Source organism: Mesoplodon bidens, assembly GCF_964165515.1.
Source record: "Mesoplodon bidens genome assembly, chromosome: 2".
NCBI classification, from domain to species: Eukaryota; Metazoa; Chordata; class Mammalia; order Artiodactyla; family Ziphiidae; genus Mesoplodon; species Mesoplodon bidens.
This window is the reverse complement of record NC_138177.1, coordinates 97442669-97498072: the sequence shown is the minus strand read 5'-3', so window position 1 is coordinate 97498072 and position 55404 is coordinate 97442669. Positions and strand designations below refer to the sequence as shown.

Genomic DNA, 55404 nt, shown 5'->3' with positions numbered 1-55404 from the left:
CATTTTTCACAGAATTAGAACAAAAATTTGCACAATTTGTATGGAAACACAAAAGACCCTGAATAGCCAAAGCCACCTTGAGAAAGAAAAACAGAGCTGGAGGAATCAGGCTCCCAGACTTCAGACTATAATACAAAGCTACAGTAATCAAGACAGTGTGATGCTGGCACGAAGAAATATAGATTGGTGGAGCAGGATAGAGGGCCCAGAGACAAACCCACACATCTATGGTCACCTTATCTTTGATAAAGGAGGCAAGAGTATACAATGGAGAGAGGAAAGCCTCTTCAATGAGTGGTGCTGGGAAAACTGGACAGCTACATGTAAAAGAATGAAATTAGAACACTCCCTAACAGAAATAAACTCAAAATGGATTAAAGACCTAAATGTAGGGCCAGGCAGTATAAAACTCTTAGAGGAAAACATAGGCAGAACACTCTATGACATAAATCACTGCACGATCCTTTTTGACCCACCTCCTAGAGTAATGGAAATGAAAACAAAAACAAACAAATGGGACCTAATGAAACTTCAAAGTTTTTGCACAGCAAAAGCAACCATAGAAAAGACGAAAAGACAGCCCTCAGAATGGGAGATAATATTTGTAAATGAAGCAACTGACAAAGGATTAATTTCCAAAATATACAAGCAGCTCATGCAGTTAAATATCAAAAAAACAAACAACCCAATCCAAAGATGGGCAGAGGAAATGAATAGACGTTTCTCCAAAGAGGATATACAGATTGCTAGCGGACACATGAGGGGATGCTCAGCATCACTAGTCATTAGAGAAATGTGAATCAAAACTACAGTGGAGTATCACCTCACACTGGTCAGAATGGCCATCATCAAAAAATCTACAAACAGTAAATGCTGGAGAGGGTGCAGAGAAGGGGGAACCCTCTTGCACTGTTGGTGGGAATGTAGATTGGTGCAGCCACTATGGAGAACAGTATGGAGGTTCCTTAAAAAACTAAAAATGGAACTGCCATATGACTCAGCAATCCCACTACTGGGCATATACCCTGAGAAAACCATAATTCAAAAAGAGTCATGTACCACAATATTCATTGCAGCACTGTTTGCAATAGCCAGGACATGGAAGCAACCTAAGTGTCCATTGACAGATGAATGGATAAAGAAGATGTGGCAGGTATATGCAGTGGAATATTATGCAGCCATAAAAGGAAACGAAATTGAGTTATTTGTAGTGAGGCAGATGGACTTAGAGTCTGTCATACAGAGTGAAGTAAGTCAGAAAGAGAAAAATACTGTATGCTAACACATATATACAGAATCTAAAAAAAAAAAAAGGTTCTAATGAACCTAGGGGCAGGACAGGAATAAAGACACAGATGTAGAGAATGGACTTGAGGACACGGAGAGGGGGAAAGGTAAGCTGGGACGAAGAGAGTAGCATTGACATATATACACTACCAAATGTAAAAGAGATAGCTAGTGGGAAGCAGCTGCATAGCCCAGGGAGATCAGCTTGGTGCTTTGCGACCACCTAGAGGGGTGGGATAAGGAGGGTGGGAGGGAGATGCAAGAGGGTGGGTATATGGGGATATACATATACACATAGCTGATTCACTTTGTTATACAGCAGAAATTAACACAACACTCTAAAGCAATTATACTCCAATAACGATGTTAAAAAAAGAGAGAGAAAAGAAAAAAAAGAAAAAGAGAGAGAGAAGATGACTAGAGAATTACTTCCTAAAACCTGAGCAAGAGTATCAGAGAAGGAACTGAGTCAGAAAGGACTCAGAATGTCCCGAGTAGATTTCCCAAGGTTCGATGCCCTGGGAGACCCATTCACGGAAATTCTGTGGATGCCAAGTTAGGTTTCTGATGGTTACCAAGGACATATAAATTATCTGCATAAGTTTTCATCGACCAGAGGAACTAGAATTCAGTTTTGGCAAAACTGAATGCAAAAAGGCGGAACTAGGAAGTGGGATGAAGACAACTGACTTGGTGCTGTCTGTGTCTCTCTGGAAAAACAGAGAAAAATCAAGACTGAACTTAAGATTCCCTCTCTCTTTTTGTTTTTTTAGTTTGTTTTTTTTTTGGCTGCGTTGGGTCTTCATTGCTGTGTATGGGCTTTCTCTAGTTGCGGCGAGCAGGGGCTGCTCTTTGTTGTGGTGCGCAGGCTTCTCATTGTGGTGGCTTCTCTTGTTGCGGAGCACGGGCTCTAGGCGCGCAGGCTTCATTAGTTGTGTAACGCAGGCTTAGTTGCTCCGTGGCATGTAGGATCTTCCTGGACCAGGGATCAAACCCGTGTCCCCTGCATTGGCAGGTGGATTCTTAACCACTGCACCACCAGGGAAGTCCTGAGATGCTTAATTTAAAATGTGGAGTTCCCTGGTGGCTCAGTGGTTAAGAATACGCCTGCCAATGCAGGGGACAGGGGTTCGGGCCCTGGTCCGGAAGATCCCACATGCCATGGAGCAACTAAGCCCGTGCACCACAACTACTGAGCCTGCATTCCAGAGCCTGCGAGCCACAACTAATGAAGCCCACACGCCTAGAGCCTGTGCCCTGCCACAAGAGAAGCCACCACAATGAGAAGCCCAAGCAACGCAACGAAGAGTAGCCCCCACTCTCCACAACCAGAGAAAGCCCGTGCACAGCATCGAAGACCCAACACAGCCAAAAAATAAGAAAACAAAGAACCCAAAAAAACCCCAACTCCATAGAGCATTAAAAAAAAAATACATAAAAAGATATGTGGGACCGTGTTCCAATAAAATTTTATTTATAAAAAAATTTTGTAAAGGTAGCTATAAATGACAACACAACAATGATAGTTATACTGTTCAAATGTGGTGAATATGACTATGGACACAGCTGCTTTCTGAAATTCTTTCTGAAAGTGGCAGGGCATAAATCAATAAATTAAGTCAACAAATAAGCCAATAAAGTCAATAAAGTCATAAATAAGTCATAAATAAGTCATAAAGTCAATAAATTAAGTAGTTCCTACTTTTTTGGTATAGTAAATGCACCTGTAATGTGGGTATTGTTTTCCCATATAAATAACATTGGAGAATTTGGCTGTGTTATTTCCTGCTTGGCCTCAGATAAATCATTGCTCTGCTTAATCACATGGTGTAGTGGCATAAATGAATCATTTGTAGTAAACATTTTAAAAAGCAAGATAATGATCCAAGTTCTATAAAATCTAAAATGAGCTTGAAAGCACTAAACATTCTGATTAACTGAGGAATTACAATAAACTATGAAATATACACAACACATAGAAAATATAACTGTCTTTTGTCCAAAATTTAAAACAAATGTCTTACCAATTATAAGGAGGTTTGAACAGATTCCTTTTCCTCTAGATACTTTTCCTTGTAGCAAGCATAGCCATTCAGAGTCATTCCATAGATACAAGAGCGGTCTCATGGCCATGGTTGCTTCACATTATACTTTTCTGGGTCATTGGCAATGCTTCAATGCTACATGAGGACTTCATTAAAAAACGTAATCAGATCCAGGGCATAGATTTCTTTTTAAGTCAACCAGCACATACTGAGTACTAGTCAGTTGAGCTGGGGCTACTGAGAGGGTTCACAGGCCAGCAGTGAAGACATACTCATCCAGCTACATCACTGCATGAGTCCTGTTGGAGGTGTGGACAAAGCAGGAGAGAGAGAGGAAAAATAAATATTGATTCAAACTTAGGGAGGTGCAGTCAGAGGAGGTCTAAAAAAGGAAGTGACTTTTGTTCTGGATTTTCTTCTGGTGGAGACCAGAGTGGAGAAAAAAGCCCAGCAAAGGCATGGAAACATGAAATACACTGCATGTTGTTTTCAGGGAATGGGGACTAATTCATTGTGATGGGAGCTTAGGACAATAAAGAACATAAGAGGATCTTCTAAAACCCAAATTCTGTGCTTACCTCTTTCTAGTTTTTGAGTGCTTGTACCTGGGGAAGATAAGGCACTGTCTGCAAGGACCGAGACCCCAATCCTTTCCTCTGGAAGCCTCAGGATTTTCCTTTGATCATCTCTCGAAGCACTTGATATCATCCTCATGCTTTGCTACAGGCCACCAGGAACAACTGGGAAGTCACTGCAGGCAGCTTCAGGTTTCACTCTCATTCCTAAAGGAAGCATCCTGTACTCTGAGAATCCCCAATGGCCAGCTCTTCTACAGTTTGGTTCTGGTGTGTAAAGGCTGGCTCAGTAAGAGAACAGGAGGATGTTGGTAGATCCTGTTCTGAGGTGAACTGACATCATGCTTCTCTCATAAACTACTGCTGCAGAGAATTCATAACACCAAAGCTCCTTCCTTCTGGTGCCTGGAAAACACAGGGCCTTCAGGGAGCATTTCAAACTGCTAAGACCCCTAAGACAAACAAAAACTCTCTTTCTTTTAGCTCAATAATACCAGTTCCTCAAACAGCATGAAATCATGGACAATCCTGGCATTTTGAACACGAAGTGAGGTATAGTAGTTTAGCTTTTTATACTTCTTTAGAGTATGTTAATCCACACACATCTAAGTACTTAAACTCTACTTCCTCAAATGGGGCTAATCATTGCACCTACCTCATAGTGTTTCTGGAGAGATGAAACGAATTAATATATGTAAAGCATTAGTGGTGCCTGACACTATTATAATTATTGTCTTAAATTTTACTCAATTTTTCCCTCTATACCACTATTTCATGAGCATAGAGGCTAGATGACTCATTGATGGTAGTTTAATTAGAAGCTCTTTTATGTGCACTCTGAAAATATTATGCTCAGATGGTACAGCCCTTGCATATTGCTCCCTAAATGTCTGGGCTCACATAGGTCCCCTATGTTGCTTGCCTCATGAAAAGCAACACCCAAACCGTAACCTGAAGAGCTTGAATGGCCTGTGTCTGTGTGACCTAAGGATAGAGTCTGTCTTATTAGGTGTACGGTTTGTGAGGCAGGATTGATGAGGCAGGCCTAGTGTGTAAAGGAGACACAATGATCTAACCTCAGTGAGAAAAAACAGTTTATAGGGAAGGAGCAAAACCACCATTAAGAACTGACTGGAGATACAACTCAACTCTAGAAGCACTGCTCTCCTCCAAGTTACTGGCACAGACCCACTTCTGGTGAAGGCTTTAATCACCAGCCAGAGTTCTCACTGTGAGGTCAGAAACTTCATCTATCTTCTTCATCTTTATCCACAGTGTATATCCCAGGGCCTGGAACTAAAAACATATATTCAGTAATAAATATGTGCAGAATGAACTAATTAATCAATTACAGGGTGAATGTTAAATAAGTCTGAAGACTTCAAGGAAAGGTTTGTACTTCGGGGCTGCAGGGTAGTGCTGAGTGAGTTCCATCATCTTTCTCAAACCATAGTTTACTTAGAAGTCAGCAAAGAAATCCATCAAGTGATCTTTGGGACCCACTTTGGAAAGCCATGGGAAATGCCAAAACAGGCCTGTGGGCTCTCTTTTCCCTACATAACCACTTCTTGGAATGTTTCAAGATTTGGTACATTTTGATCTCTAAAATGGAAATTAATACCAATCTGGCTTCTGTCCTTCAAACTTCCTTCCCTATTGTGCTTCCTTTTCAAAATCAAAGGAATGCCCTACATAATGAATGGAACCTTGATTTTCTTGTTGGGCGCTCCCAACAATAATTTGGGGCCAATAACTTTGGCTTCTCCCCCATGGACATATACTATACTACCTTCCAACCTCCAGACATACTTAGTGAAGGACTTGAATTTTCTGGCTTCTTCCCTTTAATTTCAACCTTTAGGAATACGGCTAAGGCCTTGTTCTAAATAATTCCCGACCTATGATGTGTGGAGCCCTGTGGATCAGCACTGCTACTAGGGCTGTGCTCCTGGCCCCCTCATCCCTCCCAGTGGATCCTCTTATCTTAAAGGTCCAACACACAATGGAAAGCAAATCCTTTGCTGAATTCTCAAAGGATGAGACAAAAGAGAAGGTGGTAATGGCAGGGATTTGGGATAGAACAGATAGTTCAAGGGTTTATTCTGAGCCAATGATGTTGGACTTTTAGGGGAACATATTACATACTTATTTCAAAGCTCTTGTTCTCCTAGTTTTTACATTTCTTAAGTGAAGGGGAAATTTTTACTGATCATGTCATTCTTCACTTAAAATTCTATAAATGCCATCAACAGGGAATTGGTTAAATTATGGTACAACCTCTCCTGATCTTCCCAGACAGGATCAGTAACTTCTATTAGATGCTCTCATAGCACCCTGTTTTCTCCTACTTAGAAGTTAATTATATTCTTATTTTTATGATTATTAAATATCTGTCTCCCTCCCTAGACTGTAAGCCCAATGAAGGCAGGAACTATGAGGATGGGCATTGTGTACCCACTGCTTAGCACCACACTTAGTATACAGTAGATGTTTAACATCTAGATGTGTAATAAATGCAAACAATAGAATATTATGCAGCCATTTAAAAGTATCATAATGTGGAACTATTTATTGACTCATAATGTTAAATTAAAAAAATCAAACTATAAAATTGTAGATACAGCACAACCTTATTTTCATAAAAAGAATAGCTATGTATACAGATACCTTGATCAAAATGTTAATAGTGGTAGGATTATGGTTGATTTTATTTTCTTTGCAACTCTTCATATTATCTGAATTTTAAAAATAACATTCATTAGATCCATTATTTTCTGAATTATACATCATTTCCATTTTGAAAAATATCAAGTAGATATTAAAGCAACTTTTTCTGTCACAAAACTGCACTTGAACATACAGTATTCAATTAGATAATATTAGAAACAACCTGAATTTCTGATTCAAGTGGGCCTCTAACAAAATGATCATGAGGATACTTTTATTTTGGTGCAAAATTTATTATTTTATTTTAATGTCCATAATTACCCATTAGTCTTCTCTCTCCCCTTATTCATATTCCTTCTCACGATATGAAGAATAGAATAGACCCTAACTTCTTAATCTATCCTACTTTTTTAGCTGAAGACCAAGAAAGTAAAAAAAAAAAAATTAAAAGGCAATGGACTTCTGATTGTAACACAATGTCAGTGGTTGCTACATTTAAAGTACCTTCCTTACACTGAAGCAAGGTTGTAAAGGTGAAGTTTTTCTCAATAAAACACTAAACCATCACCAAATTCTAAAAGTATATCCACTTTTAACAAATACTTTTAATGGCCTTACTGGCTATAAAACTATAATTGGGCATTTTTAAGATTAGCTTATAATTTTCCCTTTTAAAAGATATTAATTTATACAAATAGACATTTACAGATGATAATCTCTACAGAGCAACACACTCCAGGATATCTTAAAAGGTAAATACAATTGCACTTATTTTATACAATAATTTGCATTCTTGTGGGGAAATAGAAAATACTTTTGCATATAAATTCCTTTTCCCAACTAAGTATAAATGAAAAGTTTCATTAAGAATTAGTTTAGAGACTTCACTGATGGTCCAGTGGTAAAGAATCTGCCTTACAATGCAGGGGATGTGGGTTGGATCCCTGGTCAGGGAGCTAAGATTCCACAGGCCCAGGGCAACAAAGCCTGTACGCCACAACCTACAGAGCCCACATGACCTGGGGCCCGCACGCCACAACTAGAGAGAGAAAACCCACAAGCCACAACTAGAGAGAAGCCCGCATGCCACAATGAAGATCCTGTGCCGCAACGAAAGATCTCGCATGCCTCAACGAATATCCCACATGCCGCAACTAAGACCCAATGCAGCCAAAAATAATAAATAAAATAAATTTTATAAAGTTTATAAAAAAAAGTTAGTTTAAAATAAAAAAAAGAAAGAAAAAAATAGGGCAAATACTGTATATGGCGGCCTGTCTTTCAGTAATATTCATTTTGTTGCTCCTGCCAGTTTCAATCCATTGACACAAATACCTCAGCACTATATTAAGAAGGTGTACTATGACCTATAAAATGTGACAGCCCAGGAGAACTATTATACTATTATTCCTTTTCAGTAAAAACTCTAACAGAATAGTGATACATATTGTGTCTCAGAACTGTAATCATACGTTACAAATCATTTACAATACAAACTGCAATGAGGAACGTGTGCTGCACAGCTGGGCTCCGCATTTTCTTTCGAAGCTCAGAAAGTTCAAGGATGTCTTATCAATCTTCATTTCAGATCTAGTAGCATAAAAGCTGGGTTTTCTAAGTAGGATTTCCACAAATTGGAGAAGTGTGACATTGTAGCACCATCAATAATTCTGTGATCAGCTGACCAGCTCACATTCATTATCTGGGCCTTATATACTTCCCCTTTCTCGTTAAATCGGGGAAGGGCCTACAAATAAGGAAAAGGACAGAGTCAGCCTTCACTTGCTCAAAGCAAGCTCTAGTAAAAACAACGGTGAAAGATTAGGCAAATCTCCCTCTCTATAATAGAGAAGAAATGGGCATCCCAAATGACTTTTGATAATGCTTACTACTACTCTTCCCATCTTTGTGAGTGTGTGCTTCAAGCTTTCAGAGTTTCTCCAAGGTATTTCCTATCGCCTGTATAATTTCCATATGTACAGTAAACTTCATTTCAGATTTCAATTATTTAACAGATATTTATTGAGCATCTACCATGTACCAGGTACTCTTCTAGACTCTGGGGATAAAGCAATGAACAAAACAAATAACGATCCTTGCCCTCTTGGAGCTAACATTTTAATGGGGAGAGACAGACGATTAAGATAAATAAGTAAAATATATATAGTGTGTTAGATAGTGAAAAGCGCAAATGAAAAAATAAAGCACTTTGGAATGGAGATAGAGATTATACGCAGGAGGTGGAAATAGGGGAGAGGTTGCATTTTTTTTTTTTTAACAGGTGGGCAGGGAAAGCCTCACTAAGAAGGTGTCCTCACTGAAGGCAGTGAGGAAGCAAGCCATATGGACACCTGGAGAAAGACGGGGGGAAGCATGGCTGGAGTGTTGGAGGACCAGCAAAGTTGGCAGGGAGTCTGCAGTGGAGGGGCCGGGGTGAGAGGTGGGAGATGAGGTCATAGAAAGAGCAGGCTGAAGGGGGGCATGTTGCTAAGACAACAGTTATGCTTCCCAGTCTGCCTCTGACTTTTCCAAAAACAGATTTAAAAAAAAGCGAATTCACTGCAGGCTATTTTTTTAAAAAATATATCAAAAGTGAATATATATAAAAATATATTATCTTTTTATAATGATATAAAAAGATATACAAAATGCAAGATCCACCTCTTATTGTTAGGTTCAGTAGACATAAAATCACTCTGTCAAAGGGCAACGAAGGTTTCTGAGCCCTACTCTCCCCTTCTGTAGTTCTCCCCTCAGAGCCCGGATACAACAGTCACAGCCTGATGTGGGTCCCAGTCACACTGAGTGGCACCAGTGTAGAGCCATGGTAGGCCACTGCAGCTAGTTTGCCTTTGATTTGGAGTGAGGTGAGAAGCTATTGGAGGTTTCTGAACAGAATGGCCAATCACTGAAAGGAGAAGACTTCAGGAGGAGCAGGTGAGAGGGTGTGGTGGTGAGGGAAGGGGCAGGAAATTGGAGATGCCTAGTTAGACTTCCGAGTAGGAAATAAGAGTTTGGAGTTCAAAGGAGAGGTCTAGTCTGGTCTGGAGATATAAACTTGGGAGCCATCAGCATATAAATGGTATTTAAAGCCGTGAGACTGGATCAGATAAAGAAAAGGGCCAGAACTGAGCCCTGGGGTCTGCCAATGTTTAGAGATCGGGAGATGAGGAGGTACAGGCAAAGGAGACTCAGGGGGAACAGGCACTAGGTAGGGGGGAAGCAGACTAGCGAGGTTTTCTGCAAGTCGCGGCGAAGAAGGTTTTCCAAAGAGGCGGTATTGATCAACTCAAGCGCAGCTAATAGGTCAAGACAGATAAGGACTGAGAATTGAGGAATGTGGAGGTTTTAGTGACTTAAGACTATTTAGTGACAGTTTAAAATTTACAGTGAGAGCAAAAGATAGCAAAGGAGAGATGACCCAAAGCAAGAAAGGAATGAAATATTGTCCCTACCCAACAAAGATTAACTACATTAAGTCACCATGCAGATTTATACTTTAAGAACTATGCTTCATAACCTGAAAAAGCCATGAGTAAGATGATTCTGAAAAAATGCATCTCACACAGATAATTGAACACCAATGTTCACAGCAGCATTATTCACAATAGCCAAAAAATGGAAACAACCCAAATACTCATTAGAGATGAACAGATTAACAAAATGTGGTATATATTGTACACAGAGTCTCAGCTTGGGATGATAAAAAAGTTCTGGAGGGCCTCCCTGGTGGCGCAGTGGTTGAGAGTCCGCCTGCCGATGCAGGGGATACGGGTTCGTGCCCCGGTCTGGGAGGATCCCATATGCTGTGGAGCGGCTGGGCCCGTGAGCCATGGCCGCTGGGCCTGCGCATCCGGAGCCTGTGCTCCGCAACGGGAGAGGCCACAACAGTGAGAGGCCCGCATACCGCAAAAAAAAAAAAAAAAAAAAAAAAAAAAAAAAAAAAAAAAAAAAAGTTCTGGAGATGGACGGTGGTGATTGTTGCAAACAGTGTGACTGTACCTACTGCTACTGAACCATACACTTTGATTAAAATGGTAAACTTTGTCATGTATAGTTTACCACAATTATATACCTATATGTACAATTCAGAAGAAAACAAACTACTGTCAGGAAAAGGGAAAACAAAACTTTGTTAAATATGTATGATGGTTTGTTTGTAAGCTGCAAAAAGTCAGAATTCTGTGAGAATCAAATGCTGAATGCTTGTTGGGGGTGGACGAGTGATAGAGAAGTTAATCCCTTAGAGAAACTCCTGATTTGGACAGAACACATGCTATGTGTTCTTATTTTTCCTCCCTGTCTCTTCCGTGGGCCAGAAGGGAAAGTAGAGCTAGAAGAGGGAGTAACTTAGCAGCCAAAGTACCAGCTGCTAGAAAGCAAATCAAAGGCTGAATGAAAGTATCTGTGAAGATTCTGGATGCCAACATGAAAGTAATAAACTCATGAAAAGCAAGTCCCAGAGATGTTCCATGTGGAAGCATTATAAATACAGAGAAGAAAGGTTCTTCTGAAAACGTGTTCTTCTGAAAACGTGAAGATCAAAATCAAGGTTAATGTAGTGACAATGACATTTAATAATGGTGGTATTGAAATGGTATCTATGAGCTTATTTCTTTAACTGGGGTGGTTCTCAACTCTGAGTTAATAGGGATGCCCAAGCCCCAGCCCCCTGCCCAAATTCTGGTGCAGTTGGTATGGGGTGAGCTTGGGCACTTTTTTCACTCTCCAGATGATTCTAATGTGTATCCAGGGTTAAGAATCACTGCAACCCTTATTCTAAGTCAGTCTCCTATAACATGGCCACATGGGTTCTTGCTTAATATGTAAAGTTTAGAGGCTCTGTCCCCAAGGCCAAGAAATCTGCATTTTTAACTGCACTCCCAATGATTCTTGAACAGAGCAAAGTTTAAGAAAAATGCTCTCAATGGTGTTTTACCATTATAAATAATAATTTGGATTGGCTTACTATTATTCTTTGGTATTTTGAAATAAAGATATTTTGATAGACTCAGATTGGCTATATTTGTGATTATTCATAAAGACTCACACCTGTGCCTGGCATAATCCACAATGTTTGATCCATACAGAAACAATCCAGATCACAAGCATTTACTCTACAGAGAGGCAGCCACCGGAGTTGTAGACCTAGTTCTTAGGAAGAAATAATTGGCTTACTAAACCCAATACCGTACTCAAACCTAATAAGTGAGGGGAAAAACCTCAGAAATGGTTACTCTTTGTTTTTCCTACCCCAATTTACCGTTCTCAAACCTAATAAGTGAGGGAAAAATCTCAGAAACGGTTCTCTTTGTTTTTCCTACCCCAATTTGCTTAAACTCTTTTTTCAACTATGTAACAAACATACCTTAATTTTTCCCAGGGCCCCAATTGCCACTTCGGGTGGCAATATCACTGGTCTGGTGTAGGTACCGCCAATCTAAAAAACAAATAAAATAGAGTAGAAAAATTAAGCTTCTGAGGAACAAATGGCAAATTAAAGTTTATATTTTTAACTGAGCATATGGTCACAAATCTTAAGTTATGGTTTATGAACTTGAACATTACTATTACTCACTGATCCAATGTTGGAAAGAGTAAATGTCCCTCCTGTAAGGTCAGTAGTGCTGAGCTGACCTGCAGAGCCCAATTTCTGGAGGCGGTTCAATTCAGTGGCAATCTCAAATATGGAGCAGATCTGAATATTTTTCACATTAGGTACAATCAAGCCCTGCTCTGTATCCATTGCTATCCCAATGTTATGAGAAGTCTAAAAACAAACAAACAAACAATTATACAGCAGGCTTTTCATAAGCTAACAGAAAAGAAAGTCTCAACCTTCACTGCCTTATGAACTCAACTATAGAAAACTATTTTCACCATATTGGTGATGATTTAAAAGAAATAATTTTAAAAGATTTTTTTGAAAAAGATAAATTTTGGGGGGTAAGAATATAGGGCAATAGATTATGTCCATCCATTGTTAATGGAACTGTAAGCTGGTATATACTTTGTGGAGAACATTTAACAGTACGTACCAACATTTACAAAAATGTGTGCTAAGGAGATAAATGCAAAAGTATGTAGAGATGAACAGAGATGCTGAGTCAGATTGTTTATAAGATTGAAAAAGTGCAAATGATCAAAATGCTTATCAATAAGTCACTGGCTAAACAAATGATAACAAAGCTATATTTATTGACATGTAATGATGTCTACAACATATTAAATAGAAAAGAAAATAGTTAAAAGCAAAACATTTTAAATTTTAAAAGATATATGATATTATATATATATATATATAATATATATAATTCCGTATTTTTTAACTGTGTAAAAATAAAATCCTAGACAGATGTATATCTCAGCATAAACAGTGCGTTATCTTAGGATTATGGGACTGAAGGTAAATATCACAATTTTCCTGTCTGAATTATTTGCAACAAGTATATACTTAATGAGGAAATTGTATTAATAACATGGAAAGATTTTAGATCCAACCCCCCAGAATGTAAAGCTCACTTCCTGGTTGTATATTTCTAATAAGAAATATAAGTAAGGGCTGCATCCTCAAAAGAGTTCTCAGCCTTAATGAATTTCACTCCAAACAGAAGAGTTCACTCAATGAATTCAAACTTTCAGTACTTTGCTCATTTAAATGATTCTTGTTTTATTTTATTTATTTTTAAAATTTTAAACGATATTTATTTATTTATTTTTGGCTGCACCAGGTCTCTTAATTGTGGCGCACATGGGCTCCACAGCGCTCGGGGCTTAGTTGCCCCGCGGCACGTGGGATCTTAGTTCCCCGACCAGGGATAGAACCCGCATCCCCTGCATTGGAAGGCGGATTCCTAACCACTGGACCACAAGGGAAGTCCCTTTATTTATTTTTTTAAATGGGTATCAATACACAAGCATGAGATTTTATTCATTTATTTATTTATTTATTTATTTATTTATTTTTATTTTTATTTTTTTTTGCGGTATGCGGGCCTCTCACTGTTGTGGCCTCTCCCGTTGCGGAGCACAGGCTCCGGATGCGCAGGCTCAGCGGCCATGGCTCACGGGCCCAGCCGCTCCGCGGCATATGGGATCCTCCCGGACCGGGGCACGAACCCGTATCCCCTGCATCGGCAGGCGGACTCTCAACCACTGCGCCACCAGGGAGGCCCTATTCATTTATTTTTTAAAAAAATATTTATTTATTTATTTGGCTGTGCCAGGTCTTAGTTGCGGGATCTTCGTTGCTGTGTGCGGGATCTTCTTGCAGCATGCGGGATCTAGTTCCCCGACCAGGAATCGAACCCGGGCCCCCTGCACTGGGAGCGCGAAGTCTTAACCACTGAACCACCAGGGAAGTCCCTAAATTATTTTTGTTTTAAAAACTGCAGGAATTCCATTTTGAGAGAGCTCTTCTGTTTGCGGAGAGGGTATGTACGATGGGAAATGTAAACCATTGTCTCATAGCTGTATATTTCCATTATTTTTACCAGAAAACCAAAAGGCGTTAAAAATGGCAATCTGCATATCTGAATAGTATCATTAATTATTAACCAGTAAAACCAACATCAATAGCAACAGATTTATCTTCAGTTTACTGTTTTACCCCATACTTTAATTTCCAGTTTGAAGAAGATCACCACTTGAGGTATAATAGAAGCTTCTTTAACCTACAAGCACATTTGCACTTTTATGTATCACAGCACATAGCCAACCTTATATGTTATGTTCTGGCAGTTTTCATCCACAGAAGCATTAAGGATAGGAAACTGTAGTAATCCCAAGGAAGCAGCCTATTTAGAGACAGAAATACAATGTTAGCACTTTTAACTTGGAAAGCATAGGGGATTTGAAGCAATAAGATGTAAAGGATGGAAGGAAAGAACTCTTATTTAAGCTGAGTTTAATTGCAAGTCTACATGTACCAGGCATATTACTCCCTGTTACCTCCCAGCAATGTGGAAATAAGTTACCCTTATCATTTAAGAATAAAAGATAAAGTAGTCAGGGAGCTTGTAAACATCAAGGAGATTTTCAAAGTAACTATGCAGACTGACCAAAGTACCAAAAAAAGGTCTAAATTCTACATGTTTTCCTCACTTACATGTAGAGTCTTAAGGTTTCCATGAGAAGCAAACCTGTAGTTGAGAAACACTTTGAATTAAAACACAAAAAGGCAGTAAGCTATTTTCCTGTGTAGAAAGAACAAGTGATAAGGATTTGAGAGGCCAGTGTTCCACCTGGTGTCCTTGGCCAAGTGAAGGGCAGAGCTGGTGCAAACATTTACTTTAGAGCCTGTTGCCCAGAACTGATGGCATTTGTGCCTTCTCCTGCCTTAATCTCTCCCTTTCCTTTTTCCTTTTTTCTCTCACTACCATTTCTCTTCTGTCCATGTTCAGATTTACCTGTCTCCAAAATATTCTTTACAGCTGTTTCTCTGCCCATCCAGGATCTAATCAAAGTTCACACACTGCATTTGGTTGTCATGCCTTATAGCCAGTTTAAAAAATAGGAAAATAGGGAATTCCCTGGCAGTCCAGTGGTTAGGACTCCACGCTTTCACTGCTGTGGACCCGGGTCAATCCCTGGCTGGGGAACTAAGATCCTGCAAGCAGTGCCAAGTGGTACAGCTCAAAAAAAAAAAAAAGGAAAATAAAAATGCTTAAAATTGTCCCTAAAAAGAATTCCCTCTCCTACTGCCTTCATCTTGTCCAATTAAGAGTTCTTTATGTGCATTGTGTTAAGTGTTATTTTTGTCTGTGGGTCAGTGGTCTTGACAGAAAAAAAGAAATTATATCCTTGAACTAGAGAGTTAAGGAAAGTTTTATTAAGCATTTGATTTGACAACTATAACTTTAATCTTCTTTATATAAAAATCCATAACTAAGGTTAAAGTGTTATACATTAAAAACAGTATTTTGAGAATAATCCAATTTTTTTTTTTTTTCGGTACGCAGGCCTCTCACCGTTGTGGCCTCTCCTGTTGCGGAGCACAGGCTCTGGACGCGCAGGCCCAGCGGCCATGGCTCACGGGCCCAGCCGCTCCGCGGCATGTGGGATCTTCCTGGACCGGGGCACGAACCCGTGTCCCCTGCATCGGCAGGCGCACTCTCAACCACTGCACCACCAGGGAAGCCCCTAATCCAAATTTTGTAAAAGGAAAAACAAGGTGTGTGTCCACAGATAAGAGGTCATTTTTTACCCCCTGTACAATACTTTGTAGTATTTTCCAAATGTTCTAAAATTATACAGACTGGAAAAAAATGTTATTTTAAAACAAAGCATATTAACTTTTATTTTCAAAATAAAGATCAGATATTTCATTCAGAGTGGAACAATAAAGAAAAACAATCATGAAATAAATTTAACATATTAAAAAGCTGGACTGTCCTTGCTGCGAAACAGACTTGTCACAGGAAGCAGTAAGAGGAACCCAGTCTGAAACAAGAGGTGGCACTCTCTTCTCCTCCAGGTGAACTTCTCCACCGGGGTCTTCAACTCATTCTGCCCTCATGCTCAGGCACTGTTCTAACAGTGCTTCCCATTCACACATTTTTTTTTTTTTTTTGGCGGTACGCGGGCCTCTCACTGTTGTGGCCTCTCCCGTTGCGGAGCACAGGCTCTGGACATGCAGGCCCAGCAGCCATGGCTCACGGGCCTAGCCGCTCCGCGGCATGTGGGATCTTCCCAGACCAGGGCACGAACCCGCGTCCCCTGCATCGGCAGGCGGACTCTCAACCACTGTGCCACCAAGGAAGACCTCCATTCACACATTTTTAACTTTCCATTTTCCAGCTCTTTCCCTCAGCCTACAGACCTGCTCAATTTTTCCTTGAGGGTGTGCAGGAGGGGAGGGAGCAGATGGAACCTTTCTTCAATCTACTCCAACCACCGTAACTGTCACCTGTACCTATGCCCTGTCTTTCTGCATATTTTTTCAGGTTTCTCCTCTTCCTCAATTTCTTTCATTCCCCAACTAACTGCAACCAAGCTTCTACCTCAACAATACTTTATTCAGTAAATTCTGGCTGAGGCCACACATGACCTCTTCATTACCAATCCCATAGCCTGTTCCCATCCCTTATCCTATTTAACCTCTGTAATGCATGTAACCATTATCTACTTTCCTCTGAAAACTTTTTTCTTGTCTCTTGGTGTGAGAGGCTGAATCAAAGGCCCCAATCTTTAACGAGCCTCCGTATCCAAGTCCCTTGGTAGTGCTCTTGCAAGCTGATTCTGAGCTTAGTCATGTGACTTGCCTTGGTCAATGCGTTAAAAACAAACTCAATGCAGCACAGCTTGGGGAAAGTGCTAATATTCTGCTTCCTCTCTTCACCCCCGCCAGTACTGAGACCATGTGCAGGCTAGCATACTGGGCAGATAGGAGAGACATCCAGAAGAGAAATGAGTCATCCTCACTGAGACCATCCTACACCAGCTGGCCCCTAGCCAACCTACCACCTGTTTATAGACATATAAGTGAGCTCTGCTAAGATCAGCAGACTGGTCCTGCTCACCTGTAGATTCATGAGAAATAATGAATGGTAATTGTTTCAAACCATGAAATTTGGGGGTGGTTTGTTATACAGCAATGGATACACTTGGCTATTAAGTGACTCTTTTCTGATCCTCCTATTGTCAAACCACTGACCCCGCTCAGCCTCTTCCCATTGCCTTTGCCAACTCAATTCCTACCTACCCCTTAAACACTGATGTAAAACCCTTAGCCTTCTTTTCTTCTCTTTCACACATAATTTGGGTGATCTCATCCACGTGTTTCAATTGCTGTGTCTCTACAGATGACCCTCTATAGCTGTAATATAGTCCAGATCTCTCATTCACTGGCACCTACTACATCTCATGTTTATAGACCATCTCTTTCCTTGTGAGGGTAGTTGTTAAAAAGATGGACATATAGGAGAACAGCTTCTGCCTTACAAGTCTCAGCATCAGTGAAGAGACAACTGAGTATAAACACTTTCAAAACATCGAGATAAACTGCAATGAGAAACAAAAGGCCATTTAACTCAAACTGTGACAGTCACTGGCTTCTGTAGGAGGAACCGGTTTCTGTATTCTGTTCTATACTGGAGCAAAATTTGATGTTTAGGATGCACATGTATTTGATCAAGTGAGGAGGCGGCATTTCAGGTCAAGTTGTGTATTCCAGCAACTGTGCATAGCTTAATCTGACTATAGCGGAGAGAGTGACTGTGAGAGAGAAGACTGGAGAGGTGGGCGGCAGAGACGCGTAGAAATACTTTTTTACGCCACGTTAACGCATTTAGAAACTATCCTGAAGGCAATCCAGAAGGGGAACCATTGAAAAGAACCATGGAAAGGGCTGGTAGGAAGCCACACTGGATTTAGAGACAACAGTATGCATTTTCAAGAAAAATGGACCAGAACTGAAAACTTAACTTCTCCACTTGTTAGATATAAATTCTTGACAAGTTTCTCAACTTCTCTGAGTGCCAATTTCCTTAAATGGAAAATGGGGATAGCAATATTTACATGTTAGCATTATTCTGATCATTAAAAGAGAAAATGTATACAGCACACTTGGTACGGGGTCAGGCATATGGCGGCTGCTTTCTAAATGGTGGTTAGCTGGCTGCTCAAGGTCAGCTGATGGCCTTATTCTTTTTGATACTGGCACCAAGGCCTAGTACTAGAAATGATTCCCAGAAGCCTCAATATAAGTTTGTTGAAAAGTGAAAGATCAATACCAAGCCTCACTTTTCTTCAAATCAGGACTTTGCTGCAGTGATCCTTTCAGAATTAAAGGCTTTACCTATATGGCAGGACAATCCTCACCTAGCTCAAAGAGATAAGTAGATAAAAATCTGACACAGAAATTCCAATTTTATAAACTTCCATGAAACAAAGAGAGTGTATTTGTACATTTTTCTAACTATGTGATATTGTGAGAAATATATTTTTATTCAAACCCATAGTTAACACATTGCATATTCGCAAAACAAAATTTAAATGTCTTACTCAAGCCTTGTTTGAAATGACTAAAATCTTACCTTTAAGAAGAAGGGCATGAAGGAGAGTTTAATTCCACGAGCAAAAGCAATGGGTTTTAATTCTTCTCGTAGCTTAACCAGTTCAGTAAGGTCAACCTCATCACAATACCCAAAATGAGGTATCTTCAGGGCTGCAGACATGGTCTTGACCATTGCTTTGTGAAAGCCTGGAAAACATTAAATATACATATATATACGTATATATACATATATACGTATATATATGTACTTTATAAAAATTCTTAAAACCTTTAATCCCTTTAAAAACTAAAATAGGGCTTCCCTGGTGGCGCAGTAGTTGAGAGTCCACCTGCCGATGCAGGAGATGCGGGTTTGTGCCCCAGTCCGGGAGGATCCCACATGCCGCGGAGCGGTTGGGCCCGTGAGCCATGGCCGCTAGACCTGCGCGTCCGGAGCCTTGCTCCGCAACGGGAGAGGCCACAACAGTGAGAGGCCCGCGTACCACAAAAAAAAAAAAAAACTAAAATTGAAGGTTCTCTAATGTCACTTACTCTTAATTAAACTCTTCCTCTTGGAGCTATCATCTTCATTACATAACTTGAAAGCCAGTAATTTCAATGCTGAAGCATTGACTGTAGCACAACACTCAGTGTCAATTGTAATTATATAACAGGTAACTGCTTTCAACGCTGTGGTATATAAAAAATTCAAAAGGTGGCTTCCCTGGTGGCGCAGTGGTTAAGAATCCGCCTGCCAATGCAGGGGACACGGGTTCGAGCTCTGGTCCAGGAAGATACCACATGCCGCAGAGTAACTAAGCCTGTGTGCCACAACTACTGAGCCTGTGCTCTAAAGCCTGAGAGCCACAGCTACTGAGCCCGCGCGCCACAGCTACTGAAGCCTGTGCACCTAGAGTCTGTGCTCCGCAACAAGAGAAGCCACTGCAATGAAAAGCCCTTGCACCGCAACGAAGAACAGCCCCTGCTCGCCGCAACTAGAGAAAGCCCAAGCACAGCAACGAAGACCCAATGCAGCCAAACAAAAAAAAATAATAATGCCAAAATAATAATAATAATAATAATAAATTCAAAAGGATGCAAGCCATGTATTTACACAATGGCTTCTTGCAAAGCCAGTCTTCTGAAAGTTAATCATCCTAAGAGTTTGTAAATAACAAATCAGAAGTAGTTGTTTTGAAAGCTAACAAAAAATAATATTTAAAATATACCGAGCAAGTCTTCAAACAGAAAAAATATCTGTACACAAATTTATACTCTAAGAAACCTGCTAACATATTACTCTTCAAAAATTATCAGTATATATTAAAGCTTTTCCTAGAAAAACTGTAATTTCATCATGTTGAAGTAGCTTTCCTCCAAATACTCTATTACCTTACATTACTATTATTATTACCTTTTATGGGTTCTGTTCTGTCTTTGCCTGTGAATACTGGAGGTTTTGATATTGGTATAGGAATAGTTCTCTCTTTTGGTTTTGGTGGAGGTGGCATAATTTCAGCTTTTGGTGAAGGAGGTAGTATAGCTCCTGTTTGCTTTTCCAGATAGCTGAGAATATCTTCTTTAAGTATTCTGCCATCTTTTCCGGAGCCAACAACTTCACTTAGCTTAATCTAAAAAATGACACATTTTAATGCTAAAAATAAAACTACCTAAAAATAAATAAACCCATCATTGAGGTCTCTAAGTGAAATTAAATGAACTGAAGGTAAAAAAGTATCTCTGCCCAATAAATTAGTATAAGGAAATAACATTTAAATTATATTAATAGAACACTACAAACTATAAATAACAATTTCATCTTCTCAGTAGAATGCTATAAATTATAGCTACTCTTCATAAGTGATCATTTGTTACTTCTGTACTTACTGTTCATTTGCCCATGCGGTAACAATGTAATATCTACATTGTATATAGCTATTTATGAAAACATATTTTTAAACAGTCAACTATTTCTAAATTTCTTGCATAATTCTTATTTGATTTTTTTCTATTCTTGGAGACTACATAAGAAGAACTGAAAGTTTAAACAAGAGTTAATAAACACTGTAACAAATGTAGACCACTGTTTCTGACCTTGGCTACCAGTAAACATGTAATGGTTAAAATAATCATCCTATAAAAGCTCTCTTGAATTAGTTTTTTTCTGATGGCTGTTTTAGAAAGATCAGTACAAAACACTGAAATTAACTTTATTGAGGCATACTTGGAATGTGAGGTCCTTGGTCCAAGTTAAGGGTCAAATAGTTAAGTTTTATTATTGCTTTCCACAGAATAAACAATAGATGATACAATTCCACTTTTTACTGGGCACTCATGATACTTTTCGGAAACATTTGTGATCTGGCTTTATTTAACCACTTCCTATGTTTGGTAATAGAGATAAAATATTTCACTAAGTTGAACTGTATTTAAATAAAAAGACACATTAGCTTGGATGATATCCTCACGCATAGTGTATATTAGTTAAACTCTCAAGGTTAAGTCCTATTTCATTTGTATTAATGCTTCTCTAAGAATGACCACAAAAGAGTAAAGGACTTTATCACATCAAACATTTAGTTTATAACAAATGAACTCTAAGAATTTAAACATAATTTTTAGGTAATTACAAACAACTGTAAGTGCCACTGGTTTTTAATTTTAGACAAACTCAATAATTAATATACAAACTACAAAAAAAAGGGGGGGAAAGGTGATTTTATAATAATAAATCTGTTATTTAATTTCTAGTAATTATACAAATGCTCTAATTATACACATCTTTAGGAAAAGGAAAGCCACATCATATATTTCTACAGGTAGTCCTTCTATATAATTTTTTTTTAAATGGTAAAATGTTTATAGCTTTCAAAGCAATATATAAGATCGTTATTTCATCTGCTGCCCTTAACAGTGTAGTGTTCCATATTACTATTTCTATTTTTCTGTTATGCTAAATCGTCTTCATGTTTGAACACATTCAATAGCTAATAAATTTTCATCAAGGGTTTATAACATAATTTTCCTAAGCATCTCCCTGATTTTGAACACATGTGTGCCTTCTAATTTTTGGTTATATAAAACACTTTAATATATCCTAGATTATCTCCTTGGGATAGTTCCCCAATGGTAGGATAACTAGCTGAAGGAGAATGAACATTTTAATGACTCTTATTACCTATTCCCCAAATGTAAACTTTTTACCCTCCAACTGTAATTTAACTACTTCTGTCTAAAACAGACAAACAAACAAAAGCCTGCATTGTGAGGCATAGTGGAAAGAACTCAGGCTTTGGAACCACATAGATTTGTGCTCAAATCCCCAGTTCAGCTACTTACTTGATTTTAGCCAACTTAATCAACTTCTCTACCTTTTCTCATCTGCAAAAAGGGCATAATCCAAACCAGTCTGCAAGGTTACCATAAGGATTAGCAATAATGTATGTATAATGTCTGGCTCAGAAGTGCTCAAATAATGGAGGCATCAATTGTTGAGACCCTATTAATGATGAAGAGCACTGGTTTTAGAGTCACAGAGACTCACTTTAGAACCCTGGTTCCACCACTGGGTTAGCTGTGTGACCTTGGACCAGTTATTTGACCTCTCTAAGTCTTAGAAGGGCCCTTTGTCTCAGAGTTGTGAAGATTAAATGAGAGAACATGTTGGGCTTCCCTGGTGGTGCAGTGGTTGAGAGTCCGCCTGCCGATGCAGGGGACACGGGTTCGTGCCCCGGTTTGGGAAGATCCCACATGCCGCGGAGCGGCTGGGCCCGTGAGCCATGGCCGCTGAGCCTGCGCGTCCGGAGCCTGTGCTCCGCAACGGGAGAGGCCACAGCAGTGAGGAGCCCGCGTACCAAAAAAAAAAAAAAAAAAAAAATGAGATAACATGTAAATTATTAGCACAATGCCTAGGAGCCATCTAACTTTGGAAGTTAAGCAGCAATGACTGTCAGGTAAGAGGGAAAACAGAAGGCCAGGCTCCTTGACTCAAGTCAGTAGAGCTCTATGGTTTTCCCTACCTCCCTGGGATCAGGCAGATCCTTGGGACCACACCCTTGCCTGGCCCATTTCCCATCCCTTCCCTATACTGCTTCCTTCATTCCTAGTAAAGATGATCACTGTCTCAATCAATCAGTCATGTGTTCCCAAACCCCTGTCTCGAGCTATGCTTGTAGGGGACCTGATCTAAGACACCAGTATTTACAAGTGCTCAATAAATGGTAGCCCTGACTGTTATTAGGCTCTCAGGAAGAATAATAAATCCATACTTCTCAATTAACATGAATAATAAGTTCACAATTTTCTTTTCATCGCTCGTGAGGACTTTTATGCAACTATCACTTTTTAGTAACAGACATTTTCATGTTTCCTTTAATCCCAACTTGAGCCATCTCATCATGGGATAGCTGGGTAATTCTTCATAGATACACATGTATACCTTCTGTGTGATCTCACACTTAAATATTAAGGAAACTTACATTGTTTTCCATTGCAAGGCGACGAACTGCAGGAGTTGCCAGTGTTTTTTGGCCCTTTATCTCTTGGTGTGTGTGTTCATCATGGGACACAGCAGGAGTTTCAACTACATCTTCTTCTGAATCTGGTAACAGGATAAAATTTTACTCTTTAGTAGAAAATATTGAAACAACAAAAACAACAAGCTTAGTGTCTTATATAAATAAATTCAACTTAAAGTATACAGTCAAAAAGCATAATAGATGAGCTACTTCAGAATGGGAAAACACAGCTGCAAAATGGAAAAACATACAAGGGTACTAGAGTGAGTGAGAGGGGTGTACAGGTACCAGGTACTGTTTAATGATTATTATTGCCTGCTGTTTACTTCATTTCTGTTAAAATTATGTAGCAGCTACAAGTTAAAGAATGCAAGTTTCTTTCATAAATTTTAAAACACATTGTATTGTAAACATTTTCCTAATAAATTTCTCATATACATATGAAATGAGAATCAAATGTGAGGTAAATTACATGAATCATGTAAAATCTGTGACAATCTTAAATGCTTTCCTAAGATAATATAGCATTTAAATATTTTCTTTCCTTTGAATATGGCTTAAGGAATGCTGTGGAAGGTTTTATTTTCATGGCTAATACTAATTTGGTTGTTTTATTCTCTAATTGGAGAGTAGTGATATAAGAAAAACTATCTTGGGCTATTAGCATTTATTTTTGCAACCAAAAAGAAAAAGGTTTTATGAGCATTTAATTGTCAGAGTTGGATGCTAGGAAATCGGTGCTATAGTACATCAGAATCTCTGTGGGAATAAGTAAACTACAGCCAACCTCTGAAAATCAGCAGAAAACTGAGTTAGCATTGACATTCAATTCTAAGCAAATAAAAATTTTCCACTGCTGGAAAACTATGGAAAGACATTCTATTCATTCATTCCTCCTCACTAGTCTATGAATTGGTCTGGTGGAGCTCTCAAAGTTCCCCTACGGTTAAGGAAGAGAAAAAACAAACACTTTGTATTGAACATGAAGAGTAGTAGGATATTCCACCCCAAAAGGTGATTGTAGGAGTTCAGGACATACCACCCCAAAATATGCCACTTTGGTGTACTGATTATTTTCAAGAGCTGTAGGTACTTGAAAAACAACAAATGCTGGGAGAGGCTTACTCTGAACTCTCTTCATGTACCTAAAGACATCCAAAAGGAACTCAACTGTCAGAAACTCCCTCCCTAGGAGGGAAGACTTCCCAACCAGGGAAGACTGACTCATCACAGGAGAAGAGACTAGAAATCAGCAACACACCCATATAAACTTTTGTCACAAACTATCATACCTCCCATATATTCTTCTAAGAGCCAATTTATCCTTCCTAAAACTCATTTCTTCTCCCTAAGAGGGCTACATCCCTCCTCCCCTTTCCCTAGTAAGAAGGTATTTAAACCTGAATCCTAAAGCCACCTCTCTGAGTTATTCATTTTTTCTGGGTACCTCCCAGGTATACATGAGGTCTACATGTTAATAAATTTGTTTTTCTCTTGTTCATCTGTCTTTTATTACAGGGGTCTCAGCTAAGAACTCAGAAGGTACAGGGAAAATTATTCTTCCTTCCCACAATCACCTAGTATATATATTGTATACTGCACTACATATGTAATATCTTAATCTTCACTCCAGTGTGTAAGATAGGTGTTATTAACCCCATTTTACAGATTTTTAAAAATGAGACTTGAGATGAAGAGATTGGCCCAAGGTCACACACCTAATAAACTGTGAAGAGCTGGGATTCAATCCTAGAGCTGACTCAGTTTGTGCTGTTTCCTTTAGTTCATGGCCCTAGTACATTTTCTTTCTGGTCAAATAAGCTGGAATACAACTTCTACAGCTCAAGGCATAATTTTATTGCACTTTGAGAAGCCCTGTGTATTGTCCACATCTGTTTAAGTTACTGGAGAAACTAGTAAGAAAGATTAGCATTAGGAACTCAGATCCAAAGAAAAATCAAGGGGGTTCAGTTGTAGGAATCCCAAATACTAACTTGAAAAATGCATATTTGCTACAGTTTGAGAAATGCATAAATGCCCAGACATATCATACACAAGTTATTATATAACAGTTCCAAAATATCATGTTATTTATTGCTACTCACCTTTCTGGAAAACATTCTATATATCACCAAGCAGTACTGCCTTTTGGAATAACTTCAGTGTAAGTATTAAGTAATAAAACAAAGATTTGCAGGAAGTCACTCATATTATATATGAGTTGTAGTTGTCATGTAGTTGTGGGAAGAAAGCTCTCTTAATACTAAAATACTACCTTGCTAAGGACACTGGAAAGCCAGGGATGATTTAACAGAGATTTAACAGAGAATATCTACCAGAAAGCCATTTCCATGATCCAAGGGTTTCTAGTCTTTTTGTTACCTTGATCATAGAACTGATCTTAAAAGTGACCCAGTAGAGAAGAAGTAAATCATAAGGATATGGAGGAAATGTCATTCTCTAAATGGATGAGTGTTTGTGGCATGATGCCAAGATAAACGGAGTGATCAACATCAAATCATAATTTCGCACAGATACAAAAGGATATTTGGTTCAGAACCTAACAACTAGGAAGAAGATCTAGGAAGATGACCAGATCTTTTAGGCAGGAGAGAAAAGAACAGTTTCTAAATTCAACTTAGAGAGCTAGCGGCCACAATAACTTCTATTAGCATTTGATTCAATAACCTTAGCCCTGATAGAGATTGCACATTATAAAAAGTTACAGTTTTGGAGAAAGTTGCTGCTGGTTCAGTTTTGCTGATGGAAAAATCTGTTCCTGTTATGGTGCCCCGTTACCTCGATGAAATAGAGATTGCAAGCTGTACAACTGGGAAAACAGCAAAGTCAAGCTGTCCTGGCTATTCTGGTTTAGCCTTTGAACTGTCAGCTTAGCTATAAACTGTGACATGTTTAACACAGGGGGAGGCCCATATTGCTACCCCCAAAATGTGGAATGCTTATTACTTTTTCCAGATTTAATTAAACATATGATTGTTCTATGCAATATGAAGAAAGTGTGGACAGTAAATCAGAGGATGACTAAAATAAAACCATGGTGATGTTAAAACCAGAGTTTGTGTAACAGAGTGGGACCTGGCAGTAACTCCTGTCGTTTTTCAACTTTTTGAAGAGTAAGTCCTAACATTTGACTCCTTCCTACTGTACTTCACATAGATGACCAAGATGATGAAGAAATTATTAATGGTAAATTCTAGTTTGTACTTTCCCCTGAAGCTATTGGACATAATTGTTTTCATATCATGAGCTTATAAACAGGAACCTAGTATTTTATGATTGTAACCAATCAGACTTTGAAAAGCAGGAAGTTTTTTATTGTAAGTTAGAAAAAATATTCTTCTCAGGATTGCTTTTGGACATGTATATGGTAAAAATACAACTTAAACTGTTTTAATATAAATGTTAAGTATTTGGCACAATATTTTGAGGAGCTTAGTTAAACGTAAAGGACTTCTGTGACTTTTCACATTAAAATGTCAAATTCTTTTCAAATGAGGCTTTGGGGAAAATGATCTTGATCATACTGGCTTTGGTTATAATTCCATTCATTCAATGTACTTTATTCCTTGCCTTTTAAAATAACTAATTTTCGGGCTTCCCTGGTGGCGCAGTGGTTGAGAGTCCACCTGCCGATGCAGGGGACACGGGTTCGTGCTCCAGTCTGGGAAGATCCCACATGCCGCGGAGTGGCTGGGCCCGTGAGCCATGGCCGCTGAGCCTGCGCGTCCGGAGCCTGTGCTCCACAACGCGAGAGGCCACAACAGTGAGGGGCCCGCGTACAGCAAAAAAAAAAAACGAATTTTGATTCTGAGAAAATTAAGAATTCCAGTGTGACAAAGGCAATTTTTCTTTTACGGAAAAATGAAGTCTTAGTAATTTTCAACTTAGTTTTGTATTCCAGGTATGAGGTTGAAAATCTTTTGAAACTTGTTTAAAAAATAAATAAATAAAAATAAAATACTACCTTGTTAAATAGCACTTGAAGTAAGTTTCTAAGTTTTTTTATCTGATTATACTTATATAAAGTATACTTTATATACTTATTTTCTCCTTTGATGTTCACAATAATGCTACAAGAATGCAGGGCACATTCTTGATTTTACCAATGTAGAAACAGACTCTAAGGGGAATGGAGTTAAGACTAAGCTAAAATTTCATGACTCTCCCCAGCTGATGTGATTTTCACTGTTCTTGCACTATACTCTAATATGTGGGATTTTATTCCTTCAGTAGTGGATTTAGATACAGTTTTTAAAACCTTAATTAAATTTTAAGAAAGAACAGAAGAACTCTGGTAAATAAGTTTTTATCATGAAGACTGTCAATTTAGTGTTGTTAGAATTCATCATGTGAAGAAAATTTATAATAAAACTATATTATTTCAGATTAAATAAAAGAGTAATTTGAATTAGTAAAAATATTAAAACTGTGTGATTGCAATGGGAAATAGTTTTTGAAATACCAAAGCACTCAAAGGTTTTTGAAAGAGTTGTTTTTGTAAAAGCTTTAAACTTTTCCTCCCTGAAAAACTTTCTTAGGAAGACCTTTCTTCATAGCACAAATCTAAACCTTAGTTTAGTTTCTGCTCAAATGATCATAAATTGAGAATTAATGACATCTAAACCAATGAGATTGCACAGCATTTTCTTTCTCACTTCAAATTACTGAAACAACTAATTCAATCAATTCAGTCTACAATTAGCTATACAAAATAAGGTTTTAGTTACCATTTACTGAGCACTTATCATGCCCAGGCATTGTACTATGCAATTTATGTTATTGAGTGTAATTCAATTAAATGACATGCTATGTTGTTCAAATGGTTTTATGTCAAAGAGCTTTTCTTTGACTCTAAAACACTGTATTATCCTGGCAAACATTTAATACTATAAACTCTATAGGATGCCTAACTTGTGTCGTTACAGCACAATGTACACATATGTACATTGTTAGAAATTTAGTCCCAGTGTTCTAGATGAAGAATGGAGCTGACACCCCGTCTCTGAATACAATTTTCAGTGTAACAAAGTGGTTAGGAACATGCGTTTTAGAATTAAACAGAGCTGGGGTCAAATCATAGCTCTACCAATTACTAGCTGTGTGGCCATGGGCAACTTATTAAACCTCTGTGGGTCTCAACGTTGCATGTGTCAAATGTGGATAATAATCTATATGATTTAAAGAGGTAACGTATATATAGCATTAGCACAGAGAAAGCATTCAATCGATGGTAGGTGTTCATGTTAAAGGGTAAGTGCAATATAACAGCAGAATATAAAAGTATTCTGCTATATCTTATGTCCCTTCTGCTATAAAGTATTCTGCTACATCTTATGTCCCTTCCTCTCTTCCTTTAATACTTCCCCATGGTGGCAAGACTCCTCAATTAGAGCTAATTAGGTATAGTAACTCTCCACTTGTCTGGTGGTCAAGCATTCTGGCAACTTAATGTTGTACACAGCTGTAGGTGCAGAACACCTAAAACTGTGCCATGCAGCCTCAGCATTAAAACCATACACTTGCTCCAGAGAAAAGTCATTTAGACTCTCAATCACATCCTATTTTCTCTTCTTAGCACATATTTCTTAACAACTTGGTTATCTTTATTGCCAGAAAGTTAGGAAGGAGAGTGATGGCCTGGCACAATGACAAGGCTAAGAGGTAGGCTGAAAAAACAAAAATCAGAGGCAGAATTGTGTTTTTCCCATAATAATGAATGTTCATTAACATGCCTTTGCATAATCAAAAAAGATTTTAGGTTATACCCAATATCCTCACTTTAAGAAGGCATAAAATATGTAGGTTTAAATAAATAAATAAATAAAACTACTGATTCCCATTAAATGGTTTAGAAAAGTTTGGGTTCAAAAAGCTTCACTTGTTTAGAAAAGTGAGGAGTCATCCTACTTTTTAAAATAGAGGTTAGAGAAAGCCTGGTTAGCTGTAAAGAGAACTCATGGCAATATTCTTAAAACTGAGTTCACAGCAGACAACATACTGAGACATGGATCAGCTTTGACATAATCTTGATAATATTAATTAACTAAATTTCAATTTGTATTTTTTTTAAACAGCATAAATGAGTCTAGTAAGCTCTTTTCAAGTACAGTCTACCTACAGTCAGAGCACTCAGAGATAGGAGTTGGAGGTCACAAATACATTTTCCCTCATCAGAATTATCATGACACTCCAGTCTTGAAAAGCAGGCTGTAACACCATGTTACAAAGAGAGTACCATAGAATATTATTTAAACAAGCATTAAAAGACAGGATTTAATTTCCATTACTGCTATTAAGACGTCTACTCTTGATCCCTTACACTCTTGATGGTTCTATGCTACAATTATTTCCCACCTGTAAAATGGACATAATGTGTCTTATACTTCTAAAAGACTTTTCTTTAGGTAACTTTCTATTTATAGTATAATTGGTTTTCCTGGCACTAAAACAAGGAACAATATAGACAAATTCAGTATTACTACAAATTCTTGTGTAAGACAAGGTACACAAAATAATTAGAAAGTTTTCCTGTTTCCAGAATTTTAAAAGAGACACATATAAATTTCTTAGTAAGTTGAACCTACTATTCTATAGGCTTGCTTATTTATTTTATGCTTCATAGTCATTCTTACAGTAAAAAACAATAAAAATTACAAGAAAACATAAATATAAAAGCAAAAAGGTACACACACAAAATAAAACTAGCATGCAAGGCAATTATTCAGAATACACTTTGAATTGCAAATGAAATAGAATAGCTAACAATGATCAGTTCTCTATGAGGAAAATTATCAGATAATTTTTACTCTGAACATAACCTATCCAATCCCATTAAGTTTTTACAGACATATAATAAACTGCATACATAAAATATAAAATTTCATAAGTCTTAAAATATGTATATACCCATAACTATCACGAAAATCAAGATAATGGACATATCACCCCCCAAAGTTTCCTTATACTCCTTGGTAATTCCTCCCTCCTAACCTTCTGCCTCCTTCCTACCCTATCAGCAGGCAACCACTAATGGCTTTGTTATCAAAATATAATAGTTTGCATTTCTAAAACTTTATGTACATAGAATCATACAGCATGTTCTCTTTTATGGCTGGCTTCTCTGACTCAGCATAATTTTTCAAGATTCATCCATGTCGTACAGGAAATTAATTTTTGTAAAAAATTATCTAGAAAAAATATACCCCCTCCTGAAAAAGTTCTATGATTTTATAATTTGCTATAACAAGACTTAGTAAGTTGGATTTCATTGGAGATACCAAAAGAAACTCTAAGAAATAAAAGGAGGGCTTCCCTGGTGGCGCAGTGTTTGAGAGTCTGCCTGCCGATGCAGGGGACGCGGGTTTGTGCCCTGGTCCGGGAAGATCCCACATGCCGCAGAGCGGCTGGGCCTGTGAACTGTGGCGGCTGAGCCTGTGCGTCCAGAGCCTGTGCTCCGCAACGGGAGAGGCCACAACGGTGAGAGGCCCGCGTACCGCAAAAAAAAAAAAAAAAAAAAAAGAATAAAAGGAAACAATAAAACCCCCCACAAATACCAATTGTTCATATACAGTCAGCCCTGGGAATCCACAGGTTCCGTATTCATGGATCAACCAACTGCTGATTGAAGATACATAGGAAAAAAATGTATGTAGGTTATATGCAAATACTACACCTTTTTTTTTTTTTTTGCGCTATGCAGGCCTCTCACCGCTGCAGACTCTCCCGTTGCAGAGCACAGGCTCCGGACACGCAGGCTCAGCGGCCATGGCTCATGGGCTCAGCCACTCTGTGGCACGTGGGATCCTCCCGGACCGGGGCACAAACCCATGTCCCCTGCATCGGCAGGTGGACTCTCAACCACTGTGCCACCAGGGAAGTCCACTACACCATTTTATACAAAGGATTTGAGCATCCGCAGATTTTGGTGTCTCTTTATGTGTGTGTGTATGTGTGTGTGTGTCCTAGAACCAATCTTTTGCAAATACCACAGGATGACTATAATTTGCTTTTGTGGATGGCCTAGATAGGTATCTAATCTGGTCTACAGCACTTGAGTGGGTATTCTAATTTACTGGCATCCATAAAAATGTTCAGCATCTTTGGTTATCTAAGTTTATGCCAAGAGTATAATTCTTTCCTTTTCTAGGTCTTAACTGAATGAAAGAAAAATCTATACCTATTATCTTGTTGATCCATCAAAATAATTCTGTGTTTATTTCAGGTAATTTTTAAAGGTAAATTCTTTTTTGTTTTTAATATTCCTAAATCATGCCTTTCAATAGAAATTTGGAGTCAAGATAATAGCACCCCTAGTACCCAGAATATGGTCTCTTATTTATTCCACATTAAAAGGAACAAGACGCCCTCAAGGAATGGATAATTCCAGGTCCGGGGTAGGAAAAGTATCAATATAAGGTGAGTCCCAGATCATCTTCTTGTGCCAAAAGCAAGGAAGGTTTTGAAAAGTAACAGCATCATGTTAAAAGAACACACAGAAGCCACTATGAAATGGTCACCACTATTAATGATTTGAGCATTAAAAAGAATTATAATAAAAACATCAGGTCAAATGAAATATAAACAAAGAATGTTGGAAAAATTAATATCACCATTTGAAGGGTCTATTAAAGTAACTCCTTATTTTAATAATTGGTAAAGAAAGACTGGAATGTCTTTCCAGTAGGAATTGTATATCATAGTAACAGATAGCCCCAATTGATATAGGAAGAGATAGCTCCACTTTACAGAATAATGCCACCTAATAATGTTAAAGGAATCCAAAAATCATCATTCTACAACCACTAAAATAATTGTTGATTTAGGCAATGATACTCAGATGATACTATAAACTACTTATATAGTACCAAAACATTACAACATCGATATCTCTCAGGTTGCAAAGGGAAAAACATAACTGTATAATGGAAGGGCAAGGGTATGGTTATCCTAATTCCATGTTTAAACTTAGCATTATTACACCAGGTTATCCAGACATTATTTGTGTCCTGATACGGAGAAATAAGAAGTACATAATATTTCCATGATGTAGATTCTAGCCAAAATATTTAACTGCAACCTAGCCTTTAAAACTTACTTCTAGGGCTTCCCTGGTGGCGCAGTGGTTGAGAGTCCTCCTGCCGATGCAGGGGACACGGGTTCGTGCCCCGGTCCGGGAAGATCCCACATGCCGCGGAGCGGCTGGGCCCGTGAGCCATGGCCGTTGGGCCTGCGCGTCCGGAGCCTGTGCTCCGCAACGGGAGAGGCCACAACAGTGAGAGGCCCGCATACAGCAAAAAAATAAAAAATAAAAATAAATAAAACTTACTTCTAGTTTACAGGAAATATAAAGAAGAGCGGAACAAGTCAAATACCACATGAAGAAGCAACAAGTCCAAAAGATGTGACATTCTGCAAAACAAATGCTACCATCTCTTCAGCAAGTCAGTGTCATGTGAGGAAGTAGGACCCAGATTAAAAGAGACCAGGTTCAATTTGTAGTCCTGTACTAGACCCTAGCTTGAACAAACCAATTGAAATTTCAGGGGCATTTTGGTGGCAACTGGGGAAATTTAAATTTAAATATGGTGTGACTACCAGATAAAATGAAAATGTATTGTTATGAAAACATGTAGAGTCATTAACTAAGCAAACACATTAGAATGTACCAAATACAAGTCTGGTTAAAAAAAATACCAAAATGCAAATAAAAATTAAATTCAAAGAAAAAATATTAAAAACAGCAAAGAAAAAGCAAAAAATAACATACAAGGTAATCCCCATAAGGTTACAGCTGATTTCTCAGCAGAAACTATACAGGTCAGAAGGGAGGGGCAGGATATACTTAAAGTGATGAAAAGGAAAAACCTACAACCAAGATGACTCTACCCAGAAAGGATCTCATTCAGATTCTATGGAGAAATCAAAAGCTGTACAGACAAGCAAAAGCTACTTCAGCACCACCAAACCAGCTTTACAACAAATGCTAAAGGAATTTCTCTAAGTGAGAAACACAAGAGAAGAAAAAGACCAAAAAAACAAACCCAAATCAATTAACAAAATGGTAATAGGTATATACATATCGATAATCACCTTGAATGTAAATGGATTAAACGCTCCAACCAAGACACAGACTGGCTGAATGGATACGAAAACAAGACCCTTATATATGCTGTCTACAAGAAATCCACTTCAGACCTAGGGATACATACAGACTGAAAGTGAGGGGATGGAAAAAGATATTCCATGCAAATGGAAATCACAAGAAAGCCGGAGTAGTAGCAATACTCATATCAGATAAAATAGAGTTTAAAATAAAGACTGTTACAAGAGATAGGAAGAACACTACATAATGATCAAGGGATCAATCCAAGAAGAAAACATAACAATTATAAATATATATGCACCCAACATAGGAACACCTCAATACATAAGGCAAATGCTAACAGCCATAAAAGGAGAAATCGACAGTAACACAGTAACAGTGGGGGACTTCAACACCCCACTTACACCAACAAACAGATCATCCAGACAGAAAATAAATAAGGAAACACAGGCTTTAAATGACACAATAGACCAGATAGAGTTAATTGATATTTTTAGGACATTCCACCCATAAGTGGAAGAATACACTTCTCAAGTGCACACGGAATGTTCTTCAGAATACATCTCATGTTGGGTCATAAATCAAGCCTTGGAAAATTTAAGAAAACTGAAATCATATCAAACATCTTTTCCAACCACAATGCTATGAGATTAGAAATCAATTACAAGAAAAAAACTGTAAAAAACACAAATACATGGAGGCTAAACAGTGCGCTGCTAAATAACCTAGAGATCACTGAAGAAATCAAAGAAGAAATTTAAAAACACCTAGAAACAAATGACAACAAAAACACGACGATCCAAAGCCTATGGGATGCAGGAAAATCAGTTCTAAGAGGGAAGTTTATAGCAATTCAAGTTCACCTCAAGAAACAAGAAAAATCTCAAATAAACAATCTAACCTTACACCTAAAGCAACTAGAAAAAGAACAAAGAAAACCCAAAATTAGTAGAAGGAAAGAAATCATAAAGATCAGAGCAGAAATAGATGAAAGAGAAATGAAGAAAACAATAGCAAAGATCAATAAAACTAAAAGTTAGTTCTTAGAGAAGATATACAAAACTGATAAACTTTTAGCCAGACTCATCAAGAAAAAAAGGGAGAGGACTCAAATCAATAAAATGAGAAACGGGGCTTCCCTGGTGGTGCAGTGGTTGAGAGTCCGCCTGCCGATGCAGGGGACACGGGTTCGTGCCCTAGTCCGGGAGGATCCCACATGCTGCAGAGCGGCTGGGCCCGTGAGCCATGGCCGCTAAGCCTGCGCGTCCGGAGCCTGTGCTCCGCAACGGGAGAGGCCACAACAGTGGGAGGCCTGCGTACAGCAAAAATAAATAAATAAATAAATAACATAGAATGCGAAATGAAAAAGGAGAGATTACAGCTGACACCGCAGAAATACAAAGGATCATAAGAACTACCACAAGCAACTATATGCCAATAAACTGGACTACCTGAAGTAATGGACAAATTCTTGGAAAGGTACAACTTTCCAAGATTGAACCAGGAAGAATTAGAAAATATAAACACACCAATCACAGGTAATGAAATTGAAACTGTAATTAAAATCTTCCAACAAACAAAAGTCCAGGACCAGATGGCTTCAAAGGAAAATTCTATCAAACATTTAGAGAATAGTTAAGTCCTATCCATCTCAAACTCTTCCAAAAAATTGTGGTGGGAGGAACACTCCCAAACTCATTCTATAAGGTTACCATCACCCCGATACCAAAACCAGACAAATATCACACACACACACAAAAATTACAGATCAATATCACTGATGAACATAAATGCAAAAATCCACAACAAAATACTACCAAACAGAATCCAACAGCACATTAAAAGGATCATACACCATGATGAAGTGGCATTTATCCCAGGGATGCAAGGATTCTTCAATGTATGCAAATCAATCAATGTGATACACCAAATTAACAAACTGAAAAATAAAAACCATATGCTCATCTCAATAGATGCAGCAAAAGCTTTTGACAAAATTCAACACCCATTTGTGATAAAAATTCTACAGAAAATGGGCATAGAGGGAAACTACCTCAGGATAATAAAGGCCACATATGACAAACCCACAGCCAACATCATTCTCAATGATGAAAAACTGAAACCATTTCCTCTAAGATAAGAAACAAGACAAGGATGTCCACTCTCACCACTATCATTCAACATAGTATTGGAAGTCTTAGGCTCGGCAATCAGAGAAGAAAAAGAAATAAAAGGAATACAAATTGGAAAAGAAGAAGTAAAGCTGTCACTGCTGCTGATGACATGATACTATAAATAGAAAATCCTAAAGATGCCACCAGAAAACTACTAGAACTAATCAATGAATTTGGTAAGTTTGCAGGATACAAAATTAATGCACAGAAATCTCTTGCATTCCTATACACTAACAACGAAAGTTCAGAAAGAGAAATTAAGGAAACAATCCCATTTACCACTGCAACAAAAATATTAAAATACCTAGGGATAAACCTACCTAAAGAGGCAAAAGACCTGTACTCAGAAAACTATAAAACACTGATGAAAGAAATCAAAGATGACATAAACAGATGGAGTGATATACCATGCTCCTGCATTGGAAGAATCAATATTGTGAAAATGACTATACTACCCAAAGCAATCTACAGATTCAATGCAATCCCTATCAAATTACCAATGGCATTTTTTAAAGAACTAGAACAAGAAATTTTACAATTTGTATGGAAATACAAAAGACCCCAAATAGCCAAAGCAATCTTGAGAAAGAAAAATGGAGCTGGAGGAATCAGGCTCCCTGACTTCACACTATACTACAGAGCTACAGTAATCAAGACAGTATGGTACTGGCACAAAAAGAGAAATACAGATCAACAGAACAGGATAGAAAGCCCAGAGATAAACCCACGCACATATGGTTACCTTATCTTTGACAAAGAAGGCAAGAATATACAATGGAAAAAAGACAGCCTCTTCAATAAATAGTGCTGGAAAAACTGGACAGCTACATGTAAAAGAATGAAATCAGAATGCTCCCTAATGCCATACCCAAAAATAAACTCAAAATGGATTAAAGACCTAAAGGGTAGGATAGGGAAGGTGGGAGGGAGAGGCAAGAGGGAGGAGATATGGGGATATATGTATATGTATAGCTGATTCACTTTGTTATAAAGCAGAAACTAACACACCCTTGTAAAGCAATTACGCTCCAATAAAGATGTTAAACATAAAATAAAATAAATAAATGTAGGGCCAGACACTATAAAACTCTTAGAGGAAAACATAGGCAGAACACTCTATGACATAAATCACAGCAAGATCCTTTTTGACCCACCTCCTAGAGTAATGAAAATAAAAACAAAAATAAACAAATGGGACCAATTAAACTTAAAAGCTTTTGCACAGCAAAGGGAACCATAAACAAGATGAAAAGACAACCCTCAGAATGGGAGAAAATATTTACAAAAGAAGCAACTGACAAAGGATTAATCTCCAAAATATACAAGCAGCTCATGCAGCTCAATAGCAAAAAAACAAACAACCCAATCCAAAAATGGGCAGAAGACCTAAATAGACATTTCTCCAAGAAGATATACAGATGGCCAACAAACACATGAAATGATGCTCAACATCACTAATCATTAGAGAAATGCAAATCAAAACCACAATGAGGTATCCCTTCACACCTGTCAGAATGGCCATCACCAAAAAATCTACAAACAATAAATGCTGGAGAGGGTGTGGAGAAAAGAGAACCCTCCTGCACTGTTAGTGGGAATGTAAATTGATACAGCCACTGTGGAGAACAGTATGGAGGTTCCTTAAAAAACTAAAAATAGAACTACCATATGATACAGCAATCCCACTACTGGGCATATATCCTGAGAAAACTATAATTCAAAAAGAGTCATGTACCCCAATGTTCACTGCAGCACTATTTACAATAGCCAGGACATGGAAGCAACCTAAATGAATGGATAAAGAAGATGTGGCACATATATACAATGGAATATTACTCAGCCATTAAAAGGAATGAAGTTGAGTTATTTGTAGTGAGGTGGATGGACCTAGAGTCTGTCATACAGAGTGAAGTAAGCCATAAAGAGAAAAACAAATACCGTATTGCTAATGCATATATATGGAATATAAAAAAGTGGTACTGATGAACCTAGTGGCAGGGCAGGAATAAAGACACTGACGTAGAAAACGGACTTGAGGACACAGGGGGAGAAGGGGAAGCTGGGACGAAGTGAGAGAGTGGCATGGACATATATACACTACCAAATGTAAAATGGATGGCTACTGGGAAGCTGTTGCATAGCACAGGGAGATCAAGTTGATGCTTTGTGACGACCTAGAGGGATGGGAGAGGGAGGGTGGGAGGGAAGGCTTAAGAGGGAGGGGATATGGGGATGTATGTATACATATAGCCGATTCACTTTGTTGTACAGCAGAGACTAACACAACATTGTAAAGCAATTATACTCCAATGAAGGTGGGGAGAAAAAAAAATACCAAAATGCATATGTACAAGTGCCTAGAAAAATGTCTGGAATGACATACACTAATGTGTTAAGAGTGGTGATTAATGAGTTGTAGGAATGTGTTTTCATTTTCTTATTTTCGTTTTTCTGCATTTTGTAAATTTCTACAATGCATGCATCCTGTTTTTATAATAATAGAAATTAAATAAATAATAGGAAGGCTTTAATAAGTTACCTTCCAGCTTTTGGAGGCAACATGTTATAGCTGAAAATATTCTCGACAAAGACTCAGGACATCCAAGTTCTAAATTTGGCTTTGTCACTGCCATTGGGCAAATTACCCAATGATTCTTCATCCATTAAACTGGAATACCTCACAAATAAGAATAAAATACTAAGTGTGAAATATTTTATAAACTATAAAGTATGACTATGATATTAGTTATTATAGTATTGTACAGACTGCAGGACTAAGAGTCAGCCAGCCACTCTAATTCAGACTCCTTCTAGACTTCCAAATTACACTACTGAGATGTCTTTATCTCAGCACTTCCAGATAGATTGTAGGCTTAGGGTTGCATCACAGACTGTGCTCCCCCTGCCCCCACATCAAAGCTTCCTAGATGACATAAACTTGGTATATCACAACAATGCCAAAGGGAACTTCTGATGTAGAGAGCCAGCTATTTGCTACCATAGGGACAGTGCACTGTTTTAATTTTCCAGTAACGTTCTTATAACGAATTCCCTTTTGTCAGGACATCTACTGCTTATAAGTGCTATGGTTGCTGCTGCTTCTGAATGCTAGTTTCTTTGCTTCTCATTCTGATTTTCCTCCTTTTGTCTTCTACTTCTCTTTAAGAAATATGGCTTTCATAACCATCACCAATGAGAGTGTGTTTCGGTTTTCGTATCAGCAGCAAACAGAGCAATCCCATTATGTGAGATTTAATCTGTGCATATTCCAAGTTTTATTAGTGACCAGTGTTTAAAGCTTGAATCTTTAATTCCCAAGAGAGCTTGTTGCTTCTTTGAACACCAAAGTTTCCAGAAGGTAGGCCTCCAGATAAATGTACTATTACTGTACATGTTTTTAACATGGTAACTGGTCAAAAGATAATCATGCATCACAGAGTGCATTTCCTATTTTCCTGATTTCAGCTTCTAAACCCCCAAATCAAATCCTGTAAGTTGTTAAAAGTAAACTCCACTTTCAATTGGTACCCAATGACAAAAGGACAGCAGTAATCAATTTGGCAAAATAGATGAACATATATATACAGTACCTTTTAAAGCTTCCGTTTCTATGTCTACTAATGGCTTTCCCACATAGGCAATATCGTCTAGATTATAATAAAGTTTTTTAATGACTCCATCGTAACGACTAGTGATAGTAACAGAAGCTTTATCACTTTGAACTTCACAGATGCTATCAAACTGAGACACTGTATCTCCTTCTTTTACATACCTAAAAGAAAAAGATGCAAGACACTTTTATATGAGCAATGATAATACAGATCATCTTAACAATATAAATGCTACACTGAATTAGATCAGTATCCATCGAGCCCAGCATTTGGTCCCAGATAGTATACCAAAGAATGTTTCAGAAGAGACTACAGTAGCTTCCAGAGGCTCTTTGATGCCTCTTCAAGAAATATAAAAAATTTCAAAATAATTAAAAATTCATAGATCTATAATCCAAAAATTTAATTGTCAGGTTTTCTGCCTCAAATATGAAAAATGTATTTTAAGTGTTATTTCCTAGTATTGTCTTAGGCTTTATCAAATTTTAATAAGGCCTATTATTTCTAGAATTAAATTTTAAAAATGGATATCCTCAATATACATCCCTTTTAATTTCATGAATTTTAGTTTGAGTTCTTAGTGTTTGTTTCTAAGATGGCTAATAAGTTTCAGATTCAGGTTCTTCCGACCTGAGGGCATTGCTGTTTCCTTGATCGCACAATGCAATAGATACAAAACCATAAAGTACATTTATGTTATTATAGTCCTCTTATAACCTGCAAAGCAATTATAATGAGAACTGCAGGGAAAGAATGTTCAGGTGGCTGAATCAGATTTTTAAAGGATCTTTAACAGTATACAATTGTGGGAGAGAATCTATTGACTCACCTTAACTGTTACTTCTAGAAATCTTTGAAAATTATTTCAGTACCCAGAGGTGTTTCCTTTTTTTCCAGAAAGGGAAAGAAAGAAAAGGGATAGAAGGATGACTAAGTAAAGAGCTTTTTAATTTTTGTTTCAAGCCTTTTTTTTTAACATTTTTTTAACCTTTCGAAAATTATTTTTTGATTCATGCCTTTTGGTTTAATATTGTAACCTTTTCTAAAAATATAGGCAAACTCTCAGGTAATGGTGAGTCAAATGTACTTGCATTCTTACTGAAGTCATTTTCGGTAAAGAGACCTTAGACTACATGATTATTTTAAAATAGTTTGGAAAAAAGCTCTAAATTCATACATTAAATGCTTTTCAAAACACATGGTCATATCAACTTAATATATTTTAGAGGCAAATTTCTCTTTTTTAGCTGAAGTGAGGGGTGGGTAATGAAAAAATTTTTTAAATGAGGAAAAAATAATCCTTAATAAATTACACTGAATAAAATGCCATACTGTAGGATGACTTGTGCCATCAGCATATTGGCAACATAAACTAGATTTACCTTATTGTTTTTTTTTTTTTTTTTTTTGCGGTATGCGGGCCTCTCACTGTTGTGGCCTCTCCCGTTGCGGAGCACAGGCTCCGGATGCGCAGGCTCAGCGGCCATGGCTCACGGGCCCAGCCGCTCCGCGGCATATGGGATCCTCCCGGACCGGGGCACGAACCCGTATCCCCTGCATCGGCAGGCGGACTCTCAACCACTGCGCCACCAGGGAGGCCCTACCTTATTGTTTTAAAAAAATCATTATATGTTACAGAAAGAGATGTCTCAATTTAAATAGATTTCTACTTATTTTTACTCAAATTATTTTTATACTTACTTAAAAATTTTTTCAGAATAACTTACCATTCTTTAACAGTTACTTCTGTAATCCCTTCACCAATGTCTGAGAGTTTGAACTGAACAATCTGTCCCTGTAGAGCTTCAAAGACAAATGAGAAATGATCTCATTAAATATGTAATATATTACTAATATACAGATGCTTTGACATCTAAAATTAGAAAATATTCTCAAGCAGAGGCAGAAATCATTCCATTTTTATAGATTTTAAAAAGCATTTTATAATGTTTAAAAGCATAACCATCATTCATAGCCACCCAGATTTATATAACTTATTCAGTGACACAGACCTATTGATATTGCCACAGAATCTGTCATTTTCCAATTTCCAAAATAATGTTCTTTTACAAGGGTATAGGAGGCCCTTCCAACAAATGAGATTTTGTGATAATAGCAATGAACAGAAAATAGAACAAGATATTAGACAAAGGGAGGTTCAGCTGGATCTCCTTGTTTCAAGTTATGAAACTATAATAAACATCAATGGCCTGCTCTTAAATCTCTTTTGACTTCATACAACTCTTCTCATTCCCAGTGTCTAAAGATCAGGCAGATCCATACCTAGAAGACTTGGAAAATTTTAATTTGCCCAAATGATGTTCTACCAACTTCTTAAATTTTAGTCTTCTATTTTCTCTTAGCATTTTTTTACTCCTTTTCAAATTTCTACACCGTCTTTATAACACTTAGATGCCAATGATAATTTATGGTAATTATTCCCAAGACAGAAAGTATGTATCAATCCTCTCACTTTTCCAAATTAACAAATGGCTCTGAAGTGACTGAAGAGCGCTCCTCTATTTTTAAACTACTATTAATCAAAATTGCTTATAAAATATACAACAAGCTGATTAAGGTAGGAAATTTTTCTTTAATAAATATGAGGAGATTAGTAGTTAAGAAATATGAAATACAATTTTGATATGGAGGTTTTAAGCACCTCTTGTTTCCTCTCTAGTAAGTGGGGCCTCTCACAGCGTGCTGCTCAGAGTATAAACTGGAACCTTTCTGAAAAATAGTTTGGCATAAGAATCAAAAACCTTAAAAAAAAAAAAGTCTGTTTCTTTGACTCCATAGGTAATTTTACTTTTAAGACTTTTTTCCTTGAAGAAATAGAGAGGTACATGAAGATTTCTGCTCAGGAATAGTTATCATAGAGTTATAATAAAGAATTGGAAACCAACTGAAGTAATCAAAAAATGGCAAGTAAGTACACCATGGCACCTCTGTACAAAGCAATATTATGCAAGGAACAGCATGCGAAAGGGCATGGGAATATGGTAGTACACAGCATGGTTAGGGAATGACAAACACTTCTGTACAGCTGAGGATAGGGTACTTGGCAAGAAATCAGCCCAGATTTAAGGCTTTGTGCCATGATGAGGTGAGGTGTTTGGAATGTATCCTAGAGGTAATTAGGAATCAGTGGTAAATAATTATGGTCATTAATTCTTTGCAGCTGTTCCCATTAGAGGTACAGTTTATCTTACCACTAGTTAAATCTATGCTGGCCTATGACTTGTTTTGACCAATAGAATACAGCAGAAGTAAAGCTGTAGGTTCTGGAGCGCAAGCCTCACAGGACCTCGCAGCCTCCACTTTCTCCCTCTTGGAATATGCCTTGAGATCCCCACGTAAGGAAGCTGTTCTAGTCTACTGGAGGATGAGAGACACCACGTGGAGGAGGAATGAGATGCCCCAGCTAAAAACCAGCACCAACTTTCAGACATATGAGTAAGACCATCTTGGACCTTCCGACCCAGATGACCTTGTAGCTGAATCCAGTCACATTAGTGAGCCCAGGTAAAACCAGCAGATGACCTTGTAGCTGAATCCAGTCACATTAGTGAGCCCAGGTGAAACCAGCAGAGGAGCCACCCGACCAACCCACCCCCAGAATCCTGAGGAACAATAAATCATTGTTCCTTTAATCCACTAAGTTGTGGGGAAGGTTATTATTCAGAAATAATTGGCTGATAGGAGTCCCATCTACAATTTCAAACCTATAACTTTATATCTATAATTTTAGAGAAAAATATCTCTCGCAGGAGTGTGATGGAAAGGACTGGGGAGGGGTGGCAGAGAAAGCAGTTAGGAGACTATTGTAGGTAAGAAACTGAAGTATAGAACTTAATATATTTACATATTTTCAAAGCTGTCTGAAAAGGCGAAGACAGATTTAAGAAACATTTAAGATGTAATATTACTATATCTTGGTAATCAAGGTGATGTGAGACAAGTATCGAGATGGCTTCAGGTTTCTAGCCTGTTTACTGAGTTAGGGAAGAATTGGAAGAGGATGTATCCCAAGTATGTAGAGCAGGGCTTTGGCATGGAGTTGGTGATCAGTCAGTTACCTGTATTGAATGGATTTGCTCTCACAAGATACAAAGTTGGATACTGTGTTACTCCCATTTTCCAAATGATGAAACAGAGAGAAATTAAGTAACTTGCATAAGGTTACACAGCTAGTAAACCAAAGCTCCTTAAGCGTTTAGAGACTAGGGTAGGAAGTTGGAGTTTCTGCTTGAATGGCCTCTATTTTCTCTGAGAAGTAAAGAGAAAAGATCAACTTTTGAAAATAGAAATCTTTTTTTTTTTTAAATGGTGAAGATAAGGTTTACATATCTTAGGGTGATGCGGAAGAAGGCATATACAAGGCATGGAAGGACTAATTGATCTCAGGGGTTGGATCCACCTGGAATTCCGTTATTTTTCATCACTAGCACAGACTAAGGCACTAAGTATCTGTCAAAAGCTTAACGCTGTAACGAAAGTCTAGGGTTCTTTACCAGGGTTCTAAATAGAACATCAGGAAAAAAAAAGTTTTAGTGCCTTTGCCAAATCTAATACTTAAGTCTCAAGTTCTTTGCAAGGTAGAAAAAGTTAGGGGAAAGGTAATTAAGTGGTAAAAGCCAGAGAACTTTCTGTCTACACAAGCACCTCATCACACTATCTTAACATGACAGATTAAGTGCCTCATCCAAAAAACAGTAATACAGTGAGTACAAGGACACAATCTACTAAGTCAACAATTTAATCTAAGTCATATCAATGCTGACTGTTGCACTTAGGTAAATCATATGATAAACAACAGAGGGCCCAAGAGAACCCAGTCCCAGCATTATGAAGACACAGTATTAAGGGAAAGTATGTGAAAGGGGAGTGGGTGCAAAAAAAAAGAAAAGAAAAGAAAATGAGAATTGGATAGATGTGGGGAGAGCAAGGAGGGCCAGGCTAGAAGTAAAAGGTCAACTTTTTTACTTTGATAAGTCTTCAGTTACTGAATAAATATAAAACATTATGCTGTACAGGTTATTCTGAGATTATACTTACCAGCAGTTGTTTTCAGCAGCTGATGTGGATGATTATACTTGAATGAAGTATAACCAAAGAAAGACACATAGTTTGGTTTCAAAACATGAATATTACCACATGTTTGAAAGTAGCGGACACAAATCTAGAGATGGGAAAACAAAACAGTAAAAGCTTTCATAAATGATCTTAATGGCGTATCTCTAAGTATATATTGAATTTCAAGTCTATTCTAAAAGTAGAACAATCATTATCATGACATAAACAATATGAAATTATCTAGGCTGAAATCAGAACACTTGGCATCAGTGACAAGTTTCTGGTTAAGAAACCAAAGGAATTCAAAGCCTAACACACAGCATATTTTCTTGTTCTTTTGTTTATTTATTTATTTTGGCCATGCCGCGAGGCATGCGGTATCTTAGTTCCCCAACCAGGGATTGAACTTGTGCCCCCTGCAGTGGAAGCAGGGAGTCCTAACCACTGGACCGCCAGGGAATTCCCTTGTTTAGTAAAATTATATCCTGATTTGTCCACATGCTTAGATCCTTGCCTAAAATTCCCTATGAAAGTAAAAAAGTTTTAACAATGTTTTCTGTATAAACACAACAGCCTGTAGGTGTATTTGAGTCATTAAAGGCTTCCTGAAATAAAACAACTAAAGAATTCAAAAGTGACTGCTAGCAGGCTTCCCTGGTGGTGCAGTGGTTAAGAATCCATCTGCCAGGGCATCCCTGGTGGCGCAGTGGTTGAGAGTCCGCCTGCCGATGCAGGGGATACCGGTTCGTGCCCCGGTCCGGGAGGATCCCATATGCCGCAGAGCGGCTGGGCCCATGAGCCATGGCCGCTGAGCCTGCGCATCCGGAGCCTGTGCTCCGCAACGGGAGAGGCCACAACAGTGAGAGGCCCGCATACCGCAAAAAAAAAAAAAAAAAAAAAGAATCCATCTGCCAATGCAGGGGACACGGGTTTGGGAAGATCCCACATGTGGCGGAGCAACTAAGCCTGTGTGCCACAACTACTGAAGCCCACGCTCTAGAGCCCGCAAGCCACAACTACTGAGCCCATGTGCCACAACTACTGAGCCCATGTGCCACAACTACTGAAGCCCGCGTGCCTACAGCCTGTACTCCACAACAAGCCACCGCAACGAGAAGCCCACGCACCGCAATGAAGAGTAGACCCCGCTCGCTGCAAAAGCCCGCGTGCAGCAACGAAGACCCAACGCAGCCAAAAATAAATAAATAATTACTTTTTTATTCTTAAAAAAAGGTGACTCCTTTAGCATCTAAAGACACTGAAAAACACACATAGTATTGTCCCCAAAGGTTTTCTTATCATAATTTATAGATGACTCTTTAGATTTAACTATTGCTATTTTATATAAAATCCTAATATAATAAAATACAATGTCACAGAAATAAGTAGGACTGAATGTATTTCATTTGTTATATCAAAACCTAAGTGTGTGAAAGGTACAATATTTTATTTTGAAAGTTAACATTTCAATGTTATTAATACCTGATAAACTACATCACACTTTAAAAAAAAATTATACAATTTTTAAAGGTTACAGTCCATTTACGGTTCTTACAAAATTTTGGCTATATTCCCCATGTTGTACAATGCATCCTTGAGCCTATCTTACACCCATAAATTTGTATCTCCCACACCGTCACCTCTATATTGCCCTCCCTCCTACTGGAAACCACTAGCTTGTTCTCTATATCTGTGAGTCTGCTGCTTTTTTGTTCTATTCACTAGTTTGTTGTATTTTTTAGATTCCACACATAAGTGATTACATACAGTCCTTTTCTTTCTCTGACTTACTTCACTTAGCATAATGCTTTTCAAGTCCATCCATGTTGCTGCAAATGGCAAAATTTCATTCTTTTTTATGACGGAATAGTATTCCATTACATATATATATATAGATAGTAGATAGATAGATACATATATATGTATGTATATCACATCTTCTTGATCCATTCATCTGTTGATGGGCACTTAGGTTGCTTCCATATCTTGGTAATTGTAAATAATGCTGCTATGAACATTATGGTACATATATCTTTTCAAATTAGTGTTTTGGTTTTTTTTTTGGATATGTACCCAGGAGCAGCACTGCTGGGTCATATGGTAGTTCTATTTTTAGTTTTTTGGAGAAACCTCCATACTGTTTTCCACAGTGGCTGCACCAATTTACATTTCCACCAACAGTGTACAAGGGTTCCCTTTTCTCCACATCCTCGCCAGCGTTTGTTATTGGTGTTCTTTTTGATGATAGCCATTTTGACAGGTGTAAGGTGATATCTCATTGTGGTTTTAGTTTGCATTTGCCTGATGATTAGCAGTGTTGAGCATCTTTCATGTGCTTGTTGGCCATATGGATTTCTTCTCTGGAAAAATGTCTATTCAATTCTGCCCATTTTTAATGCTGAGTTGTATGATTTGCTTTGATCAAATTTATCAAAGGGAGCAGTGGAAGGAGCTCAAGGACCAAACTGTTGATGACTGTAAATGTCAGATTAAGGAGTTTGAACTCATACATTATGGGTTATTGAAGAAAAAGGATTAATCGTCCAACAAGTGAAAGTCCAAGACCAGATGGCTTCACAGGTGAATTCTATCAAACATTTAGAGAAGAGCTAACACTGATCCTTCTCAAACTCTTCCAAAAAATTGCAGAGGAAGAAACACTCCCAAACTCATTCTATGAGATCACTATTACCCTGATACCAAACCCAGACAAAGATACTACAAAAAAAAACAAAATTACAGACCAATATCATTGATGAATATATAGGCAAAAATCCTCAACAAAATACTAGCAAACAAAATCCAACGACACATTAAAAGGATCATACACCATGATCCAGTGGGATTTATCCCAGGGATGCAAGGATTCTTCAATATACTCAAATCAATCAATGTGATACACCATATTAACAAATTGAAAATTAAAACCATATGATCATCTCAATAGATGCAGAAAAAGCTTTTGACAAAATTCAACACCCATTTATGATACAAACTCTCCAGAAAGTGGGTATACGAGGAACCTACCTCCACATTATAAAGGCCATATACGACAAACCCACGCAAACATCATTCTCAATGGTGAAAAACTGAAACCATTTCCTCTAAGATAAGAAACAAGACAAGGATGTCCACTCTCACCACTATTATTCAACATAGTTTTGGAAGTCCTAGCCATGGCAATCAGAGAAGAAAAAGAAATAAAAGGAATACAAATTGGAAAAGAAGAAGTAAAGCTGTCACTGTTTGCAGGTGACATGATACTATACACAGAGAATCCTAAGGATGCCACCAGAAAACTACTAGAGCTAATCAATGAATTTGGTAAAGCTGCAGGACACAAAATTAATGCACAGAAATCTCTTGCATTCCTATACACTAATGATGAAAAATCTGAAAGAGAAATTAAGGAAACACTCCCATTTACCACTGCAACAAAAAGAATAAAATACCTAGGAATAAACCTGCCTAGGGAGACAAAAGACCTGTATGCAGAAAACTATAAGACACTGATGAAAGAAATTAAAGATGATAACAACAGATGGAGAGATATACCATGTTCTTGGATTGGAAGAATCAATATTGTGAAAATGACTATACTACCCAAAGCAATCTACAGATTCAATGCAATCCCTATCAAATTACCAATGGCATTTTTTACAGAACTAGAGCAAAAAATCTTAAAATCTGTATGGAGACACAAAAGACTCCGAATAGCCAAAGCTGTCTTGAGGGATAAAAACGCAGCTGGAGGAATCAGACTCCCTGACTTCAGACTATACTACAAAGCTACAGTCATCAAGACAATATGCTACTGGCACAAAAAGAGAAACATAGATCAATGGAACAAGATAGAAAGCCCAGAGATAAACCCAGATAAACCCATGCACCTATGGTCAACTAATCTATGACAAAGGAGGCAAGGATAAACAATGGAGAAAAGACAGTCTCTTCAATAAGTGTTGCTGGGAAAACTGGACAGCTACATGTAAAAGAATGAAATTAGAACACTCCCTAACACATACACAAAAATAAACTCAAAATGGATTCGAGACCTAAATGTAAGACCGGAGACTATAAAACTCTTAGAGGAAAACATAGGAAAAAACACTCTGACATAAATCACAGCAAGATCTTTTTTGATCCACCTCCTAGAGTAATGGAAATAAAAACAAAAATAAACAAATGGGACCTAATGAAACTTAAAAGCTTTTGCACAGCAAAGGAAACCATAAACAAGACAAAAAGACAACCTTCAGAATGAGAGAAAATATTTGCAAATGAATCAACATACAATGGATTAATCTCCAAAATATATAAACAGCTCATACAGCTCAATATTAAAAAAATAAACAACCCAATCCAAAAATGGGCAGAAGACCTAAATAGACATTTCTCCAAAGACATATATACACTACCAAACGTAAAATAGATGGCTAGTGGGAAGCAGCTGCATAGCACAGGGAGATCAGCTCGGTGCTTTGTGATCACCTAGAGGGGTGGGATAGGGAGGGTGGGAGGGAGGAAGATGCAAGAGGGAAGATATATGGGAACATATGTATATGTATAACTGATTCACTTTGTTATAGGGTAGAAACTAACTCACCATTGTAAAGCAATTATACTCCAATAAAGATGTAAAAAAAAAAAAAGAAGAAAAAAGAAGACATACAGATGGCCAAGAAGCACATGAAAAACTGTTCAATATCACTAATTATTAGAGAAATGCAAATCAAAACTACAATGAGGTATCACCTCACACCAGTTAGAATGGGCATCATCAGAAAATCTACAAACAACAAATGCTGGAGAGGGTGTGGAGAAAACGGAACCCTCTTGCACTGTTGGTGGGAATGTAAATTGATACAGCCACTATGGAGAACAGTATAGAGGTTCCTTAAAAAAGTAAAAATAGAATTACCATATGATCCAGCAATCCCACTACTGGGTATATACCCAGAGAAAACCATAATTCAACAAGATACATGCACCTCAATGTTCATTGCAGCACTGTTTACAATAGCCAGGTCATGGAAGCAACCTAAATGCCCATAGACCTACGAATGGATAAAGAAGTTGTGGTACATATATACAATGGAATATTACTCAGCCATAAAAAGGAATGAAATTGGGTCATTCGTTGAGACATGGATGGATCTAGAGACTGTCATACAGAGTGAAGTAAGTCAGAAAGAGAAAAACAAATATCGTATATTAACGCATATATGTGGAACCTAGAAAAATGGTACAGATGAACCGGTCTGCAGGGCAGAAATTGAGACACAGATGTAGAGAACAACCGTATGGACACCAAGGGGGGAAAGTGGCGGGGGGTGGGGATGGTGGTGTGATGAATTGGGAGATTGGGATTGACATGTATACACTGATGTGTATAAAATGGATGACTAATAAGAACCTGCTGTATAAAAAAAAAATAAAATGAAAGCATAAAAAAAGAAATTAATCTAGGTGTGTGTGTGTGTTTGTTAGATTATAACAGGTAAAGCTTGGAGAGAAAGGACAAAGTTAAGGAACAATTACTGTATTTGAGGCATGAAATGACAGGCTCCTGGCTGAGAAGATTTAAAGTAGAAAAAGAAAGAAAGAAACTTAAGTGCAATAGGCATTATGTGATAAATAGCGATTGAGTGGCTATTAAGAGAAAGCTAAAACACATTAGTGAAGCTGCCGACTAAAGGTATAAAAAGGAAAACAGAAGGATAAAAATGAAAGGGAGGGGCTTCGCTGGTGGCACGGTGGTTAAGAATCCACACGGGTTTGAGCCCAGGTCCGGTAAGATCCCACATGCTGCAGAGCAAGTAAGCCCATGCGCCACAACTACTGAGCCTGTGCTCTAGAGCCTGTGAGCCACAACTACTAAGCCCGCATGCCTAGAGCCTGTGCTCCACAGCAAGAGAAGCCACCGCAATGAGAAGCCTGCGCACAGCAACTAAAGAGTAGCCCCCGCTCGCCACAACTAGAGAAAGCCCACACACAGCAATGAAGACCCTACGCAGCCAAAAATAAGTAGATAAATAAATTTATTTTTTTTAAATGGAAGGGAGGAGAAAAAAATAATTTTTCAAGTATGAAAGACATTGTCTTCTACAAACAACACAAAAAAAAATACAAAGTAATGAAAAGACGGTTTAGCAGATTCACATAATAAGGAAATAAATTAGTGATAATTCAGCAGGCAGTTGTTGAGCATACCCAAAGACAGGATTGTTCTGTGCTCGAGAATTCAAAGCTAAATAAGATACAGAATACAGTCTCTGAATTCAAATTGCTTACACTTTACTGCAGGAAGACAGACAAAATAGAAAAATTCAAGATAATAGGGTAAGTTAATCAAGAGTCAAATGCATGATGCCATAGGGGAGTATAAACACAACATAATAAGGCTTTCTTAATAATTTACTATAGGTGATAAGACCTCTTGTTGCTTATGATTTTTTATAACATATGGGAAAAAATAGACTTTTTTTTACTGAGTCGTTCAACAAATGTTTATTGAGTACCTACTATGTGCCAGGCATTTAGGATTAGAGAACAAAATTGATGTGATTCCTTCCCTGATGGAAGGTATAGTCCATATTGTGAAAGATAAAAGCAAGTAAACAGGTGATTACAACAGTGTTATAATGGGGGAGATAGTGTTAAGAAAACACAAAGGAGGGAACATACCTGGAGAAAGTGAAGTAAGACCTAAGGATGAGTAGGAGTCACCCAGGGGGTGAGATGTGTTGCAGAGAAGTCTATAGGGGAGTAAGGCAAGAGTCTTTAAAGCAGAGGAAATAGACGTGCAAAGGTCTGGAGTCAAGAGAGAGAAAACAGCCTGTGTTCAATTAACTGAAATTGTTCAATATACTTCTAGTGTAGTTTAGTGTGAGCTAAGGGTGAAGTGTCAGAGTGGGGACTGGGTAGTTAGGTTTTAGCAAGGAATGAAGCTGGGGAGGTTGGACAGATCCAGATCATATATTGCTTCATAGTCATTTGAATTCTGAACATTTTGCTGAGAGCAGTTTTAAGCAAGGAGATGACATTCTCAAATTTGTGTCCTAGTTTATAAGATCACTCTGGCTACACTATGGAGAATGGGTTAGAGAGGCATAAGATTAGAGGCAGAAAGTCCAACTTAGGAAGGTCCAGGATATCTGCAGCTGGATACAGTTTGGAGAAAAATGACTAGATTTTTGAGATTTACAGGCTAGAATCAAGAGAAACAGGTTTGAGGGTTTAGTTCCAGAGCCTAGAGTCTGATGTTTCTCGGAGACGTTATAACAGTCGCTGTGAGGTGGCTAAAGGCTAGTCCTTCCAAGCTCCCTTGTGCTAGCAGTGGCCATGTAACACAGTTCTAGCCAGTGAGTCTGGATGGTACCACCACTTCCTCCTCACTGCCCTGAATACAAAGTTGTAGCAGCCCTCTTGTGACCCTGAGGGAAAGGCCAAATGAATTGCGAAAATGACAACCCTGATAATGATGAGCCACTTAATCAATCCCAGCTGCCATCTAACTTTCAGATGCTTTGTATACACAGATACTTGATTTCCTACTTATTGGTTGGGTTTATTACTTACAGCTGAAAAACACCTAAAATACATGCAATTTGAAGATTTCCAGGACAGTGAGATATATGGGTCTGCAGTAAAGCTGGCTGGAAGACTGGGGAACTTCAGGAATCATCAGCATATAAATGGCAACTAAATTTGAAGAAGTGGATGAGGTAACCCTGGAAGCCCAAGAAGCACACAGAGGGGCAAAGCCAGAACCCTTAAAAACACCAATATTTAAAAGTTAGGCAAGGAAAGAGGAGGAGGTTGGGATAAAGTGTTCAAAGGTGTAGGAAAAAAAATACCAGGAAACTGGTGGAGCCAGCTTAGAGAGCTTTCAAAAGAAGGGAGCCAAGCATGGAGAGCTTTCAAAAGAAGGGAGGCCAATACCCAGTAAGGTGCTGCTGAGAAGAGCTTTCTTCTCTTGGTTACCTCCTACTTAGCTTTCACAAATCTCAAATTATACAGTATCCTTTGGGAACTCTCTGACCCCCCCAAGATCCCTCTTATGTGTCTCTGTAGCTCTAGGCACTTGTTCCATCTTCTCATGCCGTGCTGTAATTGTAATTGCTTGTTTTAATGTCTATCTCTGCCTTTCTCCCCCGTGCCATACCACGAGGCTGTAATTAAACTCTGAGGGGGCAGAAATCAGTGTCTGTCTTATTCATATTTGCACCCCCAATTCCTAGCACAGTACCTGGTACATAGCAGGCTCTTGGAAGGTTTTGTAAGATCAGGGGCCCAACACCGTAGGAAAATTCTGAAGAGGGGACCCAGGAAGAAAAACGCTATGCAAATAGGATGAAACACTGTGATTATTGGGATGTTAATCGTTTGTTGCTAGAAGACTGTGTGAAAGGGGAGAAATGAAGGAGAAATGGTGGTGGGTCTTAGCTCTGGTGATTTAAAAGGTTGGAAAGATACTGGTGCAAATGTAGGAGATAGGTTTAAACCCAAAGAACAAAGCTCGAGCCTCTCAGCTGCTTGGAGGCAAGGACCTATGGTGTTACGCTTTCCTTGCCCAGTCTCTTTCTCTAGACTGTAAATTCCTCGAGGGCAGGGGTCGTATTATCAGTGTCTTAAACTAAGGGGTGCTCAATAAATGTTTACTGAATACAGTATATCTCTGTTTCCCCAGTGCCTACCACAATGCCCGGTACCCGGATGGTGCTCAATGAAAGGCTACTGAACGAAAGGATAGTTGGGCTTCGGGTGCAGATGAAGCGGGAGGGCGACCGAGTCACGACATAAGTGCGCCCAGGTAAGGAGAGAGAGTGGGTCTCCAGACAGGTTGAGCGCCACCTTCGCTGCCCTTCGTTTTGCATACATCCCTCCACCTCTCCATTACGCGAGCCCTGTACGCGAAGCAGTAGGAGGACAAAGTAACACACCTCTCCCGGGTAACTCCGAACAAATCACTCCTTCCCGACCTCAGATCTGCCCAACCTGCTTACCAGACGCCCTGCAGTCCGGCTCCAGGTCCTCAGCACACGCGCTGCAGCCATCTTACTCCGGAAATGACCATTGCTCTGAGGTTGGAGGGTTGCCTGCGCGGGGGACCTATTGGGAGCCGGGAAACGAGCCTTCCCCTGAGGCCTGAGCGGCCAATGGAGAGCGAAGGAACGAGCCTCCCACCCAACAGCCAATCAGGGAGCGGGGCGGGGCTGAGATAACCGTGGGGGTGGGGTGGGGAAGCCCTGCGGAGGGGGGAGAGACAAGTGGGGAGGAGGGCTGCCCAAATTTAGTTTCAGGGACAAAGTTGGGTAAGGTACAGCTGTGTAAGTACATGTGCGCCAAGGATCATCTTTTCAGTGCGAGTAATGGGGGAGATGGAGTATGTTAAGGAAACAAAGGAAGGGCACTCACCTGGAGAACTTTACGTTGAAGTAAGATCTGAGGGGTAAGTAGGAGAAAGCAAAAACAAAAACAAAAACCTTCCTTCAGCTTGTATTGTAACCGCTTGATTACAGAAAATGGGACATTTCTATACTTTGTAGCAAGGATCTGTACCGCTAGTTGAGTCAAGTCTATACTGGAATACTTCCCAATGACGGGCATTTCTTACTCGCATTGTGTTCTTGGTTACCGAAACTGGCTTTTTGATTTTTTTTTTTTCATGGAAGATAAACAAGGTTACCATAATGTCTAAGATAAATGTCATCAACATTATTTTTCCTTTTTAGGGAATCTGTCAGATGTAGCTGCCCAGCATATGCAAGATATGTCAGACATACTACCTTTATTTATTTGCCTCTTGGAGAAATGTCAAATTGAGGTCAGTGGAACTGGTAAAGAAAAGATCAGAGCTTTAATGGTCAATCCTCCTCACAGCAACTAAGAAACCAATTTCTAGAAATGTCCAGGATGATATTTGTCTGTTCTTCCTCTTATAAGGGAATGAAAATCTGTACAGATGTCTAAAGAATTACAGAGAACAAAACCGGAACAAAGACAAAATCATAAATTCTCAACACTGAAGATTAGTGGCCATAAAACAAAATCTCAGGTACTTCACAAATTCACTGTCTGATATTACTCAAACTCACACTTTTTATTTTGCCTTATTTGCCTTTCAGTGTATTTCACACACACACGCACTAACTGTAAGCAATAAATTTAAATCATTACCTTTATAAGAAAACCTGGGATAGTCAAAGAACTTTGATTTTTTTTAACTTTCCCATTAACAAAACATTTTATAGGCACCAATAATATATTTGATAATACTACATGCGTTTGTATAAAAAGATTAAGTAGCTGTGCCTTTGAATTGAATTATTTTTCTTCCCAGAGCCCCTATACTACCTTTTTCCTCTAAACTTTCCCTTTGACTCTACCTTCTGTTAAGGAAATGTACAGTTTACTTCTTTTCTTTTATACTCTTTACCTCAACATGATTACTGCTTCCAAATTCAGTATGGTATGTTTCCTTATCCTTCCTTCCAACATCAAGAGATATGCCACATATTCACTAGTTAATCCTTTCACTTGAGCTCAAAAGAACCAAATAACCCATTTCTTCTCTTTTTAAACATTTAATTGAGGGAATTCCCTGGTGGTCTAGTGGTTAGGATTCCGAGCTTCCACTGCAGGGGGCCTGAGTTTGATCCCTGGTGGGGGAACTAAGATCCCACAAGCTACGCCAGTGTGGCCAAAAAGTAATAATAATAATAATTGAATGATTGATTGTTACCTGGCAATTCTACTCTTAGGTATCTATTCAAGAGAAATAAAAACATATGCCCACATAAAGACTAGTACAAGAATGTTCTTAACAGCCTTATTTATATTAGCCAAAAACTAGAAACAGCCCAAATGTCCTCCATACGTAAATGAATAAACAAACTGTGGTGTATTCATATAATGGAATATTATTCATCACTAACAATGACTGAAGTAATGATACATGCTTTAACATGAATGAACCTCAAAAATATTATGCTAAGTAAAAGGAACAAGATCCAAAATGTCACATGTTGCCTGATTTCATTTGTATGGAATGTCCAGAGAAGGCAAATCTATAGAGACAGAAAGCAGATTAGTGGTTGCCTGGCACTGGGGATGAGAATGGGGAATGACTGCAAAGTGGCAAGAGAAAGATTTTTGTGAACAATTCGGAGATTTTTAGTATATTTAAAAAGTTGTAAAAACCATTACCACCATCTAATTCCAGAACATTTTCATCACCTCCCAAAAGAAACCCCATGCCCATTAGCAATCAATTCCCATTCTGGAACTCCCTCCCACCCCTGAGTCCCTGATACTACTAGTCTACTTTCT

The 55404-nt window shown here is 38.3% G+C and overlaps 1 protein-coding gene across 2 annotated transcripts; it reads right to left on the bottom strand.

The window, feature by feature from the left end:
• Positions 1–6471: 6471 nt before the first annotated feature.
• On the bottom strand, positions 6472–53161 carry DBT (dihydrolipoamide branched chain transacylase E2; the record flags this gene model as incomplete). Of its 2 annotated transcripts, XM_081223659.1 has the most annotated exons (11): positions 53079–53161; positions 44053–44176; positions 40722–40797; positions 38974–39155; positions 23048–23169; positions 19984–20200; positions 18610–18776; positions 14293–14370; positions 12153–12344; positions 11943–12014; positions 6472–8321 (listed from the first exon to the last, which is right to left on the bottom strand). In XM_081223659.1, the coding sequence occupies exons 1-11, from the start codon at positions 53127–53129 to the stop codon at positions 8154–8156; spliced, it is 1449 nt and encodes a 482-aa protein (XP_081079785.1). In that variant the 5' UTR covers positions 53130–53161. The 2 variants fall into 2 exon arrangements, with proteins under 2 accessions (XP_081079785.1, XP_081079786.1); XM_081223660.1 differs by lacking the exons at positions 38974–39155; positions 40722–40797; positions 44053–44176; positions 53079–53161 and adding an exon at positions 24805–24962 and having other exon boundaries at positions 8154–8321.
• Positions 53162–55404: the final 2243 nt, after the last annotated feature.